The 71,736-nt window shown below is 43.0% G+C and overlaps 3 protein-coding genes and 2 long non-coding RNA genes across 8 annotated transcripts; 1 reads left to right on the top strand and 4 right to left on the bottom strand.

Moving 5' to 3' along the window:
• Nucleotides 1-7,560: 7,560 nt before the first annotated feature.
• apnl (actinoporin-like protein) lies at nt 7,561-9,698 on the bottom strand. Its single transcript, XM_037087680.1, has 3 exons — nt 9,562-9,698; nt 8,909-9,034; nt 7,561-8,407 (listed from the first exon to the last, which is right to left on the bottom strand). The coding sequence occupies exons 2-3, from the start codon at nt 9,010-9,012 to the stop codon at nt 7,951-7,953; spliced, it is 561 nt and encodes a 186-aa protein (XP_036943575.1). The 5' UTR covers nt 9,013-9,034; nt 9,562-9,698; the 3' UTR covers nt 7,561-7,950.
• Nucleotides 9,699-10,491: 793 nt separating this feature from the next.
• On the bottom strand, nt 10,492-12,547 carry LOC119014124 (bryoporin). Of its 2 annotated transcripts, none has more exons than XM_037089048.1 (3): nt 12,386-12,547; nt 11,923-12,031; nt 10,492-11,010 (listed from the first exon to the last, which is right to left on the bottom strand). In XM_037089048.1, exons 2-3 carry the CDS (start codon nt 12,024-12,026, stop codon nt 10,581-10,583), a joined length of 534 nt encoding a protein of 177 aa, XP_036944943.1. In that variant the 5' UTR covers nt 12,027-12,031; nt 12,386-12,547; the 3' UTR covers nt 10,492-10,580. The 2 variants fall into 2 exon arrangements, with proteins under 2 accessions (XP_036944943.1, XP_036944944.1); XM_037089049.1 differs by lacking the exon at nt 12,386-12,547 and adding an exon at nt 12,187-12,344.
• Nucleotides 12,548-31,472: 18,925 nt separating this feature from the next.
• LOC119014291 lies at nt 31,473-41,846 on the bottom strand. 3 transcript variants are annotated; one of them, XR_005072916.1, is made up of 4 exons: nt 41,719-41,846; nt 38,517-38,796; nt 32,774-32,811; nt 31,473-32,088 (listed from the first exon to the last, which is right to left on the bottom strand). It is a non-coding gene; the product is annotated as an uncharacterized LOC119014291 (long non-coding RNA). The 3 variants fall into 3 exon arrangements; XR_005072917.1 differs by lacking the exon at nt 41,719-41,846 and having other exon boundaries at nt 31,473-32,091; nt 38,517-39,206; XR_005072915.1 differs by lacking the exon at nt 41,719-41,846 and having other exon boundaries at nt 38,517-39,206.
• Nucleotides 41,847-45,265: 3,419 nt separating this feature from the next.
• LOC119013847 lies at nt 45,266-52,718 on the bottom strand. The gene is made up of 3 exons (XR_005072841.1): nt 52,698-52,718; nt 46,250-46,316; nt 45,266-46,120 (listed from the first exon to the last, which is right to left on the bottom strand). It is a non-coding gene; the product is annotated as an uncharacterized LOC119013847 (long non-coding RNA).
• Nucleotides 51,419-68,033, top strand: LOC119013844 (C1q-related factor). The gene is made up of 2 exons (XM_037088728.1): nt 51,419-52,659; nt 66,161-68,033. Exons 1-2 carry the CDS (start codon nt 52,051-52,053, stop codon nt 66,338-66,340), a joined length of 789 nt encoding a protein of 262 aa, XP_036944623.1. The 5' UTR covers nt 51,419-52,050; the 3' UTR covers nt 66,341-68,033.
• The last annotated feature ends 3,703 nt before the right edge of the window (nt 68,034-71,736 follow it).

Here is a 71,736-nt window from a genome sequence, read left to right as displayed (position 1 = left end):
CCCCACTTCTCACTCAGTCCTGCGTTACCCCGTGTTGTTACAGTAAGCCAGAAAAACAGCTCTGACGCCATTATATATGCAAGATGTGATTGTGAAAACGACGTGAATCATGTTTTATTGCTCAGATTACATCAATTGCTTCAAAAAACACTATGTGCATGCGTGCAGTACACAAAATGCCCATAGTACATACAGTACAAGAGTGGGTTTTCAGTCAGGGAACTCTGCCCTCCAGTGGCTCTATGTGATACAACCTGCTTCATGTCTCAGTAGGAAGATTTCACTCACCAACATGACTATCATCTCTAAAAACTACAAAACCATATTCAGCAGTCAAGGAAAAATGGAAAACAAGTTAATAAAGTCAAAAAGCAACGGCATCTAGCTGTAATATATCAAGTAAGTTTTCAAATTAATGTCATGCCTATAGTGTTCATCCTGTTCTTTTTTTATTACTATTATTTAATCTATATTTGTTTACATTTTTGAGGAGGCAACTTAAAATCCATGCAGATTTAGCTGTTATCAATCCCTGCTGGCAGAGTATCTGTAGATGTATAGACAACTATCACTGGATTTCTTCAATGCTGAAGACAACCCTTAAAAATGTATTGATTCTTAGGCAAATTCTGTAGCTGTAAGGAACTAAGCGGATGTATGGATGTGTACTAAAACTTTTAAAAGCGCCATACATTTTTGATGGAAGTGACTGCACCGCAGTTTCAGATGTTTTGAAACCTTACAAGACAAGCATGTGTGCTTGGATGGGTCGGGCGTTCTCTCTGCAGCAGTATTCTATCATCAGGAATCCTTCAAAGCATATGTGAGGCCGAGAGGTTATTCTCCAGCCCCTCAGCTGTGCCACAGCACAGTTACATAACATGTTGAGAAGCCTCAACTTGTATATTAATCAGCTGATCTGAACACAATCCCATGGGCCTCTGTCTCAACGATCTGTGCTGACACTGAAGTGGGCTGTCTTGATGCTGCCAAGCTGGAATCTCTCTGAGATGGACTGCACAGCCTGCAGCCCTTCAGATATATTCTGTTATGTAAAAGCCAATTGAGACAGTTTTGATTGATAAACTGAGTCAGGAATACATTTGAACTTTTGATTTTTATTGTCACCAAGCTCAATGGAGATTTAAAATACTAGATACTGTATCTGTGATTTGTTAAAGGTAGTTTTGGGGAAGAAAGTTTAATCAGAAGAGCGATTTTTTTATGACTGAATGAACAACACAATTTCATACTGTTGTACTGATGTGGCAGACCCTGCCACCTTTCCAGTTGCAAACTGTCCTCTAGTGACTTTATTTTCCTTTGAGAGCAGCTTGCTTATTCAGTTATGGAATTTGTATTTGAATATGCATTTGTATTATTTCCTTATTGATGTTATAAATATTAAAATTCTCAGTTGTAATTTCTTCTCCAAAACTTCAAAGGGCCCCTTATCACTGTAAAACATTTTTAAACTGAGATGTTTTCAAAACACTATAATGATTGCTGGTTAAAAAGTCTAAATATATGTATATTATAATTTATTTTGTGTATTTTTTGTTTATATATTTTGTATGATACAATACTTTTCAGATTTATTTTGTGATCATGTTTTTCCAGCGTATTAAAACAAAAACTACCAATTCCACTCATACATTTCTTTGGTTACTTTATTTATGCAGATTGCACTCTGCATCAGAGTGGAAGCAGTGCATTTACACATTTTTTTATTTGTTTTATCATAATTAGACAAAAGAAACACAGATCAAATAATCAGAAAAATGCTGAATATTGACAGTTGACTGAGAAGGGAATCAGATTAGCCGTAGTACACAGAACACATACATGTAAATATATGTATAATTTACTTGTACTATTTATACTAAAGTGGATTTGAAACAAGATATGTGACTTTCACTTTTTTAAGACGTTTTTGAACACTATATATTTACTGTTACTCAAGTACAACAATGCTGTTGGAAATGCCACATTAAAAATCAGAGATTTACTACAGTGTCAGTGACTTTAATTAGGCTTATACATGAGAATATCAGTGTCATTCTGAAAGTGAGACATTGTGGTGATCACACTCACAAGCTGCAGCTGTGTCTCCAGTTGCAGGGTGGTGGGTTTTGGCTGTGGAGCCTCGGTCGGGGCTTCTGGGTCCTCTCACTGTGGGAGCCGATGACTGTTATGTCCCAGAGGTCTGGCAGAGCGGCTGGAAGGACAGCGGGTAAGGGCATCTGTACATCAACTGCTGGTTCCTTTGGCAAAGACGCAGTGTGTCTGGGGACTGTGGCTGCGGAAAAAATGGAGGTGGCTGTCAAAGTCAGCGTCTCTGCTTCATATGAAGGAGCATTCAGCAGGAAGGTCAGCTCCCCTGAGCTGATGCCAAGTTATTGATGAGTTATTGATATCTCATCTCATATTCAGTTGTCTTTATTCATAAAAATCAGTTTGTTTCTCTCACCGGCTAGTTTATTTGCATGTTGTGGACTGGAGTTTTGCCAGACTTATGAAAATTAAAAGATTGCACCCACTGATGCGACTCATTGAGTGTGACATGAGTAATTACTTTGTTGTACGAGATCCAGGCAGCTGGCACTGCTGTGTCAGAGCTGACCCTTCAGCTGGATGACACCAAGCTGGCAGCAGATGATGGTACATTCGAGTACGTTTGACATCAAAACTGCTGCTTGATCAGTCAGAATAAACTCGAAGAAGTACAGGGCAAGAACAGCCGCGATCCACTGCCAGCTGAAAATCTGAGGGACAGGAAATATTCTTCAGTTCTCCTGTGATGGTGGAGAAGAAGCAGAGCCTGCAGCAACACCTGAAGGCTGACATTATTGGTTTGGTTTGTCCCAGACATAACAAACAGCTGGATAACTTTGAGTGTTGGTCTAACTGAGAAACAACTGGACAGAATTTCATTGAAATACATGGCCAGTGTATTGTTTCGACACATTTTTACAAGATCGACAGTAGCTAATTTTGTTGCCACTTGGGGGCAGTGGAAGCAAGCTCTTTTGTTGTCTCCTGAGGTAATGATCTGAATTTAAGCTGCTAAATGCTCCACTATGACCCAGCTAGTGGCTAACTTGTGTCTATCTGCTGTCTGGTGCAAGTCAGGTAACACACTTTATACTATATGAGCTTTAGATTAAACCGAACACTGAAGCTGCATGTCAGAATGTGGAAACAATGAGCTGCAAGTCATGAGAGAGGCTTGATGGGGGGAACAGCTGTGACGGTGATACAGTAAACCTCTGTGGGTTCACCACTGCAAGCCTGTTGTGAAAATATTCATTCTAGACACTATAAGTAGAAACGCTGCTTGCTTTATTAGCACTGCATCTTAAATAGACAGAACAAAACAAACACTGACAGCTCAGTTTCCATGGCTATAACTGATGATCAGTGCTCGTATTCTGCAGTTTACATACTTTAACTTGCTGTGTGCACTGGTCAAATTAGATATACCCCATTAACTTTGGTGCAGATCTAGATAAAGAGAATCTTGATGACAAAAAAAATGGGCAGTGTTTCGGTAGCTGCTATCTATGAGTAACTACAAAAGGGGATCGTTGGGCCTTGGTAGAGGTCTGCTCTCTGCCGTGTACCAGTATGGGGTTGGCACTGAATATAGTTTTTGTACAGCTGAACTTCCATCTAATATTCATAATGGTGATGCCAACTCTTTTACAAAAGCAAATGGAACTGAATTAGTTTTGTGTCGTGTTGCAAGCACACTTTACACTTTTCACAAACTTTAGAGCAGAAGCAACATGGCAGTCCAGTCTCTTGTGATAGACAGAGTTCTGCAAAGAGCTGCTGGAGTGCCCTCCCTCGAGATATCTGCAGTTACATGATACACATCTGTGTCACTCTGCATGATGAGACGTTCCAAACTAACAAACTAACATGCCGAGACAGTTTCCAATTGCCTGCGAGGGATAACCTGACCTCCGACCCTCTCGTCTGATCCAAAGACATTATGAAGAGTCTTTGAAATGTGACTCACAGATATTTTGACAAACAAAACAAACATGTAGAACAATGCAACTCCAGCTCAGCTTGAAAACATTTGACTTTATTATTTTACCCTTGTAGGCTCTCCGGAGGGGAACCCGCCTCAGATCGAGGCCTGTAACTAAGCTCCCGTGACGGGGCTGCAGGCGCCTGTTGCCAGGCTGAGGGAACTGTTTCAGAGTGCCAGGCCCTGCTGGATGTCACGACCTGGGCCAAGACCTGCAGCAGCAGAGGACACAGAGTGAGCCACATTAATTCACTGTCTGCTAACAATGATGAGGTCTCTGAGAAAACAAAGGCAACGTTAACACTGAAATTTCCAAATTCTTGGGCACTCTGAATGTACCATCATTTACTTGCTGCATTGAAGATTTTAAACAAGTTTAAGTATTAAATGTGCAGGTGGCCCATTTCAGACTAAAACATATTATTAGATTATAATCATTGACACATGGAATGATGATGTTGCAGCTGGTTAAGGTGGAGCCAATTCTAATTACTTTATGTACCTTATCGGGTAGTTTGGGACTAAGAAAGTTTTATTTTATCAATCTGTAATCAAACATTGTAATTTCTGAGTGGGTGTTATGTATGTATGATATTATATATTATGTACTAAATCTGCAAAGTAATTACATTTATCAACTAGATGTAGTAAAGAGATGTTGTGGACTACAAGCAAAAAGTAGCACAACATGGAAACACTCAAATAAAGTATCTTCAGATTGTACTTCAGTACGGTACTGATGTCACTGATCTTGCCGTTATATACCTTCAGTGTAATATCCATGCAGAGCCAACAGGATATTTTGAGCCATGTTTTAAAAATAGCTTTGGAAAATTCCTTTTCTGCAACACCTGCCTAGAGAGATTCGAGTGTTGGAGCTGTAAGTGCACTTTATATCAGACGTGGCCTCTAGATGGCACTCTTTGAATGCATATTTAGTAGCTGCACCTTTTTAAATGCACTTCTATTCACTTTGAGAAAGAAGAGTATGTATTACATTGCTGAGAGTATCTTTGCCCTCAAGCCAATAGGTCATATCAATTATTTTATTCTTCTGTTTGGACACTCCCAGTTTGAGTCAATACACAGCACAGTTCTCGTGTCTGACAGGATAGTTTCAATGCAAATAGAGTGACTGATATTCAAACAAACTCTGAAGCTGAACCTTTAATGCAAATACTCCTAATGATCCGGCTCTTCCAGTTAATGCACTCTGAGCTTTTGTGTTCGTCTTCGTTGATAGTGTGAAAAATTAAAACGGATCAATAATTTCCTTGTAAATATTTCATGCTGCGGAGAGACACCGCCACTGTAGGGCTTAATAACAGCTGGTGTTGATAACAGGGAGAGGAGATGCATGCCGCTGTGTTTACATCGCCATCCAGCCCCAGTTTCTATTCATAGCATGAAAAACTACAGTAGCAGTTCAATTAAGAGTTAAACATCCCTTTGTGTTGTCAAAATACAGAGGATACCAAGTGAAAATGCTAGCGGTGCTGGATCCAAGCTTCTTACAGTGGATTTAACTGTTGTTTTAGTGTGATCAGCTGATTCGTATCTTATGAAAAGACACGCCAACGTGTTGACTTCACCTGCACTCATCCACCTCCCTTTGCTCTTCACATCCTGGATGGATTTTTGACAGAGGCATCCACCTTGACAAACAGCCAGATTCACTCCCATTTAGTGGTGAATTGCATCAGTTTCAATCCACAAATGCTGAGCTTCTTAACTTTATCTACACAGGAAAATAAATGTTTCACATATCTTTTGTCCCCTGTTTAAGAAGTCTAATCCCGCTCTGTTGTTGAAAGATTTTTTTCAGACTTGCGAAATGCGAATCACCTGGCGCACAAAAGAATGGATTTGATATGAAATATCCATCTCTGCAGGCACAGGTGCATGTGTGCCCACACTCAGAGATGCTCATCACAACAGCGTGCAAACACATTTACTGTACGTACGAACGTCAGGCACAAACACAGAAGCCCATGGTCACAAACACACACGGTAAACAGTATAACACAAAACATGAAAGAAGACTTATATGCAGGTGGAGTAAACACAGCGGATCGACTGAAAGGGAAATGTGAAAGGAATGTGTGGGAACTTATCCCCATTCCAAAGCTGTGACAAACAAAAGTTTCTCCATCTGTTTATAGGGACTGTGTGTCATTTATCCAATACAGTCCTCGACAATGCTTCGGGGATTGAGCCTGAACAGGCCTGGTTTATGCCTCTATATTATGTATGGCGTTTATGCAAATGAAATGGTGACAGTGAGCTAAACCTTTGATCTGGGTGTCTTTGTGGCTCCAATGGTTAATGCAGCAAAAGCATCATGAATCAACGGGAAAGCAGAATCGGGGAAGCAGTGCTGAGATTGTAAATAGAATTGGGTGAACTTGATAACTTCCCCTGCGATGTAGATTTAGTGCTGATACACTGCCTCCCGCTTTAGGACCCCATATTCTCCTAAGGTTAATGACTGTTGCTACACAAAATTGGCTGTGCCATTGCTGCAAAACAGGTAGTTTGAGGATGAGATAGCACATCAAGCTTGTCATTCCCCCAATTAAAGAATTACAAAGCTGTTAGGAAGTATAATGAGTTTCTGAGCAGGCACAATAATAGGGTGTTCACCTACATCCATCCCTGCATCATGCACCACCACCCTATAGTTCCTGCCAAGATCATGAACACCGAAAAAGCACCTTTTTTCATTTTCTTCTTGAGTTTACTAGGTCATAAAAATTAACCATTGAATGTGTTTTGAACAAAAGCTGCATGACTGAAAATGTTTTAGTGTTCCCTCCGGTTCTGCCAGGATGGCAAAGCAGCCACTTAAAACCCTGTTTATCTTAAAAAAATCCCAGCACAAATACTGTTCTACCGAGTCTCTTAAAACCGATTTTTGATGACACAATGTTTTTTTTTTTAGCCAAGAGTTTACTATTTGTTTTCATTTAGGTGTTCATGGAGAAATGGGTTTGAGTATATTTGCCATTAAATGGATCAGTAGCGGCTCTGATTTTTCAGAAAATGTTGTAATTTAGCCGCAGGTTACCATCAGAGCGAGTCTTAATAGAAATCCACAACATTCATCATGATGAGTTCTGCAAATCATTTTAGTCTGACCAAAAAGCCAGCTGTTATGTTAACTTTTAGCATTACAAAAAACACTCAGGATATGACGCATGTTGTATAAAATGAAGTCAGAGTTATATGAGCTTTGGTGTGCTTTAAATATTAAACAATGATTACTGTGCTTTGATCAGCTCTGCATGAGAAAAGGGTGTGTCCCTGTGCTGCTCTCATGCGCTCCCTATGGAAAAAGAAAAGAAACAATCCTGCAGCCTTTAAATTTCACTTCAAAGCAGTCCTCCCCGAATCTATTCACATACAGATCATGCTTTGGACGGTATGCCTGGTGCACAAAAACATCATTCTATATTCATATATTTCAATCTCCTTTTCTTTTAAGCACTTTTTTCTGAACTCAATCAAGAGACACATGCAAATAGCTTCGGCAAAAAAAAAAGGTTTATTTTATTCCTCAGACTGCAGTGTCAAGGTAAACACAAACACGCTTCTCTGTGTGTTTTATTAAGCCATGTGGCCTCATCCTCTGGTGAGTCATCCTTTGATTTTCATTTTCTAAAGGTGCCATTTTAAAGCCCGGTGCTATTGAAACAGACAGAGGCTTCGGCTATAAAAGGGGCGTTATTGCTGCCCGGATTTATAAACAAACTAAACTCTGATGGTAAGCAGATTTACTGAGGGGTAATACACAGGCATACAGACACATGTCAGCAACAATACATCTGTGAAATCATGCGTGTTGACTGCATTAGAAGCCGTCTGCCAGGTAAAAGCTGGAGGCGGAGGGATGAATTCTGCTGTGGGGATTTCTAGTACGCCTGCTGGCCCATGGGTGTGAAAAGCTTATCCCACACCTCCACCTTCATGATGGCTTTTTCCAGCGGACTCATGGTGGCCTTTATGTCTAAGTAGTTGCCCACATAACTGATTCCTGACCCCGTGGCTTCCTCCCTGACAAACCCATGCTCTTTCTGATTCTTCTCGTAGTACATTTCTTTATACAATGCCTTGTCACATTCACGGCCCTTTTTGTAGATGCCCACCGCGAACCAATTCTTGTACAGGTTGTAGTCCCAGGGAACTGAGAACATGATGGCCAGAGTCTCAATGTAGTCGTTCTGCGACCTCTCGAAGAGGTCGTAGGTCAGTACGCCAATGCTGCCGGTGGCTTTGCCACTGGACTTGGTGAAAGTGCAGACCTCGGTCATCAGAGGGCGCACTGTGGGTTGAGGTGGGTTGTATGTCTCGCCATTTTCAAGGTACACCCTAACCAGAACAGAGGAAACATATGTTACATGTACATATACTTCATTGGATCTTTATCTTTCTAACAAGCTGGAATATGTAACACAGTCGGGGCCAGAATGAAATGTTGGCATTGCACGTTTCTGCAAACAATGGATACATTCAATTTGTATCAAGTCAACATTTCTATGATACATGTCATATCACATTCTGAATATATATATATATATGAGTTGACTTTCATGTGGTGGCATGACAGCTAGGCGAGATGGTGGTCAAGCATAGACCACTGTTAGAGACATTGTTAACTACAGAACCACTGAATATCTTTAATGAGATGTCAGGATATTTTCCAGCTGTATTGTGGTGGACAGAAGCAGGTATTTTTTTGTGCCTAAACCTAACCAGACCACATGCACAGAGGTGTCAGACATAGAATAAAAAAACTGAACATGAAGTTTCAACAAAAAGAAACATTTCAGTGTATCCATATCTGTATTGTGGGGGCTGGGCTGGGCTCACCTGGGGTTAAGGAGGCAGTAGTTGTTCGTGATATTTGAGATTTCAATGACGACACTTCTCTTCCTGTCCACATCGGCTGCGATGGCTTCAGCTGACTCTGTCATGTTGGAAAGGCTGTGTGATCCGCTTGTAAAAAAAACAACGAAAAAAGTGATTTGGACGTTAACCAGCTGAACCGAACAACCTAACAGCAGCTGTGACAAGCACTTCCCTCCACGCCCAAACACACGGGGAGTCATGAGATCCATTACAATGAAAAAAAAAGTATCCTCCTGACCTGTGTTGGCATTACACTGACTGGAGCTGGGTATGACTGATGCATTTCAGAGGCTAATGAGATTTCATAACAGTTGTGAACAATCAGAGAATAGCTGCCGACTCTCTTTGGCTCATTAGAGAGTGCACCTCTTCAATTACAGCATTAAGTAGCATTCAGTAATGAAGTTAGAGTGAAAACACTCGAGAAAATGAGCAGCCGTTTTATCAACAGATATAAGATACAAATCAAACAAATGCTCCATCAGGCTCTGCCGCTACAAATTGCTTTTTTTTCTTTTAGAGTCACAAGCTAATGAGCCATTCTGTGTACTGCTTTCTGTAAAATCAGTTTAATATTCTAATTTCTTTCAGCCAAAATGCTGTAAGGGACTTACCTGCTGCGATCCTGTGCTGGTGCTGCCAAATCCCAAAGTGGGAAAAGTTACCTCAAAGGGAGGTGCCGGTAGTTTTTTTTTATTTTTTATTCTTAAACAGGATACATGTCACCAACCAGAAATCCCTCCCACTTGCAACACAACCCCTATTTGACAGTACACACCCTCTTTCAACACACATTTATCGTCAACACAAAGCCCCTTTGAGAACTACTTCTGTATTTTTCCCTGTGGGATGAAACTGCCGCACCCTAGTCTGTGGAACAGTTTACAGCAGATTCCAATTGGATCCCGATCTGTTAGGTAAGCCGGGATCTTTCACTAAGCCCACTCCTACAGGAATGTGGGTAGATGAATGTCTACCAGACTGAAAGATGTGGTCTGGGAGTCGCAAATTCTGTGGTATTGTGCAACAGAGACAAAGGCAAACTAAACCAGTTAAGACAGGGATCTGTGGAGTTACTTTTTTCCTTGTCTTTTGCTGAACCTCCTGGATGCCAAATGCCACAGCAAAAAAATCCACACACTTCGGTGCAAGATGTAGAATCTCACAGCCAGCGAAGACCAATATTGTTATCATGCCGATTAAAAAAACATCTATGCAGATATTCCATCTGTTGCTGCTCATTAGAATTGGATGGATCCCGCTAAGAGATTAAAAAATGATTACTGTTCATCAGTAATAATGAAAACATACTGAGTGAAAACATATCCACTCAACAAAGCAACATGCTTTGGGTCTGACTGTGTTATTACCATAATCAAAGAAAAAAAGAGGGTGTAGAATATACACAAGCCCAAGAAATAATCTAATGGAGAATCAATGAGCTGGCTGTCAGATATTGATATCTTTCAGCGGACAGGAATTACAGATGACAGCAGAATCAGTCTTCCTGTCCTCTGGATGTTTCTCTGAATGACAACACGCAACAGTGTTCAGATCAAATTACGTTTATTTATTCTGTTGAGTACAGGAGCAACAACATGAAGAGGCAGAACACCAGCGGACTTTTCTACACTTAACGACCCATTTTGTCATAGAGCTCCACTTTCACAATGGCTTTGCCAACACTGGACATCGTGGCCCTCAAATCGACATATGTAGCTCTATATAGAAGCCCAGCGCCGTGTTGCTCAGAGCGGGTGAAGTTGCTGAGGTCTTTCCCATCGTACAGCTGGTCGTACAGGTGTTTGTCGCAGTCCCGGGATTGCTCAACCACACCCACGGCCAGCCGGTTCTTGTACAAGTTGTGGTCAAAAGGCACAGAGAACATGATGGCCACGCGGTCGGAGCAAACCCGGCTCTGCATATGGAACAGGTCGTAGGTCAGCAGGCCGACGGCGCCCGTGGCGGTGTTGTCGTCTTTGGTGAAGGAGCACACTTCGGTCTTGGTGGTGCGAATCGTTGGCTGGGGCGGGTGGTGACAGTAGCCACTTGACATGTACACCCTGTAAAGGAGAGGAGACAAATCCTCACCATCATTGACAATCACTTGATAACTTTTATGTCACACTTGCCAGACTTTTTGATGAAAGAACTGAGTTTTGTAAGTTTTGTGGAGATTGTCAGTGTACTTTTTGAGTGTAGGGCTTTCCAGGGTACCTGAAATACCTTATGCTGATGGATGGAGTGTGACTGTACAAGCACTGCTGTGGACTTCTAAGCAACAGTGAGTGTACCTGCGTACGATGTGCAATGAGGCAGTGTATGTCACCGCGTGATGGATAGGCGGATGTTCTCAGCAATGTGATGTCACACATGAAAATCACCCATCCAAGATATGGTCTGTCCTGCCACTGCTAGATAAATGTGGAAGCATGGTGGAAATTCCAATCGATGTGGGTTGTTTTTGTTTATTCGTTTGTTTTGTGAGAAGCGGAGGAAACAAATAGCATTATTTAGAAAAAATAACTCAATAATTTATTCATAATAAATAGACAGTACACTGACACTGACTGAGGATCAAATTCAGTATAAATACATTAAATTAAAATGGACCTTTGTCAGTGGAAAGTTCATTTTCGGAAGGGATTTCATGCTAATAGTATCAAGATGCTGATTTGGTGCTGGAATCACAGCAATAGTGATTACTGCACTTCAAAGTAATGCATTAAGAGAGCCTTTTGAAAATAAATACGTCTGCCTGGAACCAGTTAAACTTGAATGATGCCATGCAGACAACAAAGTTGATGCAGGTAATTAAACGACTTAGCTCAGTTGCACTGACCTCAAAGCTCGAAATGCATTTCATCCAAAAGCTCTAGACATATTATGTAAATAAAGAGGCATTTCGTCACATTGTCTTTTCATGTACTCTCTTTAATAATGCGTTAAATTGTTAAATACATAGACAGACTTACTTGGGGTTGATGAGGCAGTAGTTCGCGCTGACGTTGGTTATTTCTATGGTGCAGTTTCTGTTGGTGGAGAGAGTGGCTGACACTGCTTCTGCATTTTCTGGCATCTTGGCTGCAAGAGGAAAAAAAGGCTGAAAGCGTAGAACAGTATATCCGCTAATCTACCACCATTCAGCGGGTATTGTGTGGTAAATAGATAGCTCTCCTTTATATAACAGACAAGGAGATGAGCCGTGAATGATACTGGGTGAAAAGAACAATATGGACCTTCTATTGTTGCAGAGGCAAAAGTAGTCTTCAGTGAAGCCGAGCTGGTTTTCCTCTTAGTTACAAAAACATGAATATAGCTTAAATGTGTTGAAATCTGCTCTGTTTACTGAGAGAAAAAATGTTTTCTACAGGATAAACAACACACAGATCACAGTTAAGTTATAATCATGTGACAAGTAGGAGTATTTATAATCACCTTTTGGAGTTAAACACCCGAGTTGTGCTAGACAGCAGCGACAAGTTCCCTTTTTCTCAGATCCTGCAGAGAGGTGGAGAGAGTCTCCCGTGTGTGATTACACTTCTACAGTTCCTGTTCCAACACAAGCTCGGGCGTGTCCACTGAGAATGAGTGTGCACCAGCCCTCATGGAAAAACTGCGTCTCGAAATTAAGCAAGAAATTAAGCCGCCTAATGTCCCCTGAACATGACATAGTAGACATTATTAATTTGGTAAATCATTGAACCGATTCATGTATTAATTAGACAACATGTGTCAGCATTTTTGCCCTTCACATCATACGTGGGTGGGAGCAGGGAAGGAGGCGGATACTTAACTTCAGCAATACCGATAAAAGTATGAAAGTATTATCAGCAAAATGTGATCAACATTTTAAAAGTAGAAGAATTCATTATGGTGAAATGTTCCCTGTCGTCTACATATGATTGTTTTGGAGTGATGCATCATTCCGTGACATCATCCTGTGAGAAATACAAAAGTAAACATCTCATGAGCTCAGGAACAACAGCCCTGTTTCCAGCTCTGTGACGGTGCTTTTTCCAGCTAATCCGAGAAGATTTTGAATAGTTTATTTAGCTTAACAAGTAGAAGAGCTGTCTCAACCCATAAAGGAACACTTCATTCTTCAGTTTGTCACAAACACAGAAAAAAAAAATATCAACACAGTTGGAGACACAGTTTTCACTGGACAGGATAATTATATTCAGCAAAATAACCAGTGACTAAAACTGTCAGAAAAATGTGGTGTACCTGAAAGTGTTTGCCCCTGAGGTATGTTGGTGTGGAAGTATAAAGCTGCAAAAAATGGAATCAATCAGGTTGTGCCTCAAACTTCAATACCTGAGTGATGACTTGTCGTGAAATCACCTCTTACTTCACCGTCGTTTGCAACTTGTTCTTGTGAAGTCCTATCACATTATCCCCTCTGCAGTTAAAACCTCATTTCACTTGTTTATTAGAACAGTTGATTTCATTTGATCCTTTTTTTTTTTTTTTTTAATGAACTCAGCACTTTGCTCTTGTGGGACCCTGTGCAGCTCAGTTGATTACATGTATTTCATGATGAACATTAGGGGACATTTCATGTTCCGACTAGCTTGGAATGAAACTACAATCCTCCGGAGAACTGCGTAACTGATTGCTTGTTGTTGCTACAGGTGACGGCTTGCGACAGACTCCCGCGGGAGACGCCCTTCATCAGTCACAAATTTCAACACACCGCTTGACTCTTATTTCATGAACTCTTTTACTGCTGACTCTGCTCCCGCTCGAGTATGGAGTCGAGGACGAGACACTCCCTTCCTCCATGTAGGAGCAACTTAGAGGAGCACTGTATTATGTAACACTGCACTGCAGGGTTATATTTATCCTTGTGATTACAGTGCCTGAGGATCTTCCCAATTAAGTATGTTTTGCAAACTTGGTGTGTTTTGAGATGTGTTCATTACTCCACCAACCAATTCAAGTTATATCGTGGCAGCTGTTCTATTCCATACATCAGGCGCTTGGAGCTCGATTTAAATCCTTTTGACTCCAATGCTTGAAGTCACCAGATGGCACCAAACATGCATTTGCAAAAATATATTTGCACTACACAGACTTTGTCAGTTAATGTTTGCTTTCTGATGGCAAGCCAGTGACCATGGCAAAAACATACTCGGCATGCCCTTCATTATGTCCTGTGAAAAGGGCGTGCTGCTTTCAAATGCTCATACGTGAAATGCTTGAGAGCTCTGTCATGAGATTATGATTAGAAGTAAAAAGGACCAAATAGAGTTGATCTGAACTGACATGTATGATGATATCTAGAAATATAGAAGTTGTTAATATTTCATCCATCTGAGACATGACATGTGAGCATCACAGCCTCAGTGGGTCCCTGGAGCTGGAGCCACAACTTCTGAGAAGTGTCTTTTGAAGTACACTTTATGGGTTAAAGAAGCATAGTTACAAAGAAAGAAAGAAAGAAAAGATAGCAAAAAAATCCCCTAACTTTCTAGTTTTGATAAGAAATGGGCATCTCCCAATCACCCATTCAGTATAGCATACAGACAGCCATTACCACTTTACTAATGTCAGAACAGATTTGAATTTTTTTCTATCAAGCGGTTATGTTAAATTTTATCACACTGTAGAGTTATTTATCTTCGCAGGTTCTGAGAACAGTAAAAAGGCAATTAAGAAGGCGACAAAAGGACAGAATGCTGGTAATCTCTATTCATAGGTTGCCGGGGCTCTTGAAATGTTACGATGACAAAGATAAATGTATCCTAAAGATGAAACCATATTTAATTATAGTGGCGGTGGTGTCAGTACCCAAACCTCCAGTCACTCCCTTTTGTCTGTTCGACACCTTAACTTTCATCTCAGTACTTTCACCAGAATCACATTATAGATTGTGGGAGCCATCATTTACCTCAAATATGGGTTAAAGCTGAACAAATAGGAAATTAATATTATTAAACCCTCTGTTTCCAGATTGCTTGTTGACTTGACTATTCAGCCTTGATTAAATCTGTAGGTGTAGGACCCAAAAGCTAATTTTTGAAAGCAGCCAAATGAAAAGAATGTCCTTTCTCTTTCCTCCAGAGCCACTCCTCTAAAACACATGAACAAACACTGCCGACATCTCGCTGGCCAGTGGGTAGATATGTGTGACTGGCTAACTTGCTACGGTCCACAAGCTTTTTAAGTCTAACAAATAAATTAAAAGACTTTGTTAAATTCCACAGTGATATAAACATAAGCACAATAGCCGCTATGATCATACCTCAGTCGTTAAAGACTACCCGATGTGTGAGAAGTACACCTCCACAACAAGAAGTGCTGTCGGCAAGCTGGTGAGCTAAGCGTTAACTCACTAGCTGGCCCAACTAATCAGTCACAATTGCTCCCGGTGCTTCCTCTATTTGTATTCTACTCATCTGTTCACCCCTGGAATTTAGAGCACAACAGCAAATTCAATAAAGCCCTTTTTGTAAAGTGCCATCCTGTTTTATAATTGTGTTTCAAGCATTTGCTCTGTTGTGTTTTCACTCCGACAGAGGAGGGTTACAGCACAACGCTAATAAACTGAGATCACGTCCTCCACGTCGGGCGTCCGTCCACCCACGGTCAACACCGTCAAGACAGCTTGCTTGCAAAGTTGTGTGTCAAAGTTCATTGAAACTTGTTGTCTACAAACTTTGACTTGAAGGATGGAGATATATTATCAACATGCAAAATCCAAACTATAGTTTAATTCACTGGGAAGCTACAAACACATGATGTGGAAGTGAGGCGTCCATTTGGTCTGGAGTGATGAGTCAGGCCTCACCACAGAACCCAGCTTTACTTTGCTGCTCCTTACTGATTACTCACAGATTTAAATGAAGGACAGCTTGCCGGGAGGTCGCGCAGCTGCCAAAACCTTTAGTGCAGAGACGGCTGCCACCTCACAAGCTTAGCACCGGGAAATTGCTGACATATTTTCAAGACATTGTGTTGCTTGAGCTGTCAACCGCCTGGATTAATACAGCAAAATATTTGTCTATTGAGACTTAGCGGCAATGAGAAGCAGATGATGTGTCAGGTGACAGACTGGGGACACCTGGTGGGCAGGTGTGGAATAGCTTGTCTGTGAACAGCTAAATTAATCACTCAGTAAAAAAATATGCAGCCAGGAGGAGCAGGAGGAGCAGGAGGAGCAGGGGGGGTGGGAGGAGTAGCTGCTGTCATGACATCGGTAAATCATTTACAAACATTTTTGGTAGCATGTAATAATATGTGTTGAAATATGGGGCTGTCACAGGCTTTCTAATCTGGTTTGTGATATTTGTCCTCAGATCAGGTGCGATCGTCAGACATTTTCGTGATTGATTTACAGCATGATAAAGAAGTCTGAACAACAACAACAGGACGACGGCCAAACTTAATATACCGTAGCATTAAAAATAAGCTTGATTTTAAAGCATCAGTATTTTAATACCCAAAGGTGATCATTTACACTCAAACATGATTTATAGCAGGAGATTAACTCAGGTTTACCCAATATTTGACTTACTCTTGACATCAGGATGGGTAAGTAAGACGTTTGATATATTAAGAAAAAAAAAATCAAATTTTATCAAACAGACCAGAAATTGTTTTTCTAATCAAATATTTGTGTTTGTGTTTGTAGTGTTCAATATGTACATATTAGTAATCATTTGTTTTTCATATGGACGCCTCCAAGCTCTTACATCCATTATCAGACACACAGTAATGTCTTGTGATCCAATGCTTGATGTCTGATTTTGTTTCGTCTCTTTTTCCCAGAATCACCACCAAATGTGATATCGACATCACAGAGCTCTGGGATGCAGGATCGGCCACTCAGGACCGCTGGAAAACAACCATGACGGTAAATTGCTCCTTTGGCGCTCGCTTGAGCAGATGTGCCAGACCAATTTTAAACTGATTTGACTTTGTAATGTTTTTCTTTGTGACTTATCTTTTCTTTAACCGATACAGTGTGTTTACATCTTTGATTGTCTGGGCAATAAACACTGCATTAGGTTAACACAGTGAGCATTCATCGCATTAAAGATGTAATGCAACGAGGTGAAAACACAGCACAGCAACATGAACAACCTCAGATTTTAATGATCCTATGACATCCAAACCTTGTATCACTTCGACATATGAGGCCAAACACTTTGCAGCTCCAGTGATGTGTAACATTCGTGACATTCGTGGCATCTCTGGAGAGTACAACTCACTTCTCTTTTCATTATTGCTGTTACATCTGATGATAATAGTTTTCCTCATGTGATGTTTCTTAACTGTCACTTTTAGACCAATCATCTTATTTAAAAAATCTCAAGGTGCTGTATTATATTACACATTCATTATGTAAAAAAAAAAAATCCCCCTCTTTCTTGATTCACTCTACAGCTCACCAGCTGTTTAGTTTTTCCTCACCATTTCTGTGTTTATGGAACATTTAAAGTTGTGTCCCACTTCATGGAAAACCTATCGATGTATATGTCAAAACCAAACTCACAGTCTGGTTTGGAATACTGTGATGCCATTACCATTTGCAGAAACAGTCATATTTTTGGAGACATAAATCGTAGAAGACACATGTTTTTATTTGCTTGAGAGATCACAAACTCTACAATTCTACTGATCCTACAAATTCATGTAAATGTAAATCCATGCGCCCGGTGGGAGCATAATGAAAAGGGCAAGTTTATGTGGTTTGTTTTCTTTTTCAATTATGCCCCTATTATCATATTTTACGTCTGTTTCCAAGGTCTGACATAACACAGCCTGTCATTATTAAAATGTGTCATATTGTGTAATGCTGTTCATGATAATAGTGATGACCTCACCGGGTTAATCAGTATTCAGTTGAGATATGATTACACTCATAACTGTCTGGGGAGGAAGGACATATTTGTCTTGATTGAAAACTGTAATAGGCAGAAAATATGGTAACACTATTTAACAAATAGTTTATAACACACATACTAATACACATAATGTAGCTGTGTGCAGGTTTTAGGATATTTTAATGTACAGTTTTGGTCAACAAATACAGCCTCTCCTATGAACACATAATTTATAACATAAAAACAGTGTTTCACTACATTGCCACTCATGATCTGTTCACGCACCGACCTCCATTTCCTCCACGAGTACATTCATATGCATCATTCATGTGTGTACTGTATATTCTTCCAACTACACACTGTGTTACAAACCGTTACTAAACAGTCGGAAGTGAAGTGTTATCATGCAGGGGTCAGCAATTAGTTTTCCACACGGTATTTTATCCAATTAGGTCGGACCTGACAGTTACAGCAGCTCATCCTAATGCTCATTTGGCAAATAAACAGCTCGTATACATGAAAAGTATGTTCTGTGATGCACTTCAAGACCACAAATGTATTTTAAAGGTTTATCTGCACAATAAATCACTGGTGAGCCTCATTTGTGGTTTAGTCACAGTACTACACCATCATTTCTGTTCACTGCCATCAGCTGTATTTATGTTTGAGAGAGACAAATCATTTCTGGTCCAGAGCCTGTAAGATAAACTGTGCTAGAATCCACAGGATACTTGTTTTATTCAAATTAGTCCTTTGTATTTTATTTTCTATTATTTATTGTATGTTTTATTTGTGTTATTCATCTGCTTGAGTTAATTAGCCTTCAGTTCAGCACCATGCTCTGTTTCAATATAGCATGGAGTGTAACTATGCAAAGAAAAACCTCTGTTTGTACACTGCCTGTCATGCCAGGGCAGTTTAAGACGTTGCAAGGTCATGTTTATTGTGATTTACTGGAGTCTTGCATTTATATTGTTATCTACGGTTCATTTATGAGAAACTCGTGTAAAGGTTCTAATATTATCTGTGAAATTGTCCAGATATCCAGAGGACCAGATATTTTTTATTGGGGGGAGGAACTGACCAACCTCTGTAGAGTACATCTGAGATCTTTGTGTCAGACATTATCAAATTCTTTATCAGACATCTGGGGTTCCCCTCACAAAAAAGGTCAAATTAAAACACATCTATATTTCCTGTCATTTAAGCATTTGCAACAATGATCCCAGTAGTGTATTATATTAAAAGTCTGTATATTAAAGTCTGTTTTTTTCTGTCAAAGATCATGTTTTTTTGATAAAGTACAACCATATAAACATGTAAATATTTTAAAAAATCTGAACATAGAGAATTAAGAACATATGATACCACTTGTCACCACATAAAAGCACTGCAGTGATCACCAGCCATACCGACAAACAGGGGGATCTTGAAAAGAGAAAGTACCGCCTATTTATGGAGATCTCTCGCCTGATTGGATATAGTGAGCAGGGATACTGCACGATCGATCGGAGGAGAGACATGGGCTACTGACAAAAATACTCTGTAACAACAATTACTGTTAGAATATAGAACTATTTAATACTTCTTGCATTGAAGATATATCTTTTACTGCAGCTTTAAGATGTAAAGGCATTGCACATTTTTCCCACGTTAACCTTCTTTTCAGCTGGTACGCCTGAGTTTAAACTGATAATAATCAGAAGAGGAGAAATTCATGATCATCAGAATCAAACACTTCCTTTTTATCCTACATAAGACGAGCACTTAAGGTCGTCTGATGAAACCCTGCACACCCAGACGGACTCTCGAGGTTTTCCTTGGCAGCGTCGCTCAGGATCTCGTGATGTAGAGCCGTGTGCAATTTACTAAAAGTAGAAAACGTAGAATTGCAGACAATCAGTTAAGCTTCAGATCCAATTGCTGAATATAAATACCTCCTCTTTCTTTTTTTCTTCTTTTAATACATCATATTACCACTGCATAAAGTCTTACAATTTCATCAGCCTTGAGAATAGAAGATTCTGATTAATCCCTTCAGTCATCAGAATGGTCTTCAGAGGTAAAGGTTCTCTAACGTGGGGTAATGGGTGGGGGGGAGCAGAGGGGGATTATGCAAACTTCACAGTGATTAATTTTGGCCTGAGACGTATCTCCACTGATGGTAGCCGGGAGAGGAGCATATTGATTGATTGCAGCAGGGGGCGCGGGGTTCTGCACATTTACTTTTTGATGAATAGGCTGTCAGGGCCACGAACAACCAAATATGGCTCCGTAAATGAATGTTTAAGCGATTATGGTATAAGTGTAAATATTACACATCCATTAAGGAGGATTACATTTGGTGCCACTTTGAAGAGGGGAGGAAATAAAAGGGACGGGGCCCACAGAATATCCCACAGCGGAGTAGGTGCATGGAGAAATGTGGTTTTAATCTGCATGTATAATGTTTTAGAATTCCAAATAGGAAAAAAGTCCTTGACATTAATCTGTGCGTGTGCCGAAAGTGTGCGTGTTTATGTGTGCTGGTGTGTGTGTGTTTTTCGAGAGGGCGAGGACTGAAGATGCGGGGCTTTAAGTTGACAGAGCATGCCACCGCATCCTCCCGCTTAAATTACCACACGATAAAAAGGGTGTCCGGGGTGTTGCACTGGAGGTGAAAGTGGGAATAAACGCCTGCTTCAAAGATGATTTGTGCTCAGCGTGGAATAATTCTCCCACCTAAGAAAAATCAATAGCACTGTGTGCAAGAGGAATACATTTGTGTCACCGTGTGGGGACACGGACGGGAAGACACAGCTCAGATGCAGGTTTAGACAATACACATCAAAATGAGTAAAACCCAGCCAACAGCTAAACTGGTTAGGAGGCTCATTCTGGAGAGCCGCCAGTAATTAAGCACTCTCTCCCTCTTTGTCTCTCCGTATCTCTTCCCATCTCACAGCTCGAAGTGAATTAAATGCATTTTTCCAAAATAGCACTTGTATAATCTCTAACTTTTGATGCTTGAGCATTTGATCACTCAACAACATGCAAATTTATTCACCATATTCATCATTCACTGTTCAAGTAGCGCTTCCCATCTTGTTTTTTTTTTTTTGTAGTGCATTAACTTACTATTCAACCCTCGTATCAGTAATCAAATTAAATGGGAGATGGGCTATTTTGCTTGATTTGTGATCATTGGCGAGCACACTTGAGTTTATGTACATAACGGCACACATAGATGCAGGTAAACACAGAAAACATGAGCTACACAAATATGATTTTAAACATAAACGTAAATCTCAGAGGAAGAAACCAAGGGAAATCTGTTTTTCTTTTTTTCCCCCCTTTTTTCTCAATGGCATGTCAAAACACTGAAATGAAAACAAATCTGTGGGCTCATTCTGTTTCAGTTCGCCTAATTAACAAATATGAATACTTAATGCTCTTTCTGTCCCTTAACAGCTTGCAATGTTTTCTTAAAAACATCTTGACTTTTGCCCTTCGCGGCTGTGTCATCTTTCAAAGACATTCTTTTTTTTTTTTAGGACAATATACGCATCATGCAAACATGCTGTATTGCAGAGTTTGCTACACATTTCCATATCCCCAGACAGACCGTCCTCATCCTCACATTGACTACACGATAAACACCGGGGCCTCTGTTTGCCACTGATCTTCTGAGGAGAAGACAGACAGGAGATCAATAAGCTCCCCACCCTCCATCCCATCTGTAGGCATTGGCTTTTCTTCTGTTCAAACCCCCACCCGCTCCACCCGCTCCCAACCCCTCTCTTTCCCCAAATTGTCACTCTGTCATCACATCCTCCAGCAGCCCTCGTGCAGCCTCTGTGACGGCTCGATCCTCTGCCTTTCACACACACAAACACACACACACACGACCCTGTGCAGCCCTTCCCCGCTGCCCCCACCGTCCTCCGCCCAGTCCTGCTTTATAAGAAATATAATCCCATTGATCCAAAACCCGATGGGAAGCGTTGATCTGTAAACACACGAGTGCTCAATAAGAGCCGTCCAGTCCTCTGGAGAGGAGGTGGAGGGATGGTAGGTGTCGGGGAGGGTGAGGGGTGCAGCTGGTACTGGAGAGGAGAGTAGGTGGTGGTGGTGGAGGAGGTGGGGGTCTAAGTATCTGTGTGTCTTGGCATCATTTATCAGAGTTATTGCTTTCTTGTCTTATTGCTGGGTGCCATCGCCCCTCACCTGGCCCTCCTGCTCCGGGTAAACCGCGTTCCCATCGCTGCCGCAGCCTCGCTTCAGTGAAAACTATGTTCCGCCTGTGCAATTAAAAGTCTGCAGCTCAGGGTGAACAGATGAAAGGTGTGACATTTTGCCTTTGACTGACGATGAATTCAGAGTGACGGGCCGGACAGACGCATCCAGGCACGGATATGGATTTATTTTTTTTTCAGTTACGTTCCCACACTCTCCCCACAAGCCGTCCACTGCGCCCTCCTCCCGCCTCCCCTGCTGTCTTATTTTGCCTCTTTCCGAGGCGATGGGGCCTAGCTGTAAGGGAGTGTGCCCCACACTGCACCTCACCCTAAATCATTACTTGACAGTTTAAAAGGGCACAAAGCAATGGATGGCTTTTTTCTCTCTCTCTTTCCGTGTTTCCATGGTTATTTTCTTTCTCTTTAACCCTTTCTTTTTTGTGTCTTCGATGAAGTGAGTGGGTCTGTCTGTACTTACGCTTCTTATGTGTCAAGGTCATTTGTCATTGAGAGTGTGAGGCACAGGCTCTCGAGCCCGAACGAGGGTTTTTTTTCCACTGGCTCATGGACAAGAGAGGTAAAATGAGGATTGTTTTTTGGGATGTTCCGTTTTTAGCTCCGCGTTCTAAAATGCAGGATATATGCGGTCCATCTGAACACGGGTTAACTCGGTCCATCTTCGCCACAGGTGGGGGACGCCTGAGCAGTAAAGGCTTTTTGTGGTCAGTCCATCGATCCCCAGCGTACCTAGTTTTAGAGGACACTGCAAAGCATTACTTGTATGGTCACGATCAATAACAGGAAACATTCAGGAATGACCATAAAAGTGTTGGAGAAAAAGACCACCATATGAATATATATATATATTTTTAACAGAACTCAGAAATAATTGCTCGCTAACAGTGAATTCACACTGAATTTATTCATAGTCAGAAACTGCTCTTTTTTTCCTGCACTAAAGAGTCATTAGACATATATCTCTGTTCACATTTTTCTAATGGTAAGAAGACTGAGGTGATGTTACAGCCACTGGCAAAAAAAAATACATGCATACTTTTAAACAACACTGTAGTAAATGGTACAGCAGTGGTACTGTACTGATGACCAGTCTAATTAATTGTGATAAATTGGAGACCATGAAAGCCGTCTGACAGAAAAGTTCTGGACGACAACACTTATCCGCACTCAGGCATGCAGCACATTTCCAGATACACACACACACACACACACACAGCATTGATTGGCACAGTCCACAGAACCAACAGAGGCCTTAAGGTCAAAGGCTCATTCTTGCTAATGACCTGTGAAGCACACGGTACAGTCAGAAGGTGACATCAATACTGACACCTTGGACTCCGCTAACACGGGTCCCTAACAGTGTGTGCCCACATGAAAACACTCCATCTGCGGATTCTTCAGTTCAAAACCAATCAGACTTCAGAGAGCGGTTACTGCAGTACTGTGTGTACATCTGCTGGAACAGGCTGTAATCAGCTCGCACGCATTGTTGCTTCGGGTCCACCCTGAGCACCAACAATGCCAGCACGTTCTTACTCCAGAGCGTGTGGTCAGTGGCCTTCCGCCTTTAAGTTGAACTATGTAGTTACTCTTCTAATGCAGTAGCATAAAAAAACAAGTAGAGCTGGAGGTTGGGTTGGGTTATTTTGTATTGTTCAATCCTTATGTGTGGTGCTACTTCCTGTCTCGTCCTGTGTTCCCTCCCTGGTGATTGTCCTGATTAGTTTCACCTGTTACCGATTAGCCTCCTGTATATTTAGTCTATGTGTTTTTTCCTCTTTCTGTCTGTCTGGTGCTGTTTGTTCTTCATGTTTCATCTGCTGTCCTGTCTGCGGTTGACTTGGTTTAGTTTTTGAATGTTTTGTGTTACTTAATGTTTCCCTTTGCCTGTTTTTGCTGTGTACGCTAGAGGGGTACGTAAAGCTTCATACTTTGAAGCTTGAGGCCACTGACCGGAATATAAAAGTACTGACAATCAACACGTTCGGCCCAACGGTTCCTCCTGGTCCTCTTGAGCTTCTCTGCTTGTGGAAATGTCACAAATACCCCAAACATGTTGTCTCATCCTGCTCTGAAAAGGTGCTCAGTGGTGGTCCAAGCTGCGTGCTGCGCACACATGAGGAGTTGTTATTTTCCGCTTGGACCTATGACCCGCCACACAATGGGCAAGAAGATGGTATTTGATTCACAATTAAGTGGAGAAGAAAAACAATCTCCCTTGGTATACACGCGTCACGCACAGAATTTGAATTGAATCCACGAGACAAGAATAGTTTCTGCCTATCGGGTAAATGTGCAAAGCACAAGTGGCAAACCATCCGTCAGACTCCAACATGACCAGTCAGGACCATCGATCCCCTCAGTCAGCAGTGATCAGTCGCTTCAAAACCCCGATTCCAAACACGCCGTCCCACTTTTCTGAGAAGTTAATTTCCATATGGAGAGAGAAAAGCAGAAAAATATTGTTTTAACACAGGCAAAGGTTGAAAATGTAGTAGATCAGTCCAAGAAGTGCTGGCGAAAAGCAAGTCTGACTCATCAAACAAATGTGCAGCACTGTTATGCATAATTACAAACAAGAACACATTATCATTTAGTGTTAGAGGTTTAACAAACATGTGTTTTGTTTTTATGAAAATGACTATAGTTTTTCCTAAACTTGTAAGTTGTCCAGAGAAGATGATCTCACAGAAGAACAGAAGCCAAAGAAAAATTAATAATTTTTCTCCAAAAATCTGAGCTCAGATTGGATATTTCATTATTGTGGGTGTTGAGCCAGCTGTAACCTGCCTTGCTGTTTTATTGTGCTGTCTTAGATAATATTGTTTTTCCGCTATTAACATCAAGTATGACATATTGTTGTCTCTTGCATTTTTTAAATATTTCTCTCTGGATGTCCTGCTTTTGAAGTGTCGATTTTATCAATTTTTCAGTGTTATTTATTATTTATTATGAGTTTATTTGGTGAGCAAGCAGGTGCAATGGGCCTATTTCTCTTTTTTTTCTCCCACCACACTGTTTTAACTGAAATATGAAAAATGGGGAGCAGTCCAAGAAATTCAAGCACGGGAATCCAACAGCCTTTTCGTGCCATCATCGTTTCAATCTGGCTGTACTGCTGGCAGGATTTGCTGGTGCAGACTTGGGTATATTTGACCTGAGAATCAGCTGCAGTTAGCAGCACTAAGGGTAGCTTTGGGACAGCGTTGGCTCCGGGATTCATCCAAAGTATAATAAATATGCTGTAAATAAACTTTTATGTCCCCGCTGTGCTGCTGAGTGCAATGAATGGAGTAGATTCAAGTAAATTAAAACATGTTTTGTACTTCATGTCTGCATCCACATGCATGTTGGGACATGCCATAATGTAATAATTCTAAATACATACATTTCTGTTTTTTTCTTGTTATTGCCCAGAAATGAACATTTTAAATAAAACATTCATTCACCCTTGAAAACTGAGGGATAACTCCATTATTTTTGCCTGCAACGTCCAGGGTCGACTCAGCAAGCAGACAGAAAAATGATAGCTGGGCAGTGTTCATACATATTAATTGGTGCATATTTGGTTTTGACTAAATATATGTCATTTTACTGTTTTCAAACCATCATCAACAATGTGATGAGCCTGGCACTGTGCTGGCTCACGGCTCATTTCTGTCTGTGTGCATTTCTCTCCAAGACCTGCAGGATAAAGCTGTCGCAGGCGTGGTGAGGGATTTGAATCCGGACCAGTCGAGTACACTGGCTGGGTTCCCATGAAAAACATCTTATTTTTGACATCAGCTTCTCTGCTTTCCTGTAGCTTGAGCCATTTTTCACTGGAGTATTACTGCAAAAAATGTCAGCTAGGGAGACACACAGGGAGGGGCAGCCATTGCTAGTTATAACTGATCATTTATAGATGGGAATTGATCTTCTGCATCTGAAGGAACATAATGACTAAAAATAGAGGTTCCTATCCTTTTGTTTCATTGTAATTACTTTGAAAGGATGTTTTTTCCTTTAAGACATTATGCCATAACATACAGCAGTTACTGTAGTATAGCGAGTATAGCCTCAGATACAACAAGCCAAGAATGAATTAACAAAAAATTGTTAGTTTGGTAAAATAATTTAAACTCCTGTGGACTCACAAGTGGATAAGTGGTCTCTGTGTTCCATCTGTTCCTCTAAATAATTGCATTTTTTTTGCTCAACTTCTCACCAAATGTACCGTCATCCATTTTCACAACATCGACCAGCGACTTATTCAAACCGACTTGGACAAATAGGATGTGGAAACTTGAGCGTTGCCTAAGAAAACTTTTGTCGTGGAACTGAAAAACTCTCCACAACATCTCCTTCGATGACGAGTGGTAGTGAGAAGTTTCACTGGTCTTTAGCCCCTATTACAGCTCGTGCCGCTGCTGGAGAACAAAGGTGTACACGAGGAGATCCCTCAGAGGTAACCTCTACACAAACGCCCGAGGCTACACAATAAATATGCAGCGCCTTTTAACTCACTTACCTTTTGATTTCTCTTATTGTCCAGAGTCTCAACTACACCTCCCTACAGGCCGCTGAGCTTTAACTGAAGGACTTTGATGCTGCAGGCTTTACTTAATTGTTTTGTCCGCTTTAGAAAAATCATTAAGTGTTTGTGTGTGTGCCAGCGTGTGTGTGTGTGTGACGGGCCATCTTTTCAGCCAAAGGAACCAGGGGGAATAATCTCAGATTGATCCGGTAGAACTCCCAGGCTGTTTTGGCACCTGTGCAGATGGCAGACCTTAAAATATCAGTTTCCTCTCTGAGGTGAGAGCTTGAGAAAGTGAAGCACCAGGCTCCATAATAAAACTCACACCAACACGTTGTCATAGGAGAGAGAGAACAATGTGCAATGTGTTGCCACTATATACCGTGGGCATGACATTGTTGCAAGATAGACTAAATTTAAAGAGAAGGATATAGAACAGATCCTATATATAGAAATAACACATTCCATATCTTTAATGGAATCTAATTCTTGTTACTGAAATATTTAAGAGCCATTTAATTTACAGGCAGTACTTCTGCATGCAAGACATTTGACTCTGTGTCTTCTATTGTTTCTGACAACTTACTAAGTTCTTTGCTGAGAAAAAAAACATCCAAAGACTGTACATTTATGCTTTACTATGTCCAAACAACCATAAAAAAACAGGCAAAGCCACTCTGTTGAAATATTTATACAAAGAGAGAATGGTGCCAAGACCAGGGTGACGCATGGCAGAGTCATGGGCGGAGGAATAAAGTGTAAAGGAATACACACTCTGGATCCATATGCATTTCTCTTTAATTCAGTTGATGTTTTGGCCCACAGGCCTGGTTCAGGATCAACAACTGACATAGCTGCAATGGAGGAAGTGAGGAGAAACAGTATAAAGAGCAAAACGTCTGTGTAGTGAGGAGGCTGGGGATGGATGGTCGGGTGACACAACAGAGGACTTTTTATTCAGGAGCTTCGTTTGTGTCTTGAAACCAGAAGTCAAAACCGAGATAGTTTAACTTTAAGTTACGTCCTGTACCTGAGGTCGTAATCTTGGTACGCTAAATCTAATCAGGTAGTTTCCTTGTCTGAACCCGACCAACGGGCTTACGACGAAAAGGTCCAGTATGTTCCTTGTTCGTGTTGTTTTGGGAGCCATTGGCAATCGAGTTATTGTAATTTTTGGTATGAGGATGTGCCACACCCCTGTAGCCTAACACATATGATTTGATAAAGTAATCATCTTCCAGAAGCTTTCAGGGAACAAAAAACAACCAGTGTCAGAAGCTACAGCCAATCAAATTACTTAAAATGAAGTGACACAAACTTAATTTTGAATAGATCTCAGTAGACATACAGAAACGACTTAAACATCAGCTCTAAATGAACCTCATGAAACAAATCTATGTATCCAACAAATCGAGGTACATTATAGGACACATTTCAAGTCATATTCAATCCATGAGCTGACAGGATTTTTCTGACTGTGGATCCAATCGTTCATCATTTATTCAACTTTTATCGGACCTTTACAGATTGTTTTGTATGAGTTCTACAATTGTGGTTAAATATAATGAACAGGTAGGGTAGCCTATTAAGATGCGCTAACCTATGAGAACAGAGGTCTGGTTATAGTCAGGTTATGTGTACGTATAATCAACAAAGCTTTCCTCACATTCACCAGAGGAAGTGTTTTCATGTTAGAAGAGTCAGGTAGTATTGGAGGAGTGGACGCGGCTGCAGATTCTCACTGATGTTTAACAACGGAGATCAGACTCTGTCATCCACGTCTTTATGGACCTTGCTTTGTGCACTGGTGCACAGTCATGTTGGAAGAGGAAGGGGCCCGCTCCAAACTGTTCCTACAAGGTTGGGAGCATGGAATTGTCCAAAATGTTTTGGTATCCTGAAGCATTCAATGTTCCTTTCACTGGAACTAAGGGGCCAAGCCCAGCTCCTGAAAAACAACCCCATACCATAATTCCTCCTCCACCAAATTTCACAGTTGGCACAATGCAATCTGAAATGTACCGTTCTCCTGGCAACCTCCAAACCCAGACTCGTCCATCAGATTGCCAGATGGAAAAGCGTGATTCATCACTCCAGAGAACGCGTCTCCACTGCTCTAGAGGCCAGTGACGGCGTGCTTTACACCATTGCATCCGACGCCTTGCATTGCACTTGGTGATGTGTGGCTTGGCTGCAGCTGCTCGGCCATGGAAACCCATTCCATGAAGCTCTCTGCGTACTGTACTTGGGCTAATCTGAAGGACTCGGTGTGAACTGTCCTCTGCCGTCAGCCTCAGACACCTTACTTGGCTCCAGCTCCATCTTCCCTATTCAGGTCTAATAGGCAATCTCTCATTCCCCAGTATCTCCACCCCTGTGACGGGCAGCTAATTAATCACAATTGTGCAGTGCTGCTTTTTTAACTTCTTCCACCTTTCTAAACCCCTTTTGTCCACGTGTTGTCTTTTCAGCCACAGAAGCAATGTTGCTCTGCGTTGCGATCTGTCAGTCCAACATTTTGATGCAGAGTGAAATATCTTGAAAATAATTTGATGGATTGTCACAAAATTTCGTGCAGTCATCTATGATTTCCCGGAGGAAGAATCCCAGTATGACACTCTATGATCCATTATGATATTTCTTATCTTGTCCCACACCAACAGGTCAAAATTCATGCTAACTACACTTAAAGGTCATAGTGAAAAAAAAAAAAAAAAAAAATATATATATATATATATATATATATATACATACAAGTATTATAAATACAAGTATTTCATCGTATCTTGTGTTGTGGCATCAGCGATAAAAAGTCTTGGTAGTTGCGATGTTGCCAAAATGTAAAAATAGTGCCAAATACTGTACTGCCATTCTGTTAGCTAGCTAACCTTAGCCATGTTAATGTTAGCTAGCATTAACTTGTAAACATTAATCAGCGTTTAGCCACATTTAGCAGCTGATTGTTGTTAATATTGCTTTTAATTTCAAATTTCTTCTGAAACATAGTACTTCATACTTGTATCCATCAAAATATAGCATCTGGTCCTGTACTATAATTATACTGTAGCTTGAGAAAAGAAGGCATGAAGAATTAGTGCTAAGTAGTTTAGAATTATTATCATTATTATGTGTATATGTGAGTGTAAATATATCAACAAATGATAATTTCTTTACTAATCCTGATGTGTGCTTAGGTCTGAACGTGCGATTTAGATCTGCAGAGGTAATTGTATTTCGATTATCAAGATAATTTCTGTCTGACAGTATTTTCTTAAAAACCCTGGATTGAGAATAGATTTGCATTTATTTCCAATCTAAACGAAAGTGACACCGGACAGACAGTCAGGCAGGCCGTGTGAAAGAAAAACGAGAGCTAGAGGATGCCAGCAACAGAAAGTGGGAGGCAGGGAAGAAAAAGATGGGCAGATGAAATTACACCTGCAGGTCTGTTAGCTTTAGCAGCCCGAGTCTAGCAGTGTGATGTCCCATAACATACCCCAAGGGTCCGTGAGGAATAAAGAGTGAGTAAACCTCACATATCAAAGTTTCCTTTCTCTCACACTCCTGTTATTGCTCCTGTGCCTCTCCTTGACAGCCCTGTGATTCATTTCCTCCTGCCTGAAAGACGGGAAATGAATAGAAAGCTTGGATATTGTCAGGCGCTAAATGGGAAAGCAGTTGCTCTGGAGACACAATGCAGGTGCAAGTAAGAGCGGTGAGTTCAGTTTAAAATGCCACTCAGTCCCACTGCACGGCACGCAGCAGCACCTGTCTTACACGGCTGAGGGAATAGGAGGGCCGGCTGATTGGGTGTACGTTCGCACATCAGCGCGGTTTATGTTTGAGTGGGATATTCATCTCTTCGCTGCAGGATCCTGACACTTTGTTATAAACGTGCACCCTTGGAACGAGAGGGGCTTTTTTTTTTTTTTTTTCAACATTTGCATTTCGCAATAAGAAATACAACTGACCTCGGAGTTTAACCTCTTTTGATAAAAAAAAAAAACCCAAACAAACTGGCAGCCGGTCAAGTCTGTGCGTTTGCCTACAAGATGAATCTGCTGAGATTTCCAGGAGTGCATGTGGGTTGAGCGTACCCACGACAACTTTGATGTTTCCTTAGCACCTGCTTCGATGAGCTCAGTGCTGAATCAGAAACATGTACACTTGCCCACATGCTGACATGCTCACATAGCGATGTGAGTATGTGAACTGGATAGCACATGAATGAGGTACAAAGCTGAGATGTGTACAGTGAGGTTGAATGACGGGGTGAGTTATTTCAGGGGATCAAGATCTAAGTCCATTTTATGGACTTACAGACCTTTTATTTTCTTGCATAGATGCTGCTGGATCCTCACATTTGGAGAACCTCCAAGGCTTGGGTGGGCTCGAAACTCTTGCAGTTGAATCATCATTACACAAAGATGAAAACACCTCCATCTTTCGTAAAGAGGTCAAGAACTCCCAGGGAAGATATTGTAGAAAAAAAACTCCAATAACTAGGGAGGGTTGCTCAACAAATCATATGATGATTATGACACATGATTATGTCTAATCAGATAAAATTGGCAAGTTATGACATTTTAAATCCAAAAGGTCATAGGTCAACTTCACATTGACATGATAATATTATACATTCTGGCCGTTATTCAGTGCCAGAAGACTCAAGAACAGTAACTTGACTGGTGCACTGAAGCATACCACCGTGAGGTGGTAATTCTAGTTTTTCATACCAATGTACAAATTGTATCTTCAGTTCTCTGTAAGGTGAGAGAATCATACAGCAGCAAATTAGAAAAGAAATGATCAAGTTCAAGTTGTAAATTACTAGGGCTACTAGCTTATTAATATTTTTTCTAATTTAACAAAGACAACAAAGTGGTCATTTTAACCCAAACCACCAACCAGACATTAACCATAGCATTTCTACATCATAGTGAAGATTTATTTATTTAGATACTTTAATGTTTGGAAGACACGGACAAATAATGCCATCATCAGGGGCGAGAGACCAGCAAATGCTTTTATTTCATCATCAACGGCTTCTTCTATGCTCGAGGATACCGAGTCACACTTCAGATCACGGAGCCTGCAGATGTGTCTGAGTGGTGTTGTAACCCAAACAGCTTCCTTGAAGTACATCTGCGATAATCAGGATTAACATATAAAACCCAAGAAGAACACTGCCTATAAGCATGGAGGATATATGGATATGTGCTCTCAAGCCATCTTAGAATAATAAATTTCATGTGACGTGAATGTCTCCATACATTTTAATAGGCTATGTGTAGAGCTCGGCAGCGCTGGGATGACAGTAATTTACCCCGACAGGCACAGGGGGACCGGGGGACGTCCAGAATCTGAACCGGGGGGGGGGGGGCTCTCCGAGATGTGGTCTCGACAGGGTGGATGATGCTGTTTGTGTCGGCAGGTTCAGCACGGTCGGTGACCTTCTCTCCACATGTGTGCTCCATGGGGCCCCACTCTTTGTTTGTGATGGTATTGGTCTTGCTGGGACATGCGGCTCAGCAGGTCTGCGCCTGAGGTGGCCACCTGCTGGGATTTGGACTCCAGATGTGAGAGGGTGGAATGAATGTACGTTAAGGTAAAAAAAAAAACAACTTGTTTGTTTTTTCCTTCTCCTACATACCTCATGATTGGCTGAGCATTGATATAAAGAATAATTGCATGCACATTGCTTTTGCTTTGTTCTTTGCGTGTCTCGGCATGTTAACGTGATGCTGTTAAACTGAATCCTTATTCCTCTGTGTGGATGAAATAAAAAAATAAATAAGAAAATAACGTTGTTTCAATTCTAGCACATTTCACAGGGGCTTGATTACACGGCCCCTTACAGTGTTGATTAACACTCTCATGGTCCCCGCAGCCCATTTTCAAGACTTAACTAAATTGTTAAATCAGAAACCAGTGTACCAGGATTGTGAATTGAGATTGCGCCCCCAAAATGACTTTATTCTCAAAGGCTTAAAAAAGAGAAAAATTATGTTGCAGTAATGTTAAAGAAATGTCATTAAACTGGTAAAAGACATGTTTTCTGCTTCCTAAAGTAAATGATTTGTACAGTGTAATCTAACCCTTACCCAGAATAATGAAACGACCGGCATTTACATTGAAATGCTTTAAACCATCAGCGATCCAGATTAAGTCAATGGACTGAGAGATGAACACCAGAGAAGAAGCAGGCAAAAGCTTTGTGTTATAGTTCTCAGTTACTAACCTCTGTCACTTTTAGGTGTCATGGATGGATTTTCCCCCCTTAAAAAAAAAAGAAAAGAAAAAACCCAAGTGGGTGAGATCAATCAGAGAGATGCATCACTGCTGTTTTGCTGCTAACTGTGTTATTGTCATGTATTTGTTGAATTTTTAGGGAAAATGTGCAGTAACCACAGCACAATGAAGTGCGCTTTAACTCATCAACAGCACTTTCAAGCTCCTGTACTGCACTGTGGGAGAGAATGCATTATTGTTTCTGACACTGGGGATTACAAGCAAGTTTGGTTCGTGCCAGAGCCTGCTGCTGCAGAGCTGGGCCGACACTAGATTTAAAAGTCTTCATGCCGGGATGTTGAATTAAACATTGCATGCATGCCATCCTCAATCTGCGCCCCTTCAAACACTCCAAGAGTGTGTAATTAGTCACACGGTGCTGTCTTCTCTTTTGGAGATGTGTCACACTGAACACACACAAGGCTAAAGTAGGGATTACCGCATGTGAACAAAGTGTCCCACAAAGAGGAAGGACAATTATGACAGCTTAAATCCCACAGCATGTCCCCACGGTCGCCATCATTTGTCCGGGATGTTTTCTCTCCAAAATGTGTTGCCGCTGCTGCTTTTGACAATCAAGCCACCTGTCACTTACCATACAACCACTTGCAGGGAGATGAGTGCCCAGTGGAGTCACTCCAAAAAAAGTTACTCTCTTTCAACCAGGATGCATGGAAGTGTGGATTCATGACATCCCACTGAAGAAGAGAGATCAAGATCTGTGCTTCTAGTGCCACAGAGTCAGAAGAGTCAAGTACCCCCCTGTAGACAAGCCATATGGCCTAGGAAGAGTTTCATGGGTGAATATGTGTGGCAGCGAGCACCATGCCAGTCCCTCTGCTGATTTCTCATTATCGAGGAATAAATAGAACAAGACAACAAAACAGTGGCCCCGTTGTGTCATACGCATTCTGACATCGGTGTGAGACAGATGGTACAAACTAAATGGCAAGATTTGAATAGTTGGGGAACTGGGCAGAAGCACAACACACAGAAAACTGTGATGAAGAGTGCATTTATTCTGCCCTTTTCTCTATATTTTGTGAATAACACTATAATTTTCATTCTTTGTCACCTGTTTTTTTATTTTTTAAATTTTTTTTTTGCTGCATAACCAAGTGTCACTTTCAGCAGCAGTCACAATGACTGCACCCGCACCAGTCCTCTTGCTTTATTGCCTGAGCAAGCAGAGCGTGTGTTTGTGGCAGTGGCGTGGGAGGCTGCAGGGGAGTCACTGGGAACAGCAGATGCCAGGTCTCCTCCAAGGTGGCTGACGGGCGTGCAGGCACGGCAGACAAGTGCAGGATGCGAAAAGCTGAGGCAGAAAGGCTACCTGTAAATATAGCACGGCAGCTCAGAAGCTTCGGTTTCCATTAAATAGCCATGTATTTCCCAGCTCCTGGCTTTATTGCACCGCTGCTGCGGGAGTGGGAGCCCAGGAGGCTCTTCAACATTATTAGCAGCTCACAGTACATAATCCCACAGCAGATTCTCGTCTATCTTCAGACTAGACTCAGATATACAGAGAGATGAGGAGCGAGAACAGGGAGGGTGCTTGAAGAGCGGGAGTGGAGGGAGGGCTGGTGGCAGTTGCCAGTCTTCGTGAGTCATTGACGCAAAGAGACAGAAAGCGAGGCAGATGTATTGTAAAGCCTCTGTGTTTCTCATCATGGTGTCAAGCTAATTCACTGACAGACACCAGATGGTGGCCTGTCTCCAGAGGTCCCGTGTGTCTCACTAAGTCATGAGGCCAGAGACAGCGCCAGTGTCCTCCTCTGCCATTCCTTCAGAAGGGGGTCGAAGCCTCCACGTTCGGCCTCCCCGATGTCTCGACCTGGTTCGACTCCTGACGCCCGCTGGACGCTCAGGTGCTGTTTGCATGCAGAGAAACTGAGAGGGGGTGAAAAGGGGCAAATATCCAGTTGTTTTTTAAACCAAAAATGTTCATTAGGAAAATAATAAGAGCTTTAAATCCTCCATCTTCATGTCAGAAAAACCTCAGGACATTCATCATCGTTCAAGGGTTGCAGCGTAAATTCGGGCTTGCAGAACAGACACTGACTCATCATCGTTTATGCAAAATGGGAGAAAAACACTCGCTGCTGATGCAAAACAAAAACAGAAATACTTTTCCCTGTTCAGAGAGGTTTGGCAGGTTTCAAGTTTTGCCGGTTTGGTCGGTTATATGATCTTTAACCAGTTTGATTATGGTCAGCTGACTGAACTGACATTTGTTAGGTGGAGAGAAACTAGCAGCGTGTGGATTCCTGGGATTGTAAAAAAAAAAGTTCAGTCAGACAACTCGTGTTGGAAATGTTTATCAGAGCAGAAAAACACCTTGAACCCCCACTAGTGTGAGTTAACAGGTGAATGCTGGGGTGATGGCATTACTCCATTTAAGCTGAATTGTTGCTGTGAGAAATAAGAACATGATGTGTCACAGCTGACATGATGGACTGTAGTAATGAGTAAACCTCATGTCAAACTGATTCGAAAATGTTTAAATTGGCCCAAACCTGTTGTTCAGTGTGAATGTTTGCTTACTTTCTAGTACTTTCTACTTTTTACTTTCTGATTACTAGGATAATTAACAAACACATTTATAAATATAATAAATAAATAAATCATTTTAGTGAGGAACAGTTTCTTTTCCACTCACAATATGTGACAAACTCAGAGTCATCCAGTCAACAAACTGTCCCTGCAGCATAGGCATTATATCTAAAGATGCTGGAGTCACAAAGAAGTGTTGAGACTGTTTTGTTCCATTTGAATCATGATCACAAAAGGTCAGAAATGTGTGTAGTTAATTGGTTTTCTAAAAGCAACGCACAGCCATACGCATGATTTTCACAGAAGCGACAAAGCCTTTGATACACAAGTACTTTGTTAAGTGTAAAGAAACGAGACAGAAATAAGGAGAGGAAAATAAGGTGGCAGCCACATGAGTACGTGATGTGTTCTTCAAATAGACGAGCCATCAGGATACTGGCATCCCACTATTAGACACTGTACACAGCAGCCCTTCACACACTGTGTCGTTGACATCTTGTGTCAGCAGGTGAAGATACAATCTTAATATGCTTCAGCGAAATGTCTCATTAACATGGTTAACTTATGTGGTCGTCACGATGCGTGGCACCGGCCGATTATTAGATAATCACCAGATTAGAGGCGGCGAGGGACAAGATGTTGGAGAACAAACACGACATCACAACATTCCTCATAACACAGGCCCTTCTCGCGTGTCAGACGTTTGTTGCTATGGCACAAAACACACCTCCTCGCCCTGAGCACTCTGTGATTATAGGCTGGTGATGGCACAAATAAACGGTGTCAAAGCATCAAATGCCTGAGTGGTTGTTCTCCTCCCTTTTAGTTTGTCGTGTAGAACCTGTAATCTTGCCCACGTCGGTTTTTGTGTTTCTTTCTCTCTTAGTAATCTGAAAATGAAGGTGATCTGAATTAAAGATTGCTGCGAGAGGAAGGAAATAACTGCAGTTTATTTTTTTATTTTTGGAAAGATATTTTTCAAATGGGTCGTTTTATCTCAAATGATTATGTACAATCCCAGTTGCTAGTTTGTCATGTAAACTGAGAGGGGAGATGGAATTAAACTATATTTTAAAGAACATCTGCACTGACTTATATCCTGTCATACGAACAAACAAACAAACAAACAAACAAACATCCGCACAGAATTATCACTTTATCTCACTTAATACCAAAGATAATTAAAGAAAATCAGTCATTTTGACAACCCTAAAGCCTGAGCATTATTTACATGCACACTGGATGGATGAAATCATTGTTCCTCCTCAGGGATGCTGCATTCAGCCGTCTGTATGTGCATGTCATTGCTTCTCATGTATTTTGCCTCTCAACTCCCCCGAGGCGAAACCCCTGGCTGCCTCTGGCTGGCTGCCTCTGCTCCCCTGCTTGGCACGATCACTATCACTGCTCGCCACTTAGCATCTGCCTACTAGCATCTCAGCAGCATTTCACATCCTCCCCACTCAACAAACTTCTCCTCCCCTCCCCCTCGCTCTCCGCCCCTCCACTCACCCTCCTCTTAGCACTCTGCGGTGCCTCTCTGCTGGCTGGTGTGACATTTGCCATTTAGATGAGGAGAGAGGGACGAACCCTTATCCAATCTCTGACCTTTCCCCCTCCCCTCTCCCTCTCTGGTGTCGCTCACTGCCAATTTCACTGACAATGAATTTCAGAGACCAAAAGTTAAAGTCAGGACAGACATTGATTGCACATACTGTCTGTGATTGACTGGCGTTTTGGGTTTGTTTGAGCTGGTTCTCTCTATCCGATGATATCTATCTGATTACCTGTCTGAACACAGTACCTAACGGCCTTGCTTCATGCAGATAACTGCTACGGCAGCAATAAAGGTTAATGAATGCTCGGTGAATGCCACATGCCACGAGCCGCTTTGGGGCATTAGGTATTCAGCTTACTTCGAGGTTGGCCTCATGATGATCTGCTGTACGTTTTCTGTCCACAGCGGAGCTGCTAGAAACATCCTCTTGAGACGGTATAAATATCTCATTATGTCTGCACTACATGTGAAGGACAAGTGCTTAAAGTTTAAACCCTCAGCATTTTTCCTCTGCTGTATCCTAACAACAACTTTACTGCCAGAGTGGTTAGAGTGCTATTATAGCCGGGGAGACTGTCAATTAATTTACACTCCTTTATGTTTCAGAGTTAGGGTTATTCTGTGTTGTGGCAATGCTGTGCTGACCCCTCTGTCGGGTTAGGAAATGGATCATCGCCAATGCCCAGCTGGAAAATGTCCTGATGTGGTTGGGTGCTCTCAAATGTTGAAATGCTGTCTTGAACAGTGGTTTTCAAGTTGGCAGCCATCACGCATGGCTGTCACACCACCGCCGTCCACTCAGCCTCCTGGACATGAAAGTCAACTCATCGACCAGTAGCGTAGAAAGAAATCTGAATTTAGGTGGACTTCTGGGATAACAGTTGTGCAAAAAGAGATCATTATTACGAGAGGAGGAGAGCTGCGGCTTTGTTTCTTCAGTCTGTATTCAAGAAATTCCAAAAAACACATTACAGCACAACAGTTACAGCAGTGTGACACAGCTGACTGCAGTAGTCCACTCGTAAACATCTGCACATTCGTCTATTGCTGGTAGATCTGTAGCAGTTACAGCAGCATCAGGCCCGTGGAGGCATCCCGGGCCGGGCGGAGCACTCAGTTTTGGTTGAGAGGCTCTTTTCTGACTACACTTGATTGTTCCTCTTTCTCGATGCTCTTAAAAAACGTGTTTGGAGAGCTTTGTTTTGACACATTTGCATTTTAAATCAAATCTCCAGGCCCGAGCCAGCTAGCTTGCTGTTGCTTTCTGTGATGATCTGTGACTGGCCACCGACAGAACACTGCAAAGGCAGCAAACTTGAACATTTGAACTTTCTTTACAAGTTCAAAGTCTCTCTGTAAGCCTATTTATTCCAATTAAATTCAATACTGTGAGAAAAAAAAAACAGATATTACATATATTGTGTGTGTATATGAATCTGTTGTACACAGAACTCGCACACTGGCGACATTTTATTCTGGTGACTGCTGCTAATTAAAGAGGTATAAGGGCTCAGGGGTTCAGAAGTGCTTGCCAAGATAAGGCCTACCTGACATGTCAAAGCAAGCGCCATCCAACAATCACCTTGTCAAAGCTGTGATCTCCTTTTTCCTCCCCTCCAGAAGCAGCAGCGGCAGCAGCAGCAGTGGCAGCAGGGCGCTGGTGACACATATGGCCAATTATAGGTGGAAGTGGAGAAGATGATGTGAGCTGAAAGCTTGTTCACACGTGGCGGGTGTCCAGACGGCCGGCGGCCGCATGGTGGAGGGCCGTGGGAGAGAAAAACTCATCAATAGCTGAGCTCTCCTCACTTTTCCTCTCCTCTTTTCTCCTCTCCTCTCCTCTCCCCCGTTCATCCGCGGGTCTGTGGCAAATCAAAGACTACTTTTAGGCCGGTCAATACTGCCCCTTAACTTCCCTTTATTACTCCCCAGCTAGAATAAGGGTTAGAGAGGGAGATGCAATATTCAGTTCATAAATCATGCAGTAGAAAAATGTCAGGGGGGTAATTGTGGTTTTCTCACACCCTTTAAAGGGAGGCAGATTTTATTAGTGGGTTAACGTCGCCGGTCGACCCCCATTCCTTCTCATTATGGGCTCATGAAGGCATCATCAAACCTTAAACGTTACAATGCTTCTCAGCGGACGGCAGCCTCGTTTCTTACGAGTCGCACCTCCGCTGAAGATGCAGGTGTGAGAAAAAAAGTAACATGATGTACGGATGTAAGAAGAGATGGGATTGTCTCGGTCAAACTCATTACCTGGGCTTTTTTATTCTTAATCATTGATTAGGTTTGTATTCCTTCCTACACTGCTGTTTCCTGAGCAAATAAAAGGCCCCCTCTCTACACAAATACACAGGACAAATAACTGGAATGATTGCCTCATTAAGGTGCAACAAAGAACTGTTTTCTATAAGTCTTACTTCCCCTCTCTCGTTTTCCCCTCTCTCTTTCTCTCTCTCTCTCTCTCCCCCCAGTGAATTTCAATTGGCCAATAATTTTGCACCATATCCCCGAGTTACAGGGTTTTTTGTCACATCTTTTAGTGATTAAATGGATCGATTTCTGTTCTCTGTGGGTGATTAATCCCACAGGGTTAGAGAGATTACAGAGGGGGAGCCACAGGGAAGCCTTCTTAATGGATTCACACAGAGAGACTTCCATTCATAGGGCTAATGAGATTGGATTACAGGACTGGGGCTTCAGAGGAGAGAGGGAAAACTCACAAGAGGAAACTCATGTCCAATAGGATCAAATTTAGGAAGAGGAGCATTATGATGAGAAGTATCATGGTACATGCAGTGACCGACCTCGCCTGTGTGCTGTCCGAGTGACCTTTCTTGCTTTTTTTTTCATTTTACTGTGACGGAAAAACTGAACACCTGCTTGGCTGGTGGGGGTTCACACCTCAGCCCTTATCTCATGCGATAGTCTTCAGTGAAGTCTCACATATGATTGATCATAGTCATTATTAACCAGTGGGACGGGTGAGCAGTGCAAGGGATCATTGCAGCGAGCCACTGCAGCCGCTCCAGTCATTTGGGTGCCCCACATAGCCCAGCTGTTTTAGGCTGCAGCGAGGGTGTTTGGACGATGGCAGTGGAGGGTGGGGCCTTAAAGCCAGAGGCTCCTATCTGTCCTCCACAGCTGGAAACAGAGGCGAGAGGGGAAGCCGTGACTCTCGAGGTTCAGAGAACTGGAACTCGCCCTCATCCTGGCGATCTATGTCACGCCCCAGAGCTTCAAACCTCCAAGCAAACCCGCCATCCACTTCAGGAGGGGGAGCTGAGGTGGAAACAGGAGGGCGGGAGGTGGAGGAAGGAAAGCGTGTTGAGTTTTAAAACACATGTATGACCCACAGGGGGGGATCGGAGGCCCCAATCACAACTGGAGGTCATCCGTGTTACTGGGAGGGAATAAAAGGCAAAGCTGGCTGCAGCTGGTTACTCCAGGTCACTGCACAAGCGATAGCCCCATTTTATCCAGAGTGTATAGACTAAATGCCTACAGAGAGGGACAGATTACAGAGCGGAGCAGCACAGTCTTTAATCTTTCTCTGCTCTCTCAATGGATCCGAGGCTCTGACGAAATGGCATGTGTGTCTGTATGTGGCGTTCTTCATAATGATTGTCTAATGTCACTCTGCAATGAGCAATAAACGGACGGAAGCTGTTTATTGCATCGAGAGGAGGAACTCATATTTAGCTACAGGGCATCAATAAATCACGTTATATATGTTTGGTCGATATTTAAGGCTTTTGGAAAAATGAAATAAATACACTTATGTTGTGGGATAAATGTATTTGTTAGGACTTGGGTGCATGTTTTGTATCGGTCACACAGCTGCACTCAAATGAGCACTGACAGGTCATGAGGGTGCAATGAAGAAGCAAACAGGGCCCTGAGGTAACGCATCTGACAGGAAACTGTGCAACTAAAAAAGCAGACGAGCGACCGGGTGCCCTGAGCAAGGAGTCACAAGCCGTCCCCAACCCACCCTGTCTGCTGCAGCCTGGTCAGGATATCCCCGACATCACAGGGATATCACAGTCTGCATCACAACACATGCTTCTTCTTGGAGCCAAAAAAACTTGGTTGAATTGGATTGCACACACGAGATACATGTATCTTCAGGTTCGACTCGACGTGGATACAACTGCCTCTGACAAAACATGTAAGGCCAAGTCCAGCCACAGTGAAATACTCTGTTTTTTTTTTTTTTAATCTTCATTTCCTTTTTGATTACATTTGATTGAGACCAACCAATCAACCATTGATTAAGAAAATCTGTTTTTAGGTCTCTTAGATGTTTCGTTTAGCACAATGACCTTAAGAAATGGAAACAACTTTAATGATTTAAATGATTTTTTGCAATCTATTCACATGAACAGATAGTGACTTCAACAAACCACTGATGAAAGCAAGGAGGAAAGTGAGATTTGAGGTGATTTTTTTTCTCTAGCTAGCTCGATAGCTTATATTAATATTGTCACTGCAGCTACACTTTGTGTCAGATACAAGTAAATCATCCCTGTAATGTCACAAGAGATTTTTTTTTTACATACTGTTTAATTCCACAGTTTTGCTGTCCTTGTAAAAAAAAACAAAAAACAAAAACTGATCTGAATATTACTACAAACACACACACAAAGAAAACATTTGTTGTGAAGGAGGAACAAACAAACTTTCAAAAATCCCAGATAGACGAACATTTTGTACGTTTACAGAAGCTCTCGTGACTCACACGACTCACAGATCTGGGTGAGCTGAGCTTGTGTACTCACCGAGGGTTACGGTTTGGAATCCAGTCCAAGGTCAGTTTTGTGTCACACACTCCTGACGTCACCGTGTTGCAGTTACAGGGGCTAATTATGGAGCAACGCAGGGGGATTTCTGCCTCTAGTGGAAGCTGCTCACGTGGAGGGGTTAGCCGTGGTGCTGACTCTTTCAAAAACTGTCTGTCTGAGTGAAGCACTATATATATATATATATACTATATATATATATATATATATATATATATATATATATATATATATATATATATATGCACACACACACACACACACACACACACACACACACACACACACACACACACAGACTCCATATACACATACACACAAACCCAAAGTGTAGCCTATATTTTTTTGCAGTGCAGAATGTCTCCAGGTAGAGAGGCGAGAGTTTTCCCTCAGTTGCAGAAGCCATTAGTCAGAATGGAGGTGATTTATGGGTTGTCTCCTTGCAGAATTTAAATTAACTGCCGTGCTGTACGGAGGGAGGAGGGAGGGTACGACTGCTTTTTGGGCCGCTCCCCTTTGCACTCCACCTCTCGCTCTCTCCGTCTCTCTCTCTCTCCTCCACTCCGTCTTGCTCTCACACTCTCTCCCCTCTTTAATCTCGCAGGAGAAATTTGGACCGTTTTTTAGATCCAGGTGTGCTGTCAGGTGGTCAGCTCACTCATGGAAGATTTCGCTGGAAAATATGCTCAGCCGGGCCAAGTGTTGTTTTTTTTCTTTCCCCCTTCTTAGAGGAAAAGATTAAGCAGGAATCTGAATCACAAACAGACACGTACAAGGTCAAGGTCAGCGGTTACTATGCAGACGGTGCTGTCTCGTATTGACCAGCACACACTCCTGATCCAGCTGCAGAAACAGCTTCTAATCGTTTAATGTAAATATTGTTTACACACAAAGTTTCCCACACTTGTATTTTGTGCGATTAATAATAAATGTGTGCTTGCTGCATTACTAATCATGGGTTTCTCATTATTTGAGGAAGTGCTCTCTCTGCTCCCAGATCCATATTAATGATTTTCATATTAATGATGTTTTGTACTGTAGTCTCTCCTCCCCTGATGGCTATATGATATATAACTGAGCTGGGAGACAGGCCCGCAGTGTGTCCTGGGCGCTTGAGGGACAGGAACTTCATCAGAGTTCATTGGAAATTCCCTCCACGGCTGCACATGATTCATCGAGAAGACTTCATATACATAAATACATACTCATTGCATAACACTGTATGCTGTGCGGATGGCACCACGCCGTGAGATGGAAGCTGCGGGGTGGGGCGTGTGGCTGGCTGGGGTCGGAGGTTGGGGGCCCGTGGGTGACTGGCAGAGGGAGCGGAAAGGGGTGAGGAGTGAGGATGACTCCGTATGACATCGCTCTGTGAGGAACCCAGGGATTTTCATGACATGTTAGTGTCAGGAATACGGATTCCTACCCATTTTATCTTTGTTTCTACAGACAGACAGACAGACAGACAGGCAGTCAGATAGATAGATAGATAGATAGATAGATAGATAGATAGATAGACAGATAGATAGCTTTTACTGTATGTGTCCCTCTTTGCTGATGAGCAGATTCTTCACCAGCAGCTTTATTGCTTCTATCCCCAAAGCGCACACAAACACACGCACACACACACACACACACACACACACACACACACACACACACACACTGCACTTGCACACACCTCCCGATTTCCTCCTGCAGGCTTGATGGGCTCGCAGTGAAATATGTGTTGATTTCTATATGCATCTGTTTCCTCTGTTCCCCTTTTTAACAATTATTGTAACTTAGAGTTTTTAATATTACTATCAGAGCAAGACAGTACATTCATCATTTTTGCATAATTTAGCGTCATTTCAGGATCTTTGTGTTTTACATTACCAGGTGATTTGAGGACTCGGGTAACACAGCAATGTAACAAGTACTTTTTATTAAGTACACACACAAGAACCTGGTCTTGTGGGAGTTAATAATGTAAATACATTTCAGGATCAAATTGGTCAATAAAGTCAGAATAAATCATTAAAAGTATATAGTGTTGTTACTATCATAACATCATAACAGTTGGTACATTGGCCAAATAAGTTAAAAGGGAAAGGCGTGAGTCGATGCATCTATGTTCTGGCAATTATTTCAGAATAGGCTAGAACAGGCTTTCTTGTCAAGAGCTGAGACGCCTGATCCACTGTCACGTCTGCATGCTAAGTGCGAAGCTATCGATAGTTTGGCTTGAGGACTGGAAAATAGGGGAAACAGCTATTCTGATGCTGTCCAAAGATAACAAGACCTGCCAATCTGCCCTCCTGAAAGTTCGATAATCATCAACACCTTGCATCTCATTTTAATCTGCACGAGAAACAAAGTGTCAGAATAACAACCCACCGGTGGCTGCAAGACAACTGTTGCTGCCTGAGGAAGTAGCTCAGTACATAACCGCTAGTGAAATGGAAAATTATCTTTTTACACTCCATTTTCTGCACAAATTAAACAAATTAGATCATATTATACAAAGTCCTGACAAATTCCTTCATATTAGGTCTATAGGTCACTCTAAAATTGCCCGCAGATGAGAATGTGAGTGAGAATGGTTGTTTGCCTCGATGTGTCACCCCTGTGATGAACTGCCCACTTGTCCAGGGTGTGTACTGCTTGCCTGATGTCAGATAGGCTTCAGCCCCCCTGCAGCGACCCTGTAAAAGGATAAGCGGTTACGGATAACGGATGGAAAGGATGGATTGAATATCTACTTTCATTATAATGTGATTAATGAGAGTTAGAGGTGTTGCTGGGCAGATTCTGTTGCCTTTCTACAGAGCCAAGCAGCAGCTCCCTCCAGTCTTTGTGCTATGCTAAGCTAAGCTAAGCATGACTCCTTATCGGGAGATGGAGGTGATGGTGTCAGACTAACAGCAGCTCAGGACTGCGTCTTCATCATTTGTCAGTGCGACACCACTGGAAATTTTTTAACGAGACATTTTCCAGCCGAGCGTTGTAAACAAGACCTCTGTACATAATTTTGAGGCAAAACATGGTGTTTTCTTAACCCTCGCAGAGAGACTTTGAGGCAAAACCCAACCAGAGGACAAGCAGAGGGTAATGACAAGATACAGTTTAAAAATGCAGCCTGAAGAAACAAAGCTGCAACAGAAAGAAATGCAAAGTTTAAACACATCTTTGCAGAAACATTGAAAAGCCGACATTTGCTCTGGCAACTGGGCTGGATAAATGCTCTGCCCGTATATGCAGGGGATGTAACAGCTCACTCCAAACACTCATCTCCCCCCTTCATCTAACCTTTGGGAAAGTTGTCTATTGCACAGACGCTTGATCCTCTTCCCCAAGACAGAATATTCCTTTGTGGTTTCTCTGCTGCAGCCCTTTCCATGCTGGGAGCAAGTCCAGGCCACAGAGAGCCTTTCGATGGACTCCAGCTGAGGTTTTGACAAGCTCTTGTCTTCATGCCTGGATGAAGGAAACCACCCTGGGACTTCCCCTGGGTCAGACAAGAAGAGGGGAAGAAGGAGAACAAGCACAGCAACACAAAAAAAAGATCCTCACTTCTATACACCTAATACTGCTCTAAAAAAGAAATATTTACACTCCTCGGTTTTAAATACAGATTCCTCGCTGATGTGTGGCGCTCAGTCAGTTATTCACCAAAGTTGTTTACTCAAAGCTTATCAGAGGGATCATAAAATGTCGAATTAACTCAGATGAGTGTGGAGTTCCAAAAACAAACAAAACAAAAACAAAGATAGCTTTCACACTCTCAGGGCTGAAATAACGGTAATGCTTTTGTCTGCACTATTTCACACAAACACTAATTAAAACAATTACCCTTCACACACAAAAGCAGAGCATTGACAACATCTTCACAGATGAACCACCTGGGTTCAACATTCGATCCACACTCATCACTCATCAGCAGACAATGCACACATTTTCAATTTTATGTTCTTGAAGCACCTCTTTTTAGGTTTTGACACGTCTTCTCAAAGAAAGGAAATTAACGAAACATATGTACACTGAGCCAGAAACTATATATTAATTTACACCGCGTTTCAACAATCCTGCTATCAAGAATAAAGTCCTGCGAGAGTAAAATTAAATTCCTGTACGTCTTACATGACTAATGAGGAATGACAGCGTTTGCACGGTGCTTCAAAACAACGCGCAGGCAATAAATCCAGCAGATATGATGAGCAAAAATATCGAATTTTGACCTTTTCCTCTAAAGCATGATCCAAATCAGATGCAAGTGGAGGAGGAAGGCGGAGTGCAGAGCGATGTGAAGTGTTTAACGAGGAGATGAGCTTTCAGTGCACGCTGTGAGTGACGCTGCAGTCCTGGCCGAGGTGGAAAGGTCAGCCCATCATTTGGGAGCCTGGAGGGAGAGAAGTCAAGACCGAGTGAAGCCACAACCAGCTCGCTGCGGGCGAGGCGGACTGAGGCAACGTGCGCATGAATCATTCGCACACATAATACCCTCGCATCACCACGTTCATTATGATACCTGGATATATTAGCCAGCCCCGCAGCAGAGAGAAAAGCAAGCCTGTGATTTCTCACTTCACCTAGTTCTAGAAAGAAAAAGAGTTAAACAACAATTTCCTTGAAGCTCCGCTGCTCAGTGAGGTAGAAAAAAAAAATAAAGACAACGTGTAAACAGAGACCAAAGATCGAGTCGTGCTCATTGGTGACAAAATTCAGCTACCCTGCACATCTTTACTAAACTGTCTGTACAGTATTCTGCTCTCGGCTGATGAGCGTGTCTGCGCAATCAACCAGTAAACATTTCATAATCTTGCATACAAAGCATGCGGCTGAGCAGTACATGCAATAACACTGATTCGACTGCACATGTGACATAACATGTCGAGTGGTTAAAACGTGTCGTAATCACTTTGGTATCCGGGGACTTTCGGGCAAACATGAATCCCTGAATGTGAAGGAACACCAGGCTGACTCACCCTTAAGTGGATGAGCTCTGGTCGGCGAGTCAGAGTTATTACGTCTTGCAAAAATGCAACGCTGTCACATGCTTTGGTAAACAGGGCAGATGTCAGGCTTGATAGAAGCATGTAGTGAGGAGGAACACGTGGCCTCGGGGTATTCTGAGTGTGTGTGTGTGTGTGTGTGTGTGTGTTGCTTGTATTCCTCTGGAGTCATGTCCTTCACTGTTCCTGCATTCACCTGGATATTCTGAGCATTATAGCGCGTGTCAGCAAGAAATCACTGAGGCAGGGAAGGCTTAAAGCAAATACATATTAATTTTCTGAGCACATATATATAAAACAACTCCTCCTCCCCTGACTCAAAGATTGCCCTCATCTCCGCTTCTCTCACTCTGTCATGAACAGTAACACACACACACACACACACACACACACACCCACACACACAGACACACACACCTTTATTCCGAAGACACTTTGCAGAAGCCGAAGGCAATTCCCTCCCGAGCTCAGTCTTTTTCTTTTCCCATTTTCCCTTTAAATGCACAAATGCACCATCTCCTCTTCACTCACCATCTTCAATTTTGACTTCCTCTGCCTTGCCTTCTTTGTTTTGAAGCCACCCCCACACACACCCACCATCCCCTCCCCATCTCCAAACCACCTCAGTGGGTGCCAAGCAGTCACAGCAGTGGCTTGATCCTGGCACTTATGAAAGGAGCTCTTTGATAAGCCTCGGCCAGGAGCAACACAAGGGAAGCAATCAGAGACACAAACTCAACTAGAGATGAGGCATCTACTGTGTTTGCTTGTGTGTTTGTGATGTTGTTTTGTTTCTTTGACCTGTTAAACTTTCCTCTTGAAAAAAAAAAAAAAATCCTTGAAAGTCTTTTTTTTTCTTTTTTTCTTTAACTTCTCCTCTATGTTCTGTGGTTTCCCCTTGTGCACTTCTGAAACTCCTGCCTCCCCGTCTCTCTTTGTAACAAGGGAGAACAACAAAGTGATTAAAAGCGTTTGAGGTGTGTTTGGATGTGGCTGAACACTGGACACGGTGCTACTGAGGTTGTGGTTTCCTGTTCTTGCCTTGTCCTCGCATCCGCTCACTTATTGTTTTTCAAAAGCCTTCTCTCTCATGACAGTCCAGTCAGCTGTGCAGCACGAAACCTCTCTGAACCCCCTTCAATCACAGGACATTATGAGTTACATTCATAAAAATAATCGCTCGTTTTGCAACAAAGGTCTGACTTTTGTGATACTGACCATTTTTACTGGTCATGATGATGATTTTCACTCACAAACACAACTGCTTCGGTACAGGTTTTCAATGTATTGCATCCTCATGCTGCTTATATGTCTGAGTGGCGCTCAGCTACAGCACGTACTTCACCTTCAACTTGCGTTCTACGTAACCAATGCATGAAAGGACAGATTATGGAGCTGTGTACTTCAATAAAAGAGTGTTTTGGTCATTGATTGAGTTTGAGTGAAGAAATTGTTTGAATGGGACTGAAACCAAGGAAAGATGGAGACTAAAAAGATTGTGTCTACTTCCCATGAACAATGATTTTTCTGCAATTGGGTTGGAGGTGGTATAGAGAGGCGAACATTATCGTTATAGTCATACAGTCTTTACATTTAAACACTTACTATGTTTTACTGTACACATTTACTATGTGCGACAGGAATATTAGTGAATCTAAATGGGGCTCTATGTAACAAAATCATAAATCATACTTTTCATTGGTTATAAGTGAGCAGATCGTAACGTGATGTCACGATGAAGCATTTTTTTTGAGGAGGAGCTGGTGGAGACCAAAAATAGAGCTAAAAGTATATGACCATAAACGCAATGCTTTCTTTTACATAAAAAAAGTTCAATCTTTTCTGATTTGAGATGAGGACAGTGAACACATATCTATCTCCTGCATGAAACATAGCGTGATACCTTTTTCAACAACCGAGTGGCCAGAATAAGTGTTGGCAAAGTACAACTGGAGATGTCCTGATGTCTCATTAAACACATCTGTTGGTGTCACACTTACAAATGCGGAAACGACTAAACTGCAGTCGCCCGCGTGCCAGCCGTGTCGCTTCTTACTGTACCGCTCTCTGCTCCACCTCGAGACATGAGAGTCAATAAACATGTGATGTGAACGTGACAGGATGCGTTTAGAGACATGTCAATATGGTATGTAGACACACACAAATTTGAACGTATCTGTGGTTTGCAGAAATATCGACTGCTAACATTGGATCCGGGGTGTTTTTCACCTGTCAGGACGGAGCTTCATCTGTGTGTAAAACATGGGTTTTCCCCACATGGAGCGTCGCCACAGCAAACCAGTAGGATCCGCTGGTGCAGCAAAAAGGTTGAGAATCTCTGTCTGGTTTCCTGCTGAATGTGTTTTCTGGAACCCATCACGCCTGAGGTGAAGCAAACCTCAGACAGGAACTTCATCGCTGCGCCTCTCGTGTGGACGCTGACTGTTGTAAAAGTGTTAAAAAATCTGTCGCCTTCACATTGAGCCATTCAGGGTTTCAAAACATCAGTCCGTTTCATTAAAATACATTTTTCCATGACTGTCATTGACACTGATGTATTCTCTCCCTATCTGCTCCAACAAATCAAGCAAAACAAACCAGCTGATATAAAGCTCAGCTGTCACAGCAGTTAACTCCCTCTCCATGTTGTACCTCTTGCTCCCCTTCTGCCTCTCGATTGCTTGTCTCCCCATCTTCCTCATCTCTCTTTCATCGCTATCGTACTCTGTTTGTCCTCTCGAGTGTGCATTGATCTCAGTGGTTCAGAGATTTAGAGATTTGGGGCATGGTGATCTGACTGGCAGTTACAGCCAGCAGGTGTGGAGAACAAACAATGGCCCCCTAAACAAACCCCAAAACCAATTTAGGGCTTGTGTGCTCCCTCATATAGGCAAACTCCATGTCTATTATGAGGAATAAAACAAAACAGGCAAATATGCATTGCAGGCACACCTGGTGTGCCAGTTATTTGGGTATGTCTCACAAACTCCGCTCAGTGATAAATTAGACAACCAACTGGAGATGCCATAAGTTTGCAACTAAAGTTTAATGATGATGAAGAGAGAGAAACGCAGCGAAATAACTCGTGACATGTCAGGTTTAGTGGTGACAAATAGTCAGGCATCCTGCTCATTGATCCATCTCAATCCGTCACAGGAGCTCGGTCCAGCTCGGGCACAAACAGCCCTATCTGAGCCAGGAATAGTCAACCATGTGACGCGGAAAGCCAAGAGTCGGCACATCTTTATTCCAACCAAGGACTACACCAGCTGATTCCACTGATGAGCACACGTTTAAACAGGAAACTGAGCAGCGAAGAACACCTGCATGGAATTAGAAAACCTGGAGGATCCTCCAAGTTATGATAAACAGCACCAGATATTTCCTTTCAGACACGATTGAGAGAGACTGAATATAACACGTAATTTGGATCTTTGTGACCTTGAACTGCACATTTTGTGTGGTATTGAGCAACCAGCTGTATTGGCTTCAGTTTTGTGATTCAAAGCCAGAGATATGAGTGAAAGAAAAATGCCCGCCTCTGCTGTTTTTACCATTGCCTCTGTGAGGCTGACACTAACACTTTTTTTTTCTTTCTTTTTTTCAAAAACAGCAGTTCATTCTGACACGGACTTGCCATATTCTCCCCATCCAACTTGATTTATTTGTCCATTTTGTGTTCTGAACTGCATTAGACCGAAGAGACCTCTCTGCGAACACAACACGTATTTCGCACGATGACTACATTTGTTTGCCATCTGCAGACATTTGTCATTTGCTTTCTTGCTTTACCATTCATCACTCCAAGGGATGAAAATGTCAGACAAATGACATCACTGCCACGTATGGATTTCTTTCTCCCTACCAGGACCCTTAATTTGATAAACAAACAAACAAAAAAAAAAACAAAAAAACAAAAACATGAAATCAATACCTAAAAAAAGACACCAATAAGAAAAGGTGTCAGTGCATTCAGGTGGAGAAACAGGGGTTATTGACACGGGGGGAAGGCAAAGAGGGGAATACAATAACAACAGCAGAAGTGCATCATTGTCGGTGGCCTCTAACAGAAGGATGGATTGGCTGCTTTTGCCCTGACTAAGTGCTCTGATGTGACGTGCCAACCAAAAGTTTTCAATCAGCTCTCCTACATGTCGGGTTGCATGTATGTTTAATTCGTATAATGCTGTTCAGTCTCTTGGCTCATGCGTTTATTCTTGGCATTAACTTTTGTAATTAGCACCTCTTCTTTTTTTTTTTTTTCATCTGAGAAGCTGCTAGCGTTTCCTGGCAAAGCAGATTTAAGTGTTGTGTCTGTGCACATACTGTATATGCATGAATCTCTGGAACCCACCTCCAGGAAAAGAAAAAGAAAAAAAAATGTCTTTCCACAGCTCCATCTTTATTTTTAGAGGCTGGATGCTGATAAGAGAGAGGAGAAAGCAAAGGGGAGTGAGAAACGGCATCAAAAGTGGGGGGGGAAAAAGGGTGGGAGAGCGAAGGAGAGAGGAAGAAGAGAGGGATGAAAGAGGGGGAGCGAGATGGTCAGGGGGGGTTGTTGCTGGTTCCTCGGTGGGTTCGGAGGAGCGGTAGAAAGAAATGCAGTGTGATGAGAGTCCTTCCTCTGAGTGAGCCGGAGAGAGAGGAGGGGACGTAACCACACCAGCCTCTCGCTCGATGGGGGAGCAAAGGGGGGAGGGAGAGGGGGAGCTCTGCTGCTACTGCCGTATAAAAAGCCAAGCCTGAGAATCCAGCACCACAAACTCACCACACATACACACACACACACACACACACACACACACTCGCACACACACAGATCCAGTGGCTGCTCTGTATCTCTCACCCTCACCCACTCTCATCATTTTCTCTCTCTCTCTCTCTCTCTCTGTCTCTCTCTCTCTCTCTCTCTCTCTCTCCCTCCCTCTGTCTCTCACTCCATTCCTCTGGGCTCTGCATTCTTGTTGCTTCTTCTCACAAGTCAGATTGTGTTTGTAAGTATGCGCTGAATGTCTCCCCGTGTATGCTTGGGCTTCCTCGGGTCTTTATGCATGTGTGAATGACTGGCTACCTACTTCAGTGTGACTGAGCAGAGCAGAGAGGAGTATCAAGTGTATGTGGGTCTCTGTCTCACCCTCACACACTTGCCGGTCCTCTTGCAACTCTTCTCGGGATCTCCGGGTCCCTTTCCTCGGTGACAGGCTCCCCACATCAAGCAGTCACCATTTCTGCCCCCGGGAGACCCACGCTGGCTGCGCAGCCCCTTCCCCGACTCAGCATCGGGAGGAAGACCCTGGTGGCGGCTGCCGTAGGGGTTATGCTGGTCCTGGTGCTGGTGGTCCTCATCCCCGTGCTCGTCAGCTCTGTGGGTACAGATGCCAGCCACTATGAGATGCTGGGCACCTGTCGTATGGTGTGCGACCCCTACCTGAACAAGGGCACCCCAGCCAGCAGCACCAGCTCCACCGGTCTCCAGGCTGAGGCAGAGGCGTTGAGCGACCACAGCAACGTGCTTCCACCTTCCACCTTACTTCAGGGCCCACAGGGGAAGCCTGGCAGGCCAGGCAAGCCGGGACCACCTGGACCGCCAGGTGAACCGGGGCCACCAGGACCAGCGGGGCCTCCTGGTGACAGAGGGGATCAGGGAAGGACTGGGATTTTGGGTCTTGGGGGGAACGGAGCTATCAGCACGGCCACCTACAGCACAGTGCCTCGGGTGGCCTTCTACGCAGGGCTTAAGAACCCCCACGAAGGCTACGAGATCCTCAAGTTTGACGACGTGGTCACCAACCTAGGCAACAACTATGATGGCATTTCGGGCAAGTTCATCTGCAGCATACCGGGCACGTACTTCTTCATCTACCATGTGCTGATGAGAGGAGGGGACGGCACCAGCATGTGGGCAGACCTCTGCAAAAATGGCCAGGTAAGTGCTTTGAAACTTTTTTTCCTGACTCTCCTTACCTGACTCCTCTGGTGCTCACTCTCTTCCTCTCCCCTCTGCTGCTGCCTCCTCTCTGTTAGAAAATAAAAATTAAAAAAAATAAATAATCTACATTGTAAGACGGTGATTTTTCATAATGCCAGAGAATAAAAAAAAAAAGTGACATTGCGACGGAAGCGGGCGCATCTGCCGTGCGCCTCAGAAAAGCCCCAAGCGCACAGCTGTGGCACCCGGCGCGCCTGGAGATAAAGACGTGTTGACTGGTTGCAACCCGCGTCTCCGCTGCGCGTGATGCGTCCTGACACCGCCGCGTCCCGCGATCCAAAGGACGGTCACAGCTCGGGCTGCACCAGGAGTGCGCGCCGATCTTTGTTCCTCCACAGTGTAAAAATTTGGACACCGATCATGTGTTCCTTTTATTTTTCTCACTTAGGATTTAAATGCAGAGGAATTTAATGGCAGTTTGTGCAGGTGCGTGTTTTTTAAAGAAGAAACGCAAAATCTGCTGGAGTTGGAGATGTTTCATGTGGTCGGCACTGAATTCTATTTCATCGCAAAGTGTTAACAGTCGTTCAAGAGTGATTATTTGGCTTTTCGAGTCATGCGTTAGTCTGGCATTTATTGTAATAATAATAACTGAATTATGATTTATGTTAAAAATCCGGTGTGCGCACCTCGTTTCTGTCGCATGCAACTTTTTAGACTGCGTGTGGTTCGGCGGCGCGTCTGCGCTCCGAGCGTAAAGAGAGGAGCAGGAAATATCACAAAAATATCCGCTGACTATATTTTGAACACCTGTTTTTACGAGCCCAGAGGTCTAATGTTGTCTGTCCGCCGCTGCACCCACCCATCCATCCATCCACCCTTCCTCGCAGTAGTGTTAAACGCATTAGGACGTGGACGTGATCTATTCTCGGCTTCCTTGATGCATCGTTTTAATGGGGCTCTAATTTTATTTAGCGCCCCGCAGGGTCTTCTCAGGTCGGTAATGTGTGCCAGTGTAGTTTGCAGCCTTCCGATCAGCCGTCACATCTCTTATCTTCAAAGTGGCTCCCAAATGCGTTTCAATGCGGGTAAAAAAAGAAAGAAAGACAGAAAAAGAAAAAAGAAGATGGATGTTGTTGCAGATATTGTTTTGTCTTTGTTTGCTCAGGGTGCGAATCTGTCTCATGCAGTCTGCTGCGAGCATCATGAACACAGTGAAAAAGGAAGATATATAAATGCAAAGTTATTAAATCTTGTTATTAAAAATGAGCTCATGCTTCCTCCTCCAGAACAAAATGTCAGTGAAAATATATGTATGTTAAAATATGCAACATTTAAATACTTTGAATTCTAAGTGGAGTTAAAATGTGTTATATTATTTAGAAATCATGAGAAAGTTTAGGAGGTGCCGGCACTGCATCCCACACACTGTCTCCACACATGCCTCTCTAACGTTTATCCGCCTGTTCAGGAGCTCAGCTGCACTTTATTTTCTTGACTCCATAATTTAGTGCTCAAAGTAAATTGTACACATCCAGACACAGTGGTGCAAGAAGAGGCAGTGTTGACAGATATTTTTAAGTGTGCATGATAAGTGAGTCACTTTTTTTTTTTTTTTTTTTTTTTTACTTGCTGTACTCTATATCGCTAAGGTCACAGGAAACACATCACTTTGACTCCATTTCACGAACATCTGGAGATTCTGATTCAGCATCATCAGCTTTTTTCCCCCTGCAGTCAGGAGCACAGAGGCGAGATAAATAATGAATATTAGTTGCAATCCATCTAATGTGATCCTTAACTGTCACGGCCCCGGAGGCCTCTGCTGCGAATTACCTCTTCTTTTGGATGACTTTTCGTATCCCGAACTTTAATACTGAACAAACGTCGCGTCAGTTAATAAACACACAGTTAGATCAAGGCAGAAAGCTGTCTGGGGTCTCGCGTGATGAGCGCCGAGATCAAGAAAAGGTGCAGGATGGAGATAAAATAACACTTGGCATCGGTCCCTGCGTGCGCCGCGAACCCGCAGTCTCGCCGAGGCAGCGGCTGGAGGTTAATTCCTTTACCCCTTGCCAAGTTCGTGCCCAGCAAGAAAAAAAAAAAATGGGAGTTACAGCAATCACCTTCTATATATAATGTCTCACTCAACAGTGATGTTTATGGGTGGGCGTAAAAGCATTGATATATAATAGGCGAAGAAGAACATATGTTCCTATAAAACGCCTTCTGTTCCCGCTTCATTGTGCTCCCAAGAGGAGGGTGCGGAGGTACTTAAGTTAGACGCTCACAGTTTGCATCTCCAGAGACCCGGGTAATGTTTATAAAGTGGTAACTGCCTCTCCTGCTCCGTCCTGTGCGCAGCTTATATGGACGTAGCTCCTCTCGCTGTGGTGTTTGTGTGCCTGGTTAATGGAGAAGGCCCCAGAGCCTCAGTCTGGGTAAATGACTGTGAATGGTTATAAATGCTCGGCCAACTTATGCTACATCATTGATGAAGTGCTGAGAGTCGGAACCCGAAGCTCCTGCAGCCACAGTGGTGCTTTCCTCAGCTCATTAAAGCTGCAGAAAGCTACGTTGTGAGCCGGGGCAGGGGCAGGCCAGGGAATTGCGGACAATGCTGGTATTTTATCATCTTTTGGCTTTGGTGAAGCGGCGGGTTTCCAGGCCCTGCAGTGCCGCTTTGCTCCAGCATGTGCTCCTCCCACTCCAGGGGTTCTGTCAAGCTGTGTCTAACATCAGCATCCACGGGTTACTCTGCTCCTTCTCAAATTCCGTCTCTTCTTCCACTTCCCATTTTCGCTTGGCAAACTGGAACACGAGGATCCCAACAACTGTCCCCAGAACTTTGACACTTTTCAAGTCAGACCCAAAAATGAGCTTCCTGGTAAACAAGCAAATAAGAAATCTATTTTCGGCGCGGCGCACTTTATCCGCTTTCCAAGTTCCTCTCCACACACTCTTTTGGCTTCCTCATCGCCTGTTCTTTTTGCTCCCTTGCCAAAATACTCCAACCAATCCGGAACGCTCTCCAATAAATCAATGCTTCGCTATAACCTGTCCTGGACACATCCTGAGAGACGCGGCAGCGACAATGAAGACAAATTCATTGGGCGCAGAAGAAGAGGGGGAGAAAGAAAGAGGACAGAAAAGACATAGTTATTGTGCTATTGTGCCACCGAGTCTATTTAATTGTAATTAAAAAGCTTGAACCAGATCCAGGATGTGTTTGCGCTTCTCCTCTCCATTCCCTTCTTAATATTGTTATTAATCCGCAAAACCGTTTCAGAGTTAATTAAAAGCAATGACTTCAGTGTCAGTCTCTCAAGAGGACCATAGTGAATAATCACTCTGTCTCCTCCTTTAATAAGCCTCAACGTCCTTCGTGCACATGGCTCTTCCCTAGCAATTACCGCTGCAGTCTCCTCCTCGCATACCCACACAGCCACACATGCTTCGCACCCACCCCACCCTCCTAACCCGCCGCCTCAACCCCACCCCGACTGTGCACTGCCCTCCATCTCTCCTCTGTGTCAGGTCTACGGGAGCTCACTTTTTCCGAAGGAGCAGAAAGTTTTCATCTATAGAAAGGAAAAGTTTGTCATCAGCACAACAGAATCCAGATTGCGCTATCACAGAATCGATTTGCGAACACACAATGCCATCAATATACTTCATTGCTCTCAAGCGATGCATCGCGCAATAAAAAAATAGAGTTGGAGCGGACCATCCTTCTCTTGGATTTTGTTCTCGCGCTCACTTCTCTTCAAAGAACTCTTTTTTTTGTACTGAGTTTCAGACGTGTGTCATTTCCCTGTCAAACCATCTCTGACTCCTCCGGGGGGTCCGCAGCTTGTCAACACAAGACTGTTTATCCTTTTCTTGCTCTGCACACAGGTGAAACCCACGCATTGTGTTTAGCATGTGCTATCAATCCCAACATTAAACATAGGCGCTGAGCCATCTGGATGAAGGTACGCTCTCTTTGAATTGGTTATTGACGTATGCTCTAAGGAAAGGTGTGAATAACAAATAAAGAGATTCCAACAGCAGCTTATCACTCAGGATGGGCTGTGGTCTTTATTGATTTTATCACATGGTAAAGGCCGCGTTTATTTTTGGGAGCAATTCTCGTCCAAAAAATGTACAGAAGAACTGTGAGCGACATTTTCGTCCACACAAACACACACACACACACCCACAGATACAGCAATACTTCCACTTGATTGATTTTAACATTCTGGGAATGTTCAGACCTTCTATTCTTCATCGTGGTCTGACTTCAGCACTGAGAGGCCTCTGTGTGTCTGCCTGGTGTAACAGAGAGACTCTGTCTGAAATAGACAGACTGGGTTTGAGAGAGCCACCCTCAGTCTCTCAGCCCCTTCGCCTGCGGTATTGATCCCCTTATGTGTATGTGTCCATGCTTGTGCGTGCATGTGTCTCTTTCCCTTTTCTGACAGACTCCTTTCTTTCTGTGTGATGTATACTGTGGCATTTCTTCTATAATCAGCCGGCTAGGTAGTGGAGGCGGACCTTTGGCCTTGATCTGCTGTGTAATTGGACATTGGATTTGACACTCTGCCGAGTGGAACATTAGAGCTGGCCTAATTAGGTGCGAGGGCTATCAAATGAAGATTGGCCCATGTTGTTAGGAAATACCACACAGATTGGAAATGTCAAGATGACATCGGGCTGTCATCTGCGGCACGGGGAAGAAAATCTATCATTTATTGGTGAAGTTTCAAAACTTGCTCGAAAGCTGCCCACCACTTGTCCGTAATAATTATATTACTTCAAGACATCTGACGCTCAGCTCTTCAAACAGAGAGCCAACGCAGCCCAGGAGTGCACACACTCACAGTAAGTAGCTCATGAAATACAGCTATAATGTCTCGTGTATTGGGAGAGCAAAAACGCGCGGGCTAAAATAGGCTATGGATCGTCTCTTGTGACTGGCTGACTCAAGGATGCTATGGTGTTGACTCACAAGGCTTCTTCATTATAATGAGGGCCATATGGGAGATAGACAAGTGCCCCTGGCCCTCTTATGCAAACATCCCTCTCTCCGTCGCTCCCCATGCCCCTGACATTTAGCCGTCCCCCGAATTCAGTTTGCAGTGATACCAACAATTATCCTGTCCCTCTTCACGGGGAAGCAGCGAGTCAATGGCTCCAAATGACTCACAGTCTGCTGCTGGAGAACTCAGTGCGTTTAACATCTCCCGCCCCCCCCCTCCTTAAAATGAATATCTTTAAGGCATCAACAAACGCCCCAGTAAGAGAGAATGAATTGTATGAAAAATGGATGTCACAGCAAAGCTTACAGTCTGCCTCTCATCCAGCACTTAAACAGAAAACTCACCTTGCCTCCTTTTGAGTGGTACCCTTTTTTTTTATTTAACAAAAAAGGGAAAATTGCTGTGCCGCAGGGCGACTAGGAAGCACGCCGGAAAAATAGGCTCTGGGTGAACAAAGGTTGAAAATTTCGCAGCCTCTCAGATAACGCTGCGAGCGGTGATTGTGGTCTCGGTGCTGGAGGCAGACAGTGCTGTGTGTCTCAGTAATTAACTGAGCGTGATGAGTCAGACACAAGAAAGAAAAGAGTGGCTGGATTGCGGGTCAGAGTTGACGCCTGTTCTTTCCACCACTGTTATCCTCCGACGAACCTCTTTCAGGAGGAGCTGTTTTTTTTTTTCATCCTTTCTGTTGCCCCCTGCTGAACTGCGTTGAGTTATTTTGGCCTCTTGAAGGTTTCCACAGTGTTTGGATCAAGCGGTGAACGTGATAAATGAGCGCCCGACACCACCAGACTCACCTTTAGCATTAATGTAAGCAATTTCATGGGTTTGTGCAGTAAAGCCATTCTAGTTTCAGTGGAGGCTTAGCAGGTACAAAGAGAACAGCTGGTGAAATTAATTCAGGAAGCCTCTTTTCCACTCCCGTCTGACAGATGGCAAATCTCCTGTTACCATTTCATTCCTCTTATCATGTTTTCATTTACGTTCCTCCGACAAATAAACCTGCAACACATGGGAGACTCGGCGCTTTTCTGACACTAACCGTTCTCTCGCAACCCCCTCGTAGTTTCCTGCTCTCATTATTTCGGCCTGGTATGTGTGTGTGCGGGCACGAAAAGAAAAAGCGCGCGGATGTATGTGCGTGTCTCGCCTCCGTTCTCTGTGTGTCCGCATGCGTGTCACAGTGAAATGTTGGACGAGGCTCAATGGCGGTGGCAAGCCGTCTAAGCTGCTATTAAGCATGCAGTTCACGGCTGGAATGTTCAAACACAATTAGACACCAGTACACTTTGATTTGAAGAGGACCAATAGACTCGTTGATCCAAAATGGAGGCTCAACATCAAGTCAACAAATCCCCTGTCAGAGGAGCCACGATCATGTCCTTGTCACAGTGACAAAGCCTCTTGTAGGAAAACTCTCCCAGTGGGACCTTACAGGCTCCTCCTGCACTGGGAACAACAGAAAAAACTTCACACGTTTCATGAAAAGCATTCTAATAAAGGTTTATGCGACACAATCCACTCAGCTGAGACATACAGCCTGTAAATGAAATTAATATCAAATGCCTTTTCAGTAGCGACTGACTGGAATGCCACTTCACTGAGGAGCAGTATTTCAAAAAGCACTGTAAATTCATCTCTTCTCTTCACATAAACACCGGCATTATTGATGACTGTGATATCCACACCCACAGCTGTAAAGTGCACAAGCTACAGTCTGGGAATCCAGGCACACATTATGAATTAAGCAAACAGCCTTGAATTATCCGTGGCTCCACTCAGAATGTTATTCAATCAAAGCCATCACGTTGACGATGTGACTGATGCAAACACGCACGAGCAGCCACAAGGAAGACAACATCGCACGACACCTCATTTACCATCGCCGCAGCCGGCGCTTACACCCTCATGCTTTGTTTGTCTTGTCAATGTTCCTCTACATATTCCGCGTCAAGGTCACGCACTGCCAGTCGGCTGTTTGTCCCGCTCATCCCTCGCTTTACATCTGCCATACCCTGCATCCGAAACCTCTGGCTCATATCCCTAACAAGTTCCTTGTGTGCACTGGAGACAAAAAAAAAAGAAGAAAAAATAGCTCCGATAGTTGCTCCCTGATCATTATTTCAAAAACAGTGAGAGGTTTTATTCATGCGTGCTTATCATTGAAAGTAAACGAAGGAGGCCTAGACTGCAGGCAGTTAGTCTCAGAAGGGGATAAAAACCATTAGAGCAAAGAAACAAAACAAAACAAAAATACCACTGTGGAAGAACTGGAAGGATTTCAGGGATTTCAAGTCTGCTTTCACCAGGGCTTTCCTTATTCTGTCTCTGTTTAAAGAAAATGTTATATTTGTGTTGCCTCCCTCCCCCTCCAAAACAACATCAATCGTGCACTTGCAGATGTTCTAAATTTAGCTCCTTATAGAGCAGACGAAGAGAATAATTTAAGCTATATCACACATCTGTGACATTTCCTGGGGTTGCGTGTGAACACCTGAAAGGCAAATATTTTGATAAAGTTTCATTAAAAATTCCAACTAATAATCCTCCCGAGCTGTCATCACCCGCTGCCTCACCAAACCCAAAGCGGTAACCCTCTAATAGGATGGTGTTGACTTTGCACGCTTGGGGCACATCATATCATATTAATATGCACTGGACGCCGGCACCTCAGAATCAGAACAGGAGGCTTTGTTTGCACACCGATATGAGCTGTGCAAGATTTAATCAGCAGGACAAACAGTAAAAAAACATGTACAATATTCCATATATTACTCCTGCATCTTAAGACCTCTCTACAGAATTTCATTAACAGGATTAGCCTCTATAGCACTTGCACACTTCACACCAATGTGACTTTATCGGTCCCTGGTATGTTGTTAAAGATGGCCTCCAAGCCTTCCCCTTTTTTAAACATGAAGAAGGTGATGTGGAAGACATAGCAGAGTTTGCCCCGCTTTCTGTGCAAATATTTCTTTAATTAAGTCTTGTGCCCATGCTTGATGTTCTTTCAAATCCTTCAGTCTCAATCTAAACGACTTGTTTTTCCAGCGTCTCATTCATTCCACCTTCCTATTACAAAATTGAGGTTTATTTAAAAATCCCTGACAATAATGCTGTTAAAAAAGGCTGATGACTTGTCAACCCCGCTCCGCTCTGCTCTATTATTCAACACATCGAGCTGAGGGCGATGCAAAGAACAATCGTCTCTTTGAAAATCATTCAGAGAATTGAACGTCTGATGGTTCGCTAGAGGACTCCAGAAGAAATCCAACAGAATATTGGCCTAAAAGCGCAAAGAGAGCACAGTTAGCTGCAAGTGATTAAAACATTTATTTATTTTTTTTATTTTGGTAGAACTTTGGGGAAAATGTTTTGCAGTCCACACTGGCCTTCTGTATTTAATGTTGAATCAGAGAAAACCATAAATTAACTGAATAGTTCCTCTTACCGAGCAGCACAGAGAAACAGCACGGTGGCTGCACTTAACATGGTTGATTTCTTGTGCGCCTTAGATGAAGTGGCGAGAAGAGATCTGTAATTCCATGTTAAGAAGCTCGGTTTGGTCAGGTTCAAAATGAGGTGTCGCAGACACGGCACCTTTCCACTTAAATGCTTTCTACAGTAGTTCTGATTCCAATCAAAGGCTTTCAATTGTGTGTACCATTTACAGATTGAAAACAAAAACATTTAAAGAGCGATTTGCTGAACATGACTGTTTCTCTACCCTGTCATGTTCTGTGATAGTGATCCAAGCTACTGCATATCCAGTTTCAAAAACTTAGCTATTTTAATCAGACTTCGCACGCCTCTGCACAACCTCTGCACACTTTTATGTTTCCAACAGCAGATTGTTAAAGAACATCCGAAGGTGTGCTGAGGGTTGAGCACAATCAGTGCTAGCTACTGTGGCTGAACAGATAATAGGAAGAACATCCTTCAACACAACTTAGCGTCGATAACAGAATCAAAAGGAAAAGACACAGTACTAATCACAATGACTGACACGAGAGGAGTCACATCTGGGAAGTGATGAGCAGAAACACAAATAAATGATGTAAGTTGTGCCAGTGAATATATCCTTGATTTTAACATGTCAAGAGAACCTCTTCCACGTCCCCTGTTAGCGTTGGCAACAGTTCTTTGCTCTCTGTGCAGGGGATCTCTGTCAGTATCTGGCCTCTCCTCACATTTGTCAATAAGCCTGTAGTGTGCACTCCTTAAATAGGCCGACTAATTATTGGGCATCGGTCTATGCCGCCTGTTGGGCCAGCTTGTCGACACCCGCATGAAAAGTCCCGATTTAAAGCTGTGTGGACAAACACGGAGCTGAGGCAAGGGCCAGGGCGTACTTTGGAGACCCGATAATGAGCCACAAGAAAACACTTCAAATCCACGTAAATATATTGATTTTGATTCAACCCTGCTGACCGGACTAAGTGACTAATTGGCTTATTTAACCAGTCGCTACTTTAAAGGACGTACAGTACAGTCCCTTTTCATCTGAGGAGAAAAAAATAATGATCTTTTTGTTCAATTGTGTTTTATTGAAGATACTACTGACATGGTTCTCCTTGTTAGTAAATGTTTAATAGCACTGAGATGCTGTGAAGATGGCACAGTTTTGCTCCACAGCCCAGCCTGCACATTATAATGAAACAATGCCCATTAGATTAAAGTACCAACCTTTAGTTTAAACTTAGCCTCCATAGGGTGGACAGTCATGGAATTATGAGTGCAGTGCAGCAGATTTATGCTTGAGCTGAAAGTTTCCAATGGCGTGCTAAAAAAAAAAAAAACCCTCTTGCTTAAGCAGGTTCTGCATAATCCTATTCTCACTTGTGATCGGATCAAATCAACTTAAACTGACAGCACCTGCCTTGCCTTTCTCATACATAAAGCCAGCATAAATGAAGGTTGAGTCAAGAAAAGCCAAAAGAAGATCAAACTTTCAGGGAGACAAGCGTCCTCATTTATAAAACAGACTTACGATCAAGAAAACAACATATAAGTTGTCTCTAAGCAAATGTCTAGATTTGACTAAGTTGATTTTCATGCTGGTTATGTACACATTTTGTGCCCGAGTCTGTGGCGTAACTTACCTTTATGAAAAATATGCAGCAGCAACACACTCCCGCGCTGCATGTTCGTCTTCGTCAACTCACTGTACAATATGTGTTGCGTGGCTGAAGCCTCCTCCACCATCGCCACCTTCTCGTCTCCCAAAAAGTTTGAATTTCTCTTTTGGTCCATCTCTAATCCCGACTAAACCGCCATCTGTGCTGGTATTATATAGATCAATCTAAGCTGATTTGAGATTTATAGATCACCCGTGTGTACGTTACAAATTGGATTCTAATTAAGCAAAGTTGAAAGTCACAAGTTTTCATGCTAGGCATCTTTTATGAAACAAAAGGTAAGAAATGATCTTAAGACTTTGTTCAAACATGAATCAATAAACTGTTTTTGCCTTCAGTCTGCTCTTCAATAATTGATGTACAGGCTAAGTTGGGCTTACATCAAGTAACTTAACGGCAGCATAATCTACAAAGGTCGATACTGTTCTCCCGACACCTTTGTGTTGTTGGTGAGAAGTGACAGGAAACAGGGAAAGAGAGAGAGAGAGAGGGGATGACATGCAGCTAAGGGACACAGGTCGGGATTGAACCTTGGACCACTGCGGCACAAAACACAGCGTCTACACACGGCACCTTCTCTTCCAGCTGAGCTACTGAGGCACTCCTTCCTCCAGCTTTAAGCTTATAGTCATTGTTTAAAGGGGAACTGCACCAATTTTACACATCAAAGTGTAGTTCCACATCTTCGGGACTACAGCACAGACTGTTCATATCTGATAAAAGTTGCATGAGGTCTTTTGTGGCTCCAGAGGGAGCTGCACAAAAATGAGGTTAGTGGACCTCTGCCGCCCACTCCTCATGTCGGATCATTGCTTGAGGCTATGTTGTACTGCTACCAGCATAACACAGCCAAATCTCTGACCGATCAGTTGCTGGTTGCATTGTGGGTAATGTAGGCGCTGGGTTGAAATGGTCAAAAAAATATGTTATCTCTGGTTCTGCTGCATCAATCTTTATGTTGAAGGAGTGCAATAGTTTTCTTTTTCTTTTACCTTCTAGATTTAATGTGCTGGAATGAAGACAGAACAAACTTGAACTTGCCCTCCAAATACTTAACAGACTGCTTTGTACAGAAGTTTTTTGGACGACTACATTTAATTAGGCCTGGTTGGCTCATTAGACAAAGGCACACATTGTATGCTGGCAACATCCGGCCGGATGACCTTCACTGCGTGTCCAGGCCGATTTCTCCGAACTTTCGACTCACTCTGCTTTTGATTCCACTCCTATTGTATCTGCCTCGGAGAGACTTCCAGAGAGAGCAGTTACACATCTTAAAAATTACAACTTTAAACACAGATTTTTTTTTTTTTCACAGTCATTCCGCCTCATAATATGCACAATTAGTCTTCCCAGAGACACACACACACACACACACAGACTCACACACACACACACACACACACACACACACACACACACACACACACACACACACACACACACACACACACACACACACACACACACACACACACACACACACATGGGTTGAAAACACTGCTATTGTTTCAGCGCCCATTTGGCAATGCAGCTTCTCTTTCCTCCCCCGAGAGAGAGAGCATGTTTGTGGTGGAGGTCTTAATTAGGCAGGACAGGTTATTTAGAAATGGTTCCAAATGTCCTATAGCCAGACTGGCAGAGCATGCACACACACACACACACACACACACACACACACACACACACACACGGTCAGGCAAACATAGATATAAAAATTCTCATTTCAATCCTCCTTGTCACTCTTCAGTATGAGTTATCAAATATTTCTGCTCATATTCAGCGGCTGTCCTCAATGTTTTTTTCCATTTGATTGTATTTCCTCCACAATGAGAAGCCCTCAGAGCCGGCCCTGTTGTGGATTTCTGAGTCTTTCCCTTTTTCTCTGGACCTTTTGTTCCAAGGTTGAATGTTAGGTCTTCTGTGAATGACCACCGGCATGATTGAAATCATAAATCTGTTTGACAGAAAGGCCCGAGGTGACTGACCCCCTGACTGCTCCTGTAGATTTAATATCAATATGAAGAACTATTTGTGCCACCGTTGTGCCCGGTAATTCATTTAAATTCAAAATAAAAAAGTTTGTGGGATTAAGTAGTTCAAAAAATATACTTTTTATTTTGATATTCCCAAACTGATACATTCTCCTTCTGTGAAACCCACTTAGTTATTCTCTTGTGCAGCAGCACCATGATTTCTCAGGCTGGTCGCAATTTTTCAGGCTCTTTTTGGTTCTTCCCCTCATTACCTCTGCCAAGAAGTAAGACAAAGTTTTTATGTTTTGTTTTTATCAATTTGGGTCTCATCTGTTTCTGCGCGAGTTAATTAGCGGAATTTCTCAGCACACATCAATAAAGAGGCTGAACTTAAGGCCATGGAAGAAGAAAAATGTTACTTTTGGCTTTGGCGGATGATAACCAGGTGCTGATCCTTTAAAGTGTAATCAAAAAAACAAACATTTTCTAGCAGTGAAATAACAAATGCAGGATTGTGCAGCCTTGGAGGAGATCTGTGAGAGTGTTTTCAAGCTCTGTTTTAGCTTGTGTGTTTTTAAGCCGCCCCTCCTGATTACCCAGTCATCTCTGATTGGTCGGCTCACACACGCCTGAGCCAGCACCCCTAACACCAACAGAGTAGCTGTGCAAATTATTTCTTAGGCGCCAAATCAGCCACTCAGCCTACATTATGCAAATGAACGACACTGTGATGTCATGACGTCACGGTGTTAAAGGTGAGACTACCGACGAGGCGTTTCAGGAGCAGTGTTTTCTGTGGGAAAGAGGAGCTTCTGTTGGTACGGACTGATCCATTCAACTTTCAAGATCTTTTACATGCACAAGACCTGATATAAAGCACTGAATGGAAGGGAAAAAGTACAATAGGTCTCAATAGGATGGAAAAGTTGGGAAGAGATCCAATCAGAACCGAACTCAAAAATGACAAAATTAGATAGTGCTGACACCTGAGAAGTTGCCAGTTAACTTCTGCTTGCTAGATTTCTCATAAAATGTCAATGTTTGGGGGAAAGAGAACAGACGAATAGTATGTTTATATGATTCAGTTAAACCTGTGTCTAACAGCTTAATAGATTTTTCTTCCAGGACTATATAAAACAACCAAATAATGGTTTACATTGAAACTAAAATCGTACAATGTTTAGTCAATGACAACGAGACTAAGACAAAAGAGAAATAATTCAGATGGCCAAAGTGTGAGTAAAACTAAACGACATTACAACTAAATGAACATTACTATCAAAATGAGAACTTGTCCTGATATGTTGTGTAGCTAACCAGCCTGCCTGTTCTCCTACGTGTTCGTCTGTCCCTGTTCTTGCAGGTTCGTGCCAGCGCCATTGCCCAAGACGCTGACCAGAACTACGACTACGCCTCCAACAGCGTCATCCTCCATCTGGACGCAGGGGACGAGGTTTACATCAAACTGGACGGAGGCAAAGCCCATGGAGGCAACAACAACAAGTACAGCACCTTCTCTGGCTTCATCCTCTACGCAGACTGAGAAAACAGACAGACACAGAGACAGTCAGACAGGAAGCGATTGAGAGAAAGAGTTGTACGACACAGGGGGGTGGGGGGTGTGTGTGTTAAAAAAGCCGGAATGCTTTCTAGTTTTCCTAATTCTCTCCATCATCATGGACACCTCTGCTTCGTATCCATCAGACGAGACATCCGGGCTCTGTAGCCGAGCCTGGGTGCACATCTCCCTAGGACACACTGAGAGGGGCCGAGTGGGAGGCATGGGAGGAGCGGGACGTGGGGAAGTGTTGATTTTCTGCGCTCCTCACCATGATGCCGACATGTCAGGAGCTCCTCGCTTTCAGTGTCCCTCCTCTTCAGCCCTGCTCCATTGCACAGAAATATCAGCGACAAAAACGAAAAAACCCTGCAGAAGCGGACGATCTCACCTCCTCTCTCCACAGCGGCAACAGCCAGCTGTGCTGTCAGTGGACTCAATTGACTGAAACTCGTAGTGTTGTTCCGTGCAATTTTTCCTTAGATTGTGTTTTTATTTTGTAGACATGCATAATATTCTACACAAATGAGATTTAAAAAAAAAAAAAGAAGAAGAAGAAGAATATATTTGTCCCTTGTGAAGATATTCTGTTTGACTGAGAACAGATTTGTTGAGATGTTATATGTGATGCAGCTCAGAGATCTAACAGCTGGAAAAGAAAATCTTTAAATTAAGACTGTCAGTGTTTCTTGGCAGTGGATGTTTTTCTTCATCGCTGGGTACAGCAAGGTAACTATATATTGTTCATGTGGAGAATAACATTCTGCACCTGTACCTTCCACTGTATCTGAATAAGGAAACATCTCATTATCGACAGTATCCTCTCCTCAAACCACCTCACGCTATCTCGCACACACACAAACACAATGTCCTGCTGCTGTTTGGATTAAAAAGTAGAGTTCAAATCGTCTCTTCGATGTTCTAGTTTTATGTAGATGCTCTACTCGGCACAAACAGCCGTGTGATCAAGCAAAGTCTTCAGATTCTGAGGTAACCCAGTTGAAGAGCGTGCGCGTTCTTTTCTTCTCCGGTGCCGTGCCGACCTCCGAGCCGTCTCGCACGGCAAAAAAAAAAAAATGTTTTCAGAGGCGGAGGGAGAGAAAGTTACAAAGACAGAAAGCAGAGAGTGAGACGGTGGGTAGGTAGAGACGGGAGGGGGGGTTCAGGCACAATAAGAGTGAGTGGGCAATTTTTCTGTTTCAATGTCTCTCAGCTTCACTGGATGTCATCCATTCATTAGCTGCATATTCACTGACACACAGGCATTATAGTAATATTTACTCAACATGGCGGCCTGACAGCTTGCTTGAGAATGAAATTGATTGGGTGACTGACTTGGTCTGTTACGATTGCACGTTTGTGTGTGTGTGTGTGTGTGTGTGTGTGTGTGTGTGTGTGTGTGTGTTTGTGCGTGCGAGTACGTATGTGTCTGTGCATCTTAGCATGTGCCGTGCCATAGCGACATCGTTATTTTTCCAAGAGTTATTCTGTGCTACAGCCAATGACAGATATTTTGCTCAGCAGCCAATGAGATTGTGCTCTGTAGGGTGGGGAGCCTCTATAGATATATACGACGAGGAGAACAAACAGCTTGTAAATGAAATCTATGACATGTTTGTCTATCTTATCTTTTGGAATTGTTGAATACATTTAAATAATAAATGGGATTTTTTGAGCGACTTGTCTCACGAGAATTCTTGTATCCCAAAAAGTGCTAATTAGAGAAAATGATCTGTAAAGGATCTCATTTGCTCTGTGAGACTAACTAACTAACGAACAGCGCAAAACAGCATGACTGGAGATGTGTGTTTCTTGTTGTGTTCAAACTCAGAGTTTTAACAATGGCCTGTCAGTGAAAACATTAAAAAAAGATCCTATCAGCAAGTCCCTCATCTCTCTTTTTCTCTCCAAAAAGTGAAGTATATTTAGGGTGATGGGTGTCGAGGGAATGTTTACTGTGTTTATTCTCCCTCCGTCCCCTCCTAAAGTGATCCTGTGAGCTTCCCTCCATCTGTAAAGGTGCGCTCGGAGATAAAGACCCTCCAACTTTAGCAGCATCCACCAGTGGAATAAAACGCAGTACTTGAATGCTGATGAGTCCTCAAGGAAATTCAGCCGTATTCCTCAATCGGCAATCACGGCATCTCTTTCACAGATTCTCATCAACAGAGGCATAGATATACCCGGCAAGGAAGTTCGGACGGAGGAGAGAGGACAGGGGGAGGAGAGATTGAGCGAGAAAGAAGGGGAGCGGTATGTGGTTTGACAAAGACAGATGGAGACACGAGAGAAAGAGTAGGCCACAGAGAGAAGTAATGGGGAATGGATAGATAGGGAGGGAAAGGGAGAGGGTAAAGAGAAATATAAGGAAGACAGACAGAGGGAGAGGGGGGCCGCTACCGATTTGGGGCGGAGAGGGAGGAGGGCTGGATTGTTTTCAGGGTAGAGTGATTCCCTGTCGGGGCTGTGTGAGGTGTCAGGAGAGATTAGCTGGCGTGAAGCTGGAGGAGAGAGCTTGAGATAGCTTGGATTGGACAAGTGTCAAGGAGTGGACATTCCTCAGACCTGGCAGGAATGGGATGTGACACTGGCTGCTATGTTGGTCTGCAACTACTCCACGCTTAAGGGAGCCAGTCACCCCTCTCTGTATCATTTTATTTATTTCCCTGCAGTAAAAATTGAATAAATAAATAAAAAATCAAGCTAATGCGCCGAGAGGTATCCGAGCCGTGTTTAATGGCACTTACATCTGTAAATTGTCTCCGCAGTGACTTTTAAAGACGTTATTACAATCACTGACTGGAAGCATCTAGCACCTGCGTTTTAGTGTTTGACACCAGGTTAGATTCTGTTTGAAATGTTCCGTTTTACAAAAAAAAAAAAAAGGAAGTGGATGTCCTTCAGCACAAATGGACGTACAGCTGTCAGAGTTTTCTTGTAAACACAGATAGTGAAAGAAGTAAAGGGGCAAAAGGAAATTGATTTCCTGGTTCATCTTTTGACTAAAAAAAGGATCCGCTTTACAAAAGGGAGCAACGCACTTTCACAGTTCAACTCTTAGAAGAAAGAATAATAAAGCAGTTTGGGTCAAAAGTGTAAAGGACACACTAGATAGAAGGTGTAAAGAGATCTCTACAGGACCAGATGATGACCCTGTTTATTAGTTGACGCTCCTTTTTCGTGCGGTACGACCTCCTTACTGTCAAAACAAACTCACAATGGATGCAAACGGGGAGAAGAAAAATATAACACGACTTAACGTGAAGAAATAAAGAACTGATAATGATCAGGATGACACACCAGACAATGTGCTGCTTTGCAACTTTCGAAGAGGCCGGGCTGTTCCAGAAAAGATTTCACTCATAACAAATTCCTGCAATGGAAGGAGAGAAACCGTCTCACTAAGCTGGGGCGAACCATTTACTTGTCTTTAACCTTCAGCTGTCAATCAAACCGTATGCCCAAATACTTTCTAAATCTGTTTGTGCGTTTGATTGCTCGACAGCTCATTAACAGTTTCACAGTCTTTTCAAACGTTTTTATCTTGTGGATACACCTGGCAGATGTTGACTTGATTGCACATTTGCTCAGCTCCTCTCAAGAAAGGAGCAACCGTGGTGACTCCATAGTTAGTCGTGTCACCTGCATGTTGTCATGAGAGGAGACGAGACCAGGTGTGTGTCTCACGCTGCTAAAACAAGATGCACCCAGTTTGCAAGCAAACGGTGCTTGCAGACTGAGCCCATGCGGGAGGATCCTATATATAAAGACGCGTTGCACAAAGTGGTAAATCTTGCCCCCCGTCCTTGATTGTGAACATCTGAGCCTTTTGATGATGATCACGATACTATCACCTGTTACCAATTAACCTGTTTGCCTGTGGAAAGTTCCACACAGGTGTTTGGGGTAGTTGACGGGGTAAAACATTAAACATATTGCCGTTGTACTGTTTTTAATTGGGTATATGTCAAAAGGCTACGCAAATTATCACGTGCCAGCATTTCCAGTACTAAAATCCCAGTGTGGAATGTTTCTAATTCTTCTGTATTGAAAATAATTGTTTTTTCTGCAACTGTCCACCTGTCACTGATGATGATACAGTAAACTATTTAGTGATAGGAAGAAATTATTTTGGACATTGCGTCAGAGCAATACACCAGCATGTCAGATCTATATTCTCGACGGCTGCAGCAAGTTTCAAGTAGATTTCACTTACAGGGACGATGAAGTTGAGCGAAGTTAAATCAGGTGAGCGGCCATCTGAGAAAAAAAAAAACTCCAAATCCTAAATCGTCTAAATCCCAGTCTCCCTTTTGTTGGTTTAATTAAGCTAAGGTGTTGATTAATGTGATCCTGATGGTCATCTTTCATTTCATATCAAGACACTTTAGCGGCGAGGTTTTCGCAGCAGAACCCTGTGGGCAGAAACTGTTAAATGCAGCCGGTCGAGGTTGGACAACGTCTTCGTCTACAGTGATAACTTTGCAGAAGTCCGACTTGGATGCACTCTAGCACCCTCAACGTCTTTCTATGTTCGAGCCTGACCTTTTTCTCTCACTTTCCTTTTTCACCTACTTTCTTTTCTCCTTACTGCACCCCACCGTTAACCTGGTATGACACACACAAAGGTCAGGAAAGCAGTCAGCTGTTAGTAGACCAATAGGCTTCCTCTTGCTGCCCCAGAGCTTCCACTCTACACACACACACACACACACACGCATAAACGTACACACAAAAACCTCCGGATGATAACACAGTCACACATTAGCACTGTCAACCTTGCTCTGTTTGCTCCTACCACCGCGCATGATTCCCCTTGTCAGTTTGGGTTGCGGCCGAGGAGGAAGCCTTTCCCAGTTGTCCCTGGATGGGCTGATGCTGCCAGGCCAGGTGTACTCTGCAGTCACTCCCTGGGCCGGGGGGGAGCCAGCTGGGCCGAGCATGAGTCGCCCAGGCTCTTATCTGCGGGCCCACCCTTGGACTTTGTGACCCTGTGACCCCACATCACCGCTCCACCGCCTTGTATGCATTTGTTGAACACCGCAGCAACATATTCCTGGCTGCCGCGGAGTGAAAGTTGACTCACAGAACTTCAGACACCTCTGACCCCGACTCCCTCTCTCTGACTTTAACTCACCACAACCACCGTCTTACACTCTAATCCCCCTTGTGCCTCTGTAGTTCGTAAATGTCTGATCACGACCTGTATTTGCCCTAACACGCTGCAGGCAGAACCAGACTGAAGGATATGTGGTCCATGTTCCTCTCTTTCCCCCATCCCCTCCACCCTCACAGTGAAAACACCACCATGGTATCCTCACATGTTGTCTCCAGGGAGCGCACTGTAAAGAGAGATAAAAAAGCACAAACAAACATCCAAC

Source organism: Acanthopagrus latus, chromosome 23 (assembly GCF_904848185.1).
Source record: "Acanthopagrus latus isolate v.2019 chromosome 23, fAcaLat1.1, whole genome shotgun sequence".
Taxonomy (NCBI): Eukaryota; Metazoa; Chordata; class Actinopteri; order Spariformes; family Sparidae; genus Acanthopagrus; species Acanthopagrus latus.
This window is presented reverse-complemented; position numbering and strand designations above follow the sequence as displayed.

Bases quoted from the DNA above. Each gene is read 5' to 3' on its own strand.
- apnl (XM_037087680.1), bottom strand. From the start codon at position 9,012: ATGACAGAGTCAGCTGAAGCCATCGCAGCCGATGTGGACAGGAAGAGA. The intron at 8,408-8,908 runs GTGAGCCCAGCC...TGTTCTGGTTAG, and splicing joins TACTGCCTCCTTAACCCCAG to GGTGTACCTTGAAAATGGCG.
- LOC119014124 (XM_037089048.1), bottom strand. From the start codon at position 12,026: ATGCCAGAAAATGCAGAAGCAGTGTCAGCCACTCTCTCCACCAACAGA. The intron at 11,011-11,922 runs GTAAGTCTGTCT...TCTCCTTTACAG, and splicing joins TACTGCCTCATCAACCCCAA to GGTGTACATGTCAAGTGGCT.
- LOC119013844 (XM_037088728.1), top strand. From the start codon at position 52,051: ATGCTGGTCCTGGTGCTGGTGGTCCTCATCCCCGTGCTCGTCAGCTCT. The intron at 52,660-66,160 runs GTAAGTGCTTTG...CTGTTCTTGCAG, and splicing joins ACCTCTGCAAAAATGGCCAG to GTTCGTGCCAGCGCCATTGC.